General features: G+C 37.6%; 5 protein-coding genes and 1 long non-coding RNA gene across 8 annotated transcripts; 4 read left to right on the top strand and 2 right to left on the bottom strand.

The window, feature by feature from the left end:
* The first annotated feature begins 12653 nt into the window (after positions 1–12653).
* On the top strand, positions 12654–15236 carry LOC110726341. The gene is made up of 2 exons (XR_002512359.1): positions 12654–13300; positions 13382–15236. It is a non-coding gene; the product is annotated as an uncharacterized LOC110726341 (long non-coding RNA).
* An 8337-nt stretch (positions 15237–23573) lies between these two features.
* On the top strand, positions 23574–28810 carry LOC110726340 (phosphoserine phosphatase, chloroplastic-like). Of its 3 annotated transcripts, XM_021905804.1 has the most exons (9): positions 23588–23720; positions 23825–23940; positions 24699–24924; positions 25614–25746; positions 25845–25952; positions 27010–27103; positions 27271–27420; positions 27495–27548; positions 28332–28810. In XM_021905804.1, the coding sequence occupies exons 2-9, from the start codon at positions 23917–23919 to the stop codon at positions 28455–28457; spliced, it is 915 nt and encodes a 304-aa protein (XP_021761496.1). In that variant the 5' UTR covers positions 23588–23720; positions 23825–23916; the 3' UTR covers positions 28458–28810. The 3 variants fall into 3 exon arrangements, with proteins under 3 accessions (XP_021761497.1, XP_021761498.1, XP_021761496.1); XM_021905805.1 differs by lacking the exon at positions 23825–23940 and having other exon boundaries at positions 23574–23720; XM_021905806.1 differs by lacking the exon at positions 23825–23940 and having other exon boundaries at positions 23580–23720; positions 24791–24924.
* A 1866-nt stretch (positions 28811–30676) lies between these two features.
* Positions 30677–36212, top strand: LOC110726339. Its single transcript, XM_021905803.1, has 3 exons — positions 30677–32219; positions 33120–33538; positions 35456–36212. Exons 1-3 carry the CDS (start codon positions 31382–31384, stop codon positions 36101–36103), a joined length of 1905 nt encoding a protein of 634 aa, XP_021761495.1. The 5' UTR covers positions 30677–31381; the 3' UTR covers positions 36104–36212.
* A 511-nt stretch (positions 36213–36723) lies between these two features.
* Positions 36724–40081, bottom strand: LOC110726338 (glycine-rich RNA-binding protein 2, mitochondrial-like). Its single transcript, XM_021905802.1, has 5 exons — positions 39973–40081; positions 38737–38889; positions 38554–38622; positions 37828–37934; positions 36724–37415 (listed from the first exon to the last, which is right to left on the bottom strand). Exons 2-5 carry the CDS (start codon positions 38870–38872, stop codon positions 37038–37040), a joined length of 690 nt encoding a protein of 229 aa, XP_021761494.1. The 5' UTR covers positions 38873–38889; positions 39973–40081; the 3' UTR covers positions 36724–37037.
* A 3103-nt stretch (positions 40082–43184) lies between these two features.
* On the top strand, positions 43185–45408 carry LOC110726337 (presenilin-like protein At2g29900). Its single transcript, XM_021905801.1, has one exon. It carries the CDS (start codon positions 43652–43654, stop codon positions 44609–44611), a length of 960 nt encoding a protein of 319 aa, XP_021761493.1. The 5' UTR covers positions 43185–43651; the 3' UTR covers positions 44612–45408.
* Positions 45409–50191: 4783 nt separating this feature from the next.
* LOC110726336 (exocyst complex component EXO70E2-like) lies at positions 50192–53289 on the bottom strand. The gene has a single exon (XM_021905800.1). It carries the CDS (start codon positions 52296–52298, stop codon positions 50418–50420), a length of 1881 nt encoding a protein of 626 aa, XP_021761492.1. The 5' UTR covers positions 52299–53289; the 3' UTR covers positions 50192–50417.
* Between the last annotated feature and the right edge of the window lie 18800 nt (positions 53290–72089).

Genomic DNA, 72089 nt, shown 5'->3' with positions numbered 1-72089 from the left:
CTCTCAATAGCAGCCTTGAATTTGGAGACGTCCACTCCCATATGCTCCTGGAGGAATTTTTCCCCTTCCATCAGTGGGGGAAAAACCTCCATCTCCATAGCATCGCAGAAGGTTTTCAGAGCTTCGGCAGCTTTTTTACCGTACTCCTCAACCTCCTGCTGCTTCTCTTCAGCTGCTGCTTGCTTCAGCTTAGCAAGCTTAACTTCCTCTTCAGCCACCTTCCTTTCGTGCACAGCAGCGTCTACCCTATCTTGTAGGGTATCAATCAGCTCTACAGTGAGAGTCTGATTGTGCACGAACTGAAAACAGGAAGACAAAAAAAAATAAGTAATAAGAAAAAAATAGAGCTGAATTTCGGAGGAAATGAAGGAAAATTACCTGCATCATCAGCAGTTGGTTAGACCTGGCTGGGTCAGGAACTGATCTACTGGATTCGCCCATCCCAGCAGTGGCCTTCAGCGACCAGATCCTTGCCCTGTCTACTTCGGACATGCCAGCAAAATTGCCGAAGTAGGCTGCAGCTCCTTCTCGGTTTTGACCCCATATGAGGTCCCAGATGTGATCTGGGATTGGAATTCGGGGGGCCGAGAAACCCATTTCTCCAGAATGCAGAGTCTGGAAAGAAGGGAAGGACGACGATGGAGCTTGATTAGCCTTGGTTGTCTCAGCATCGTCCTTCTCAGAGGAGTCAAGTACTATGACCTCCTCTTCTTCAGGGGTGAGGACGAAAGCCTCAACCTCTCTTGCGATATCTGCCGTGAAGCCTTCAGCACTTGACATCACGGCATCTTTATTTTCGTGCTCAGCAGCACTCTCCTTGATTTCTTCTTGGACCCCTCCCTTAGGTTCGGGAGTTCTCTGATCCACCTCCATCTCAGGAGGTGGCGGAGGGGTCTTTTGAGGAGATTGGGGTGTTGGCTGGGGAACCCTCGGCGATCCATTGCCTTCCTCAGGTTCCCTTATTGCGACGCCGATGGTCATCGGCCTCTGCTGAAAGTCATGAGGGCCGATGATGGCCATCCTTCGGCGCCTTTTCAGAAGAGGCTGCTCGTCCATATCTGAGTCTGAAGACTCTTGTATTTGATCTTCGGGACGAACAGGAGCTTTGCCTTCTCTGTGTCTGTTACTCTCTTCAGACTGTAACAGACAGGGGGGAAGAAAAGTGAATAAAAAAAAAAAAAAAAAAAAAAAATGAAAATGAAAATGAAAAGAAAAAAGTTGTCTGAAGCTCACCGAGGTTTTCAGCAAAGCCTCGTCTTCTTCAGCTGCTCTAGCTGCAGCTTCGGCCTCAGCAGCTCTGGAGGACCCTTCTCCTCCTTCGCAAGCCTCAAGTACCCGTGCAACCTCTTCGGCTGTGCGGGCAGCTTCAGCTTCTTCGTTCAGCAGCTGAAACCAAGGGTCTCTCTTCTTCCACCAAGGCTTCTGCCTCTGATACAGAGCAACAGCCTCAATTTGGAAGTGGGAAGAATCCAGATGAACTTCCCTATGCCTCGGCTCAGTGATAGACGGGGCCCGTTCAGTTACAACTCGCTCTCGGTTAACACCAAGACGAGCGTAGTTAATACCAACGTTGGTCTCGTCCCGCTCTGAAAAAAGGGAAAGGGAAAAAGTTTAGCTCAGATATGTTGGCACAGCATAAAAAAGCAAAGCGAGAGAAGAAAAAGAGGTAGTTAAAAGCCTCGGCCCCAGCCGAAGAAGCTTACCATCCTTAAACTTTCGGCTGAGGCCAACAGCTGCTAGCATATTCTCTTGGAAAACGTAATGCGTATCGGGGAGCCAAGTCTCCGGGATATGCTGCATTCGACCACTCCCCCCCGGGTTCGGCAGCTTGCCGAAGATATGTTGCTGATCCAGGTTCGGATCCGCCCCGTTATCTGCGGGGGGACCTAGACTTCCCATTTCGGGATCAGGCTCAGCTAAGTACCGGGGAGCGCTGAAGACGCAAGGGTGGCCCGGATCTGTGGGTGCCCTAACCCAAATCCATTGACCTCTCCAGTCCTTGTCTGAAGAGTCATTTGGCCACATGGTCAAGTATTGGGGCCGGGGCTCAATCCGATACCACCCAGAACCATGGCTTCCGTGCCCACTTTGAATATTTGGCACTAGCCGATGGAGCTTTCTGAAGCAGTGCAGGTTCGGCACGTACTTGAAGAACTTGCAGACCCATAAGTATGTCATCACCCTTCGGATGCTGGTGGGGGTTAGCTGACATAGGGAAATGTTGTAATGGATCAGCAAGTCCCGGACGAAAACGTCCAAAGGGAACCTCAGCCCATACTGAAGCTGTCTCGTGTACACCCCCACATACCCCGGGGGTGGACGATGGATTCTATCGGATGCTGAGGGCATTCGGCACCAATATCCATCAGCTTCAAAAATGCCGTAGTGCAACTCAATTTGCTCAGCAAATCGATATTGATCGGCGTTCTCTACCCACCATGAGTAGGGGCGGTTCTTTATCATGGCCGAAGCGACTTCGGCATTCTCCCACTCTGAAAACCCAGGGAGGATATCCCAAAGGACAGCGGGAATTTCATCGTCCCGTCCAGAAGCACTCGGCTCATCCGTTCTTTGAGGAGGAGCCGAGGAAAGGGGAGTCGCCCTAATCCCTTCAGCAGGGTCAGACTCCGGCCTTTGACCATTCCAGGTCCCAATCCTATTCCTAGGATCGGGAATCGGCCTTGCTCTTCTTGGAGCACGGGCTCTACCTCTAACTCCTCTTGCCATGGATTATTTCGAAGAGAAAAGTCGAAAGAAAAGGGGAAGGAGTTCGAATTCGAAGAAAAATAAACTGAAATCAAAGGAATTTACCTTAATCTGAAGCGAAAGTTGCCGATTTACGAGTTCGTAGTGGCAAGTCTCAGTTTCTAAGCTCAATGCTCGGGGGAATTTGCGAAGTTTTGATGCGGGTTCTTGGTTTCTCTCTCGAAGAATTCTGGGTTTGTGTTGGTGAATAAGTGAGGAGAATGACGCGCCTCTGTTTATATCTCCAGGTACGGGATACGAAGAGTCTGTGCTTTAATTTCTCTTAAGTACCCACTAAGTAACCATTAAACACATGTCTTGTGATTAAACCGCCCATTATCCGTCCAACTTCCGCAAATCATTAACCGTTGTTATCTCATTAATTACGGTTTAAATTCAAATTTTTGGATCAATTAAATCATTTACTTCCCTCCTTTTCTGAGTTAAATCAAACCCGACCCGTCATTCTTCCAAATCGGGTCTGGGGGGCAAGTTGTTTGGGTCCAATTTAGTCAAAATTGGGCCTGAGCACTAAATGATCCAATTAAAAGCCCAAGGTCAAGGTTCAACTCTCCAATTGCTCAAAAGTCAAAAGTCAGCCCACAAAGTAAGCCAATTGGGCTAAAGCCCAACCTCTCCATGTATGATGAGGTATAAAAGCCATCATATTGACACATTCAAGGAGAGAGTGATATTCCAATTCGTATGCTCATTCTTGCATTCAGAAATATTCCACAAAAGCCTCAAGCTACAAACTCTCTTGCATAGTGTCTTCCTTTTACACATTATACTGACTTTAGCATCGGAGGGGCCTTCCTCGGAAACACCCCCGAGGCTAGTTTACGTGTGTTCACTGTGCAGGAAACCTTCGGCCCAACACAACTTGGATCGAATCCAGTCTTCTCCATTTCAACGGACCTTCGGCAAGGTCCCATTGTTTTCAACCGAAACAGATATTGAAGTAGATAATGAAACAAACCCATTTGTAGTAGTTATGGAACAAAATGAAGTAATAAGAGAAAAGAATGGAGTCAAACCCTTTGAATTGACTAATAGAGATAGACAACACATAGCTCAAAAATTGATTTTAAGTCAAAAAGGTAAGAGAGTTTGGGATGGGAGGAAAACTGTCCAAGATGGAGTCATTAAAAAATTAGCAACAGAATATAAGGTACATAGAACAACAATCCATAGAATTTGGTGTAGGGCGAAAAACCATTTAAGTAAACAACAAGTAATCGGATGTGAGTAGTAAAAAGACCCAAAGAGGTAGGAAAAGGCTGGGTTTTGATCCTGAAGTTTTAGGTGTTGTCCCTATTGAAAAAAGAACAACTATAAGGTCGTTAGCGGAGGCATTAGGGCTGGGTTTTTCTACGGTTTTCAAGTTGTTAAGGGCTGGTTTACTTAGAGCACATTCTAACAGCATTAAACCATTATTGAAACCTTACCACAAGATTATAAGAGTTCAATACATCATACAAAGTGTCATACCATGTTGAGTGAATGAACTACCAAAGTTTAGTGCAATGTACAACATGGTTCACATAGACGAAAAATGGTTATTTATGAGTGCCAAGACAATTAAAGGAACAGAATATTGACTACAGTATTTTTAGGCTGTATTTTTTGTAATTAGTTTCCATATTTACTAGGCTGTTTGTGTATAAATGTAATCCTACCTTCAGTGATTTGATTAATACAAAAAATCAGGATTCAATACCAAAACTCGATTTTGCATATTTTCTTCATGGTATCAGAGCCGTAAGGTCCGATTTGGGATTCAGAAACCTTTTCTGGTTCTCATCATCTACCATTGCCTTACCTACAATGACCGACCAACCAGACACCACAAACCAATTAGTCTCTATGGAACAAATGTTCCAGTTATTCCAGAAACTACACAAAAATCCAAACAACCCAGAAGCTGGAACACCACAAACGGTGCGTGTTGCCGAAAAATTAAATTTCAACAATTACACCAAATGGTGTAAATTAATGCACATTGCTATTGGTGGTCGAGGGCGGCTCAACCACATCACGGCCAATCCCGTCCCACCAGTTGACCCTGAGTACCAACAGTGGGCTCAAAAGGACTCGATGGTCTTGTCTTGGATCATCGAAAATATCGACGGAGATCTTGTGAACCAATTCCTGGATTACAAGACCGCCATAGAATTATGGAAGGGAATTGAAACTCTCCTTAGCAGTGGGAGAGATGAACTCCAGATCTATGATCTGAATACAAAGGCAGCAACTCTAAAACAGGGGTAGGACACTATTGAAATTTATTTCAGTAAACTCAACACTCTGTGGAAAGAAATAGACAGAAGAATGCCTAGTCCAATGAAGTGTGCAGAGGATATTACTTTGTTTAATTCTTTCATACAAAGACAAAGATTGTACCAATTTTTGGCCGGAGTAAGTGATACTCTGGACAAAGAAAAGAGGGATATACTGTACCAAGATCCACTACCCATTCATTGACGCGGCTATACGACGGGAGATTTCCTGTCGCGGTATAATGGCCTGCGACTCATCATTGGGACGAGGTCCCTCAGAGATTGGTAGTGGGCTCCTCGTGAAACACCGGTCGGAACAATCGTCATTCCGGCGAGAAGATAAAACCCAACTTAAGTGTAGCCATTGTGGTGGTACGAAACACACCAAGGAGGGGTGTTTCAAAATCATCGGGTATCCAGAGTGGTGGGACGACCTGAAGTAGAGGAAGGCCGCCTCAAAGGCCACGGTTTCCCGGACCGGCGGCAAGGCCAACCTCGCTGTAGGTGGTTCAGATAACGGCGGCAACTCACTCCTCACAACAGTGCTACACGCAGATCAGGCAGCAGGTACAGCTCATTACGATAGTGAGGTCACCGGATTTCATGGTGCCTCACTGGAAAACGGACATCAGATAAAAGAGGAAGGTGAAGGAGAATGTGGGAAGATCTGTGCAATAGATCATTCCACCTCTTTATATATGACGGCCAGCACACCCACTATCCCTCAGCCCACAAATCCGAAAACACCCACTAATATAAACCAAAACCCTTAGGGCCTTCTATGCAATCAAAAATCCAGTCCATGGATTTTTGATTGTAGGGCCACCGATACAATGACTCATGATCCTTTAGATATTGTGTCCTCCAAAAACACACATCGTACCCAAATTCAAGCTGTAAATGGACAATATGTTCCTATTGCCCAGGCCGAAACTGTGGATATCACCTCTAATATCCATTTATAAAACTGCCTCTTAATTCCTAGTCTTACTCATAAGCTTTTATCTGTTAGTCAGTTAACTAGGGAACTTGAATGTACTGTTCTAATGACATCATCTGGTTGTGTTGTGCAGGATGCTCAGGCGGGACGGATCATTAGACATGGTACTGAACGAGGAGGGCTATACTATGTGGATGAGGCGACTCAACACAGTAACGCTTTGCTTGCCCATGGATCACCGGAACATAACCTCTGGATGTGGCACCGTCGGCTAGGTCACCCCTTCATAGGTTATCTCAGACGTTTATTTCCCTCTTTAATGAACATTGATGTAGATTTGAACTGTGAAACTTGTGTTTTAGATAAAAGTCATAAACACTCATATTATCGTAGTTTGACTCATAGTACTCAACCATTTGCCTTGATTTATTCTAATGTATGGGGACCAGCTCAAACTTTTACCTTTCATAATTATTCATATTTTGTTTTATTTGTGGATGATTGTACTTGTATGAGTTGGGTATATTTCTTAAAACATAAGTCTGAAGTGTTTAATGTCTTTGTTAAATTTTACCATATGATTTTCACTCAGTTCAAAGCTCAAACTAAAATTTTACGGTCTGACAATGGGGGGGAATATGTTACTTTGGACATGAAATAATTTATTACTGACCATGGCCTACTCCACCAAACTACCTGCCCTGACACACCTCAACAAAATGGTGTGGCTAAGCGGAAAAACAGGACCTTACTTGAAATCACCCGAGCCCTTATGATCAAGTCTCATGTTCTTGTCCATTTCTGGCCTGAAGCTATTGCCACTTCTACCTATCTCACCAACCGTCTTCCCACCAAACCCCTTAATTACGACACACCCCTCGATACCCTTGGGTCACATGTCTCAATTCCATCTTCACATTCCTTACCTCCTCGAGTTTTTGGATGCATTGTTTATGTTCATCTTCAAAAGAGAGTACGCACCAAACTAGAACCTAGGGCTGTCAAATGTGTCTTTATTGGATATGGGGTCAATCAAAAGGGGTATCGGTGTTATGATCCTATCCAGGACAGAGTCTACACTACATTGGACTGTGAGTTTTTTGAAAAGTCTTACTACTATACCCAGCTTAGTCCTTAGGGGGAGAGTATGAGTGATGACCGTAGCTGGTTGACATATCCGGAAGTGATGGATCCAAATCCTACAACACAAGTAGGTAATACCACCGATGTTACTACTGAAGCATCATTATCTCCTCCTCTGTCTACTCCAGTTCCGTCGAATGAGCATCCCTCTAATGACCTCTTATCAATAGAGGTAGACTCTAAAACTGATACTATTAATGAACCTAACCCTACCCCAAGTAATATTATTCCAAACAGGTATCAGTTACCCCCAAGGAGTACAAGAGGAGTCCCACCAAGGAGGTATGATCCAGAGTATGAGGCCTAACGGTCTAAATACCCTGTAGAGAAAATCAGCAATGAGAACCTGTCTAGCACAGCCATAGCTTTTACCGCCTCTTTATACTCCACTGACATTCCTAAAACAGTGGAGGACGCTCTCGGAAATGAAAAATGGAGACAAGCTATGGAGGATGAGTACTTGGCTCTTCAGAAGAACAAAACCTAAAAAAAAATGCATCCTACCAAAAGGAAAGAAAAAGGTAGGTTGTAGATGGGTTTTCTCTATCAAGTACCGAGCAGATGGAACTATTGAGAGATACAAGGCACGACTGGTGGCTAAAGGATATACCCAGACGTATGGAATTGACTACTCAGAGACCTTCTCTCCTGTAGCCAATATTGATACAATATGAGTCTTGTTCTCAATAGCAACAAACAAGGAGTAGCCCCTATATCAGTTTGATGTGAAAAACGCGTTTCTTCACGGAAGTATTGAGGAAGAAGTGTATATGGAGGCACCACCAGGGTATTCCTAGGATTTTGGAGATGAGGAAGGATGTAGACTGAGGAAGGCACTCTATGGTCTAAAACAATCCCCGAGAGCATGGTTCAGAAGATTCACAAAGGCTATGAAGAAGTTTGGGTACACCCAAAGCAACTCCGATCATACCCTGTTCTTGAAAAGAGTCAGAGATAAAATCACTTGCTTGATAATTTATGTAGATGATATGATTATCACTGGAAATGATGAGGGAGAGATCACTGACTTGAAAGGGAAACTATTTAAAGAATTTGAGATGAAAGATTTGGGCACTCTCAAATACTTCCTTGGCATAGAGGTTCTGAGATCACAACATGGGATCTTTATTCACCAAAGAAAGTATATCCTTGACCTTCTAGCAGAAACAAGAATGTTGGACTGCAGACCAGCTGAGACACCAATCGTGACTAATCACGGTCTTCAAACTCTTGAAGGAGCAAAACTGGCTAAAAAGGAACAATATCAGAAGATTGTGGGAAAACTCATTTACTTAGCTCACACAAGACCAGACATAGCCTATGCTGTAGGAGTGGTAAGAAGATTCATGCATCTTCCACAAGTACAACACATGACAGCAGTAATGAGAATTCTAAGGTACTTAAAGGGTACAAGTAGCACGGGGATTTATTTCGCCAGAAATGATCATCTTGATCTAATCGCATACACTGATGCAGACTGGGCAGGAGATCGTGATGGCAGGAAATCCACTTCCGGGTACTTTACTTTAGTAGGTGGTAACTTGGTTACCTGGAGAACTAAGAAACAAAAGGTGGTGGCCTTGTCAAGTGTAGAGGCAGAGTTCAGAGGAATTGCAAAAGGGATAACTGAAATCCTATGGATTCGGATACTCATGAATGAACTTGGTTTTTCACAAAAGACAACATGTAAATTATTTTGTGACAACAAAGCAGCTATAAGTATCTCAAAAAATCCGGTCCAGCATGACAAAACGTTGAGATAGATTGACATTTCATCAAAGACAAATTGGAAGATAAGATAATCAAACTTCCATTTGTCCGATCAAAGGATCAATTAGTTGATATTCTGACAAAGGCAGTCAATACTGAAGCATTCGATGAAACTTTCCGCAAGTTAAGCATTGGAGCACTGACTGCCCAACTTGAGGGGGAGTGTAGGAAATAGCAACATTCTGCGCCTTAATTAAAGGAACAGAATATTGACTACAGTATTTTTAGGCTGTATTTTTGGTAATTAGTTTCCATATTTACTAGGCTGTTTGTGTATAAATGTAATCCTACCTTCAGTGATTTGATTAATACAAAAAATCAGGATTCAATACCAAAACTCGATTTCGCATATTTTCTTCAAGAGCATCATGAGTAGGTTGTAAGGTATACTCCATCATCATTATGATTAAAAACTAGTCTTTTTCTTAGTTTATAACCGAAAGTTAAACCTTCTCGTGGTCAAGCTAGTGACCTCATAAAGAAGCGCTTCTCGGGAGGCAACTCGAGTTCTCAACTCTTTTATTTTTTTATTTCCTATATTTGGTCGGTTTTAGTTGATTTTTCTTATGGTCCTTATCTTACGTTCTTTGGCTTTTCTTTTGTAGGTACTTGAACTATTGGGTATTGAGTTTGGACTAGGAATTGAGGGTGTTCTAACCTCAAGGGAATTGTTTTCAAGAGCCAAGATTGAGTTATTAAAGAAGAAAAGGTCAAAATTTAGGTCTCAAAGGCTTAAAGTGCAGCTCGCGCTTAGGTTAGGCGATTCCGGCTGGCCATTTTCGGAGGTTAAGGAGGGCGGCTGACCGATTTTTGGTGGTGGCTGGGGGTAGGGGCTAGGGTTTCACGGTGGTTGGGGTGGCTGGGTTTTTTTTTAATTTTTTTTTATCCAATAAATAATTGACACGTGTATAATGTGGGGCTCACTAACGGTTTTTTGGATGGAAAACGTTAATGGGTAGTGTTACCCAAAATTTTTCAAACTTGCGGGTAGTTGTTAACAAATAATAAAAAAATGGGTAGTTGTTTACAAATGACCCTATGGTGCGGGTAGTTCTAGACAAAATTCTCTTCTCTCTCTCCTCCTTCTCTCTCTTTAATTGGATTAGTATCTAAATTTTAGATCTGTGATTCAACTCAGTTTCGTTTATCTCTTAATTTTCATTGTTATTTTTTAAGTATTGATTTTAATTACTTTGCCCATTTGTATTTTTATTTCAAATCTGATTTTTCAAAATACATTAGTGAGATTTTTAGGAATTGCAGATTGTTAGTTTGCTGTTGAAAAAAAAAATTACAGATATTAATTATTAACTAAATTTTAAAATATCGAATTGCTTAAATGTTGAAGTGTTAGATTATGGGGAATGTATTAATTTATTGATGTATTAGCATTTTGGTACTTCTAAATTGATTTGCCAATAAATTTAATTTGTTTGATTGTGACTATAATTTCATTAATTGGCACAGTATATATTCTATTTGTAATTTGGGGCCTAAACTAATTATGTCTGAATGTATGCAATTTGTTACTCCGTAACAGAGCCGTTTTGACATTTTGGAGGCCTAGGGAAAAATGATAGTTAAAAAAATCATTTATTTATATAAATGTTAAATAGTTATGTAATTTGTTAATTCGTAAATAATTTTATATAATTTGTTAAATACTTTCTCCCTTTCTTTAATTGCACCATTTGGACATTTTCATTCACACTTCTCTTTTAACCTTCTTTTGTGATTTATTCGTTAGAAAAAAATATAATTAAATATCATATTTTTATATTTACTTAAATAAATAATTAGTATTCATCAATAAATAACAACCAATTAATTATCCATAAATATATATTTCAATAACTATATATTTAATGACACACTAAAAAAATCCGTGTTGATTCTTGGTGTGACAATGCACCATTCTTTTTTTTTTTTTGCCTATTTTGTCATTCTCGTATGGAAAATATTTGTGTAAAATAGATATGCATATACAGATGATTAATAAAAGGAAAGTCTAATATAATAAAATAATGAACAAAATAACCACAATAAGTCGAACTTTAGGTGATCTTCCAATATTAAGTCAACTTTAATAAATTAAAAAATAAGTCTAACATTGATGTCTATATTCCATAAATAATTGAAGTACTAGATTTGACTTGTGACGGGTCAAACAAGACATCAATTGACTTATACTATAATTAACTCTCAATTAAATAAGAATTGACTTAATTAAAAACAAAATATAGCTTAATGTTAATTTTAAATACGAAAAATTATTTTTGATTTTAATTATAATAAATATTTTTTAAAAAAGACTGGGGTATCGGGTTTGGTGCGGAGAGCTGGGTGGTCATAGGTAGGGGTGAAACTAATTTGGTTTAAAACTGAATCGAACCGAAAACCGAAGTGAACAAGAAATATGGTTCGGTTTTTTTTCGAAAGTGGTTTGGTTTGGTTTTGAAAAAAAAAAATCGGTTTTCGGTTTGAGAAATTGGTAAACCGAAATTTCGGCCCAAACCCCCTAGCCCAACACTGATTTTGACCAAGTATATAAAGCAAAAAAAAAAAAAAAAAAAAAAAACCTTATCTAACATTCATCCTTCTCAGCCTCTCACTCTCCTCCTACTCACCTACTCTTGTACTCACTGAGTCACTGACATCCGACCAGTTGACCACCATCCACCGGCGTCCGATCACCGTCCAGCGTCCACGGTCCACCCACTCCACCGTCCAAAGGTTTGCTTTTAAGTTTTAATCTTTGCATATCAATTGCGATTATACTTGCGAATTGCGATTATGTTTGCAATTATGCATTTATGCTTGATGTTCATGCAATTATGCTTGATTTACATATTATACTTGCAATTATGCTTGATGTTCATGCAATTATGCTTCATGTTCATGTTGATAGTGCGATTATTCTTCATAATTTCATAAATTGATGAAAAATATTTAGGAAAGTATAGATTAGGTTAAGAAATTGAATTAACGACTACAATTACTGATTTTAGAACAATTTCTGAATTATTTTCGAACAATCCTTGAATTACTGATTAACGAATAACGACTACAATAAGAAGAATTTCGAATAATTACTAATTTTCTGCTAAACTGCTACTGTTTTTCTCACTGCTGTTGTAGTCTGCTATTGCTTTGCTCTATTAATTTGGTTTTTTTTATGTCCTAGGCCAATGGCAACCAATGTGGGTAGTGTTCTTGACCAGCCTCAATCCAAACATGAGACTAACCAAGTCTCTCAAAATCAAAAAAAAGAAGAGGGAGCAAAAAGGAAGAGGATGAAAGAGCGCTCTGAAGTTTGGGAGCACTTTGTTAAAGAAGATTTACCTTCTGGAAGGCAGGCAACTTGCAAGTATTATGGGATGAGCTACAAGTGTGGGGCAAAGAAAAAACGGTACTAGTGTGTTATGGGCTCATATTTCGCGATGTCGTAAGTATCCCTTTAACACCCCTAAAGATTCAAAACAAAGTATGCTTTCATTCAAAAGTGCTAAAGTATCAAGTGGTGGTACTAGTGGGTTGACATACCACAAATTTGATGCTTGTAATAGCTTTGTCATTTATGGTGATTGTTGATGAACTTCCATTTGAGTTTGTTGAAGGTATAGGTTTTAGACACTTTTATGGTGTAATGGAACCTAAAGTTAATGTTCCTTCTCGAATTATAGTAGCCAAAGATTGTTTTGAAACATATTTAACTGAAAAACGAAAGCTAAAATATGTGTTAAAGAGGTGTAATTCAAGAGTTTCTTTAACCACTAATACATGGATCTCTATACAACAAATCAATTACATGTGCTTGACTGTCCACTTTATTGATAATAATTGGAAATTACACAAAAGAATTCTGAATTTTTGTCCTATTTCTAATCATAAGTAGGGGTGAGCAAAGACCTAGGGTACCCAGAACCGGTTAGGACCCATCGGATCCGGACCCAGAACTAGTCTCACCGGTTCCGGGACCGGGTCCAAAATGTCGGACTCGGTTGTAACCGGTTCCGGGTCCGGGTCCTGAAATTTCAGACCCAGTACCCACTAGGTACCCGGTTCAGTTATAAATTTTAAGTTTTTTTTAAGCCCATACCCCATATATATAAACTTATACAGCCCTAAAAAATGCAAACCCTAACATTTACCAGCCGCCTCCTTCCTCTATCCTCTAATCCTCTCTGCTTTCTCTCTCTTCTTTCCCTTCTCTTTATCTTCTTCTCTATTTCTCTATCTTCTTCTTATTACCCTTTTCACCCCTCTTTCTCTCTCCTCTATCAGTCAATCTTACCACCAAATCAAAGATAATTCATTCATTTCTCCCAAAAAAAAATAAAGAAGTAAACCAATTCCTTAGCAAAATCCTACAGAAGTTGTAGAACCTACAAAGAAATAAAGAAGTAAACCAATCACTTATCAGGTATCTTTTTTGCGAAAATAGTAATCATAGTATATAGTGGATTGAATAATCAAGGGTTTTGAATTTAGTGATTTGATACAGAAATTCTGGAGAATTTTCAGAAATGGCAACGCCATTAACGGGAATTGGACATAGAGAGGAGGTGGAGTTGCGATAATGGCAGGTCTTGTGAACGTTGTAGATCCTTCACCTCCGAGTTCGTCGTCTTCATCCAAAGCTTCGTTGAAAAATTCAGCTCAGAAATCACCGATTTTGACTTTTTTTTATTTTATTTTTTTATTTAATGGCTAGAAACGCAACATATCAAACTGGGTACCCGTTTTGGAACCGGTTCCCAGCGGTTCTGGTTTCAGATCTCAAATGTTGGGACCCGGTTGTTACCAGTTCCGGGTCCGGTTCCAAAATATTAGACCCGGTACTAACCGATTCCGGGTTCGGGTCTTTAGTTTTACACCGGGTACCCAGTAGTGTTCACCCCTAGTCATCAGGGTGATGATATTGGCAAAGAAATTGAAAAGTGTTTGCTTGATTGGGGGCTTGAAAAAGTCATGTGCATAACTGTTGACAATGCTAGCTCAAATGATACTGCAATTGGGTATATGATAAGGAAAATGAATGGATGGAAAATTGGGGTTCTTAAGGGTCGTTTCATTCACATGCGTTGTGTTGCACACATTGTCAATTTGGTTGTTTCTGATGGGTTGAAAATAATTAATGAGTCGGTTCAATGTGTTAGGCATGCAGTTAAGTTTATCAAACAATCTCCTGCTAGGTTGCAAAGGCTTAAAAAATGTGTCTTAGATGAAAAAATCAACACAAAAAGGGGATTGTGCCTACTAGGTGGAACTCTACCTATTTGATGTTGAATGCTGCTATTGAACTTTTTGAGAGGTATTCTGAGGAAGACCCTCACTATGTAATTGATTTGAATGAGATGGATGGTAAGGGTAGCCCTGATTCTGATGATTGGAATAATGTGAGAAGATTTTCTGAATTTCTACAAGCCTTTTATGACTGACCTTGCATGTTTCTGGCTCTCTATATGTCACTTTGAATTTGTTTTTTCATGAATTGGTGAGTGTTGCTGTACTTTTGAAAGATTTGGTTTCAAGTGATGATCTGGATATGTGTCTTATTGCTTGTAGAATGAAAGAAAAATATGAAAAGTATTGGGGTGATCCGGGAAAAATAAACCTCCTGATTTTTATTGATATTGTCCTTGATCCTTATTATAAGCTTGATTATGTTGAGTGGATGATAACTGAAATTTATGATCCTATTGTTGCATCAAAGTTGGTTAAAAATGTGAAGGAAGCTTTGAATGCTTTGTATGAGGAGTATAGTGTTTCTTCATCTAATGATGTGAATAGGGAGGAAGTGTCTTCAAGTAAGGATGACAAAACTCCATTGTCTCCCAAATATAAGAAGGATTGAAGTCTTAAAGAGTAAGTATAAGAAACACAAGTGTGAGAGAGATGGAGATGCAAAAATAGAGTTAGACAAATATTTGGAGGAGGATACGGCGGATGATATTGATGAATTTGACATTTTGAGCTGGTGGAAATTCAATTGTTCAAGGTTTCCTACTGTGGGGAGAATTTCCCGTGATGTTCTTGTTGTCCCTGTTTCTACAGTAGCTTCTGAGAGTGCATTAACTCCCCGAGTTGTAGAAGGTCTTGTTTGTGCTCAAAATTAGTTACGTGCTTCATCATTTCCAAGTATTGAAGAATGTTTAGAGGAAGTTGAGCTTCTTGAAGAACGTAATATATAAGAACATCTAATCAAAGTTACTTATTTTCATTATGTATATATATTAACTTGGTTATTTTTGTTATGAATTATGATAGACTTGAAGAATATGGAAATTGGTGATGCTAATATTGATGAAGTGCTTGAAATATTAGACTGATGTGGCTCTGCTGCTACTCTTTGCTCATTGTTGTTGCTAATGCCTCGCTCTATGCTGTTGCTGACCTGCTTTTATATGATGTTGTTGCTGACCTGATGTTGCTGTTGTTATGATGCTGCTGCTGCTTGTTGTTGTTATGCTACTGCTGTTTCAATTGTTAAAATTGTTATAATGTTGAACAATTTTTATTTTTTATTTTTTTTTGGATGAAGTGTTGAATTTTTATTTTTTTTTTTCTTTTTTTTTTCAGATTAGCCTTGCAACTTTGAATTAGAAGTTTTTCAGATTGACCTTACAACTTTGAATTAGAAGTTTTAGAACTTGTTAATGTTGTTTTAATCCGATTATGCTACTGCAGTACTGCTATGTTGATGAATATGATATTTCATATTGGTTTATATGGTTTGGAAGCCCACAAAAATTGCAAATTAAAGCCCAAATAAATAAGGCCCAAAAAATTCAGTTTGGTTCGGTTTTTTTTTTTTTTTTTTTTGATACCGAAATTTATATGGTTTGTTTTGGTTTGGTTTCAAAAGTAAAGTGGTGCGGTGGGGTTTCTAAAATCCAGAAACCGAATTAGAGTGGTTCGGTTTCAGTTTGGGCTATAAACCAAATCGAAAACCGAACTTTCACTCCTAGTCATAGGTTTGTGCCGACTAAGGTGGATGAGAGTTGTATGGGTTCGATCGATCGGCTAGGTTGGGGCTAGGTGGGAGTTCGCCGCATGAGTGTGGTTTGAGAGTAAGGGTTGGGGTTTAGGTGGGAGTTCGCCAAATAAGTGGGGTTCGAGAGTTAGAGTTAGGGTTTAGGTGGGTGTTCGCTGGTCTGGTTGGGACACTAGGGTGTAAAGTCAAAATGTATCTAATAGAAGGAACAGATGGAGTATTAGAGCAACTCCAATGGTAAGCTAATTAGCAAATCAGCTTTTTAGGCCACATAAGATTTTAAAGCTAATTTTTTTGTATCTAGTTTATGCCCTGGCTACTAGCTTGTGGTGTTTGCCATGGAGAAGAATAATTTTTCATGCATGCGTTAAAAGATTGCAGTTTAGCCCGAGCAATTTGGAGTAAGTGCAATTATTCTATGGTTTTGTCTCACTCTCTTTGTAGTGTGGGTGACTGGTGGGAGCACTATTTTGGTAATTTTGGAGAGGATATGGTTAGTTTAATTACCATGTGTTGGGCTATGTGGGGCGCAAGGAACAAATGGATGATTGAGGGTGAAAATCCGAATGTTGAGCAAATTGTTGCATATGCTTTGAAGATTAATACGAAGGGACATGAGGTGGGAAAGTTGAATAACATGGGGAATGGAGGGGTGGGAAAGTTGAATAACATGGGGAATGGAGGGGTGGAAAGAGTGTCTCTGTGGGCGGGTCTCCTCCGGCATCTGGTGTGGTTAAAATTATTGTTGATGCTGGTGTTTTGGGGGAGGTGGGGACGGGCCTGGGTGCAGTCTACAGGAATAGTGAAGGGGTGGTGCTTTGGAGAGCTACGGTGTAGTGGAGTGAAAAATGAGAGACTAAGATTGCAGAGGTGAAAACGGTATTTTGGGGCATGAAGATTGCGAGACACAAGGGTATGAGCTGCATTGGGATCGAGAGTGATATTCTGGTGGTGATTGAGGCAATGAGGAAGCATTTGTATGGCTCCAGTTCCTTTCATCTGATTATAAAGGATCTTCTAGATTTTTTTCTGTATGGCTCCAGTTCCTTTCATCTGATTATAAAGAATATTCTAGATTTTTTCTTCTTCTAATTTTACTAGTGATTCATGGTCTTTTGTAAAAGTGAGGGGGTAATAATGTAGCTCACAAATTGACTTACTTTCAACCATGGGAGTTTGGCCAATGGGTGTGGAGTGATGTAATCCCTCCTCGCATTTTGGAAATTTCTTCGGTTGATCTAGATGGGTTTTTTTTTCAAAAAAGAAAGTATTAAAGTTGTTACTTTCAAAGTTATTCACTAATAATTTTCTATTTTACACAGATCACTAATTAACTCATACAATTAACTAACTCATACAATTCTACACTTGCTAGTCTGCAACTGCATTTATAATAAATGTAGGTAACCGTCATCTGATGTTAAAACCGCAAAGGTAACACTACCTATATAATTGTTTAGTTCACACTTCACATGACACAATTAATTTGCCATAATGGTCACGACAAAAGAGTCATCCTAACCACATTTTTTTTGAGGAAAACTCATCCTAACCACTTTTAAGACATGATAACTTGTAATTGACTTATGTTACCCTACTTTCCTTTCCTTTGTTGTAAACTCAGTTAATTAATGTAATTTCAGCCGTTTTCAAAATAAAATATAAAATAAATAAAATAAAAAACCAAAAAAACTTACAAATGTTATATAATATATGTATTTAGTGGATGCCCATTATACCCTAATGATAATTCTAGGATATACTATGTTTATTATTCTACAAGGAAACCCTAATTGTATCAAATATATATATATATATATATATATATATATATATATATATATATATATATATATATATATATATCAATCATTGAGTAATAAATATATAGATCTATTCTCTCCTCTACTTTCACTTTCTCTTTAATTTCATAACATGTTATCAGCACCAAGCCCTAACCTATTGAACAACCATAGCCGAGTTACAATTCCTCTGCTAGAAAAGGTACCCTATATTTCTACTAAATTATGAATTTTGAAGCTATATAATTATAAACATGATTGTCGCACATTCATTTATATATTTCGTCATGCATCAATTATTCTTGATGATATATACTTCGTAATATGAGTCCCCAAAATTCAAGGACACCATTTAATTTTATTTATTTATTTAAAGTGTAATCATATTTTTAATATTATATGCTTTAATGGATTACATTTGATGCATAAAATAACTGTTCACTGTAAATTGCCAATGAATTATTTATAGTAGTACTACTGCTTGAGTTTTTGTTGACGTAGACTTTATTTTGTTTTAATTGCGATCGTTTCTATTTACATCATAATAGTCTGTAACACCTATGTATGAATTCTTAATTTTTATTATGCCTTGTCTACTATGCATGCGGCTATGTATTGGTATATCTATATATATTACACATAATTGTATCATATAACAAACTAATTAAATCTTCCAGAATTTAATGATTATAACGATTATAATTTATTAGTTAGGTAATACTTCACGCAGCGTCTCTTTGCCGCAATTAATCACTATGTTTTTTTTATTTTTCTACGGCATACCTAAGGTGTATATCGATTATTATATGATTGATATGATGTGGTTTACTCACAGATTATTGTTCATGGACCTATTATTGATTTGGTTAAATTTGACTGATCGAATTGTTTTAGTCAATGGTTTTTATATTATCATTTTTGTTTCTCGTGAATTCAATAAAAAAAATAAAACCTAAGTGGCTTACTTTTGTTGTGGATGATGATAATGGTTGGTGTAAAGAGTTGTATGTTGGTAGAATTTTAAGATATATTGAATTGGGTGCAAGAGGATTATATTTGCACTAACATTCGTCTAAGCTATATATATTGTACTTTTGGTTAATCTGTTGATACTAATTTATTTTGTCATATTTTATAAGTCCATATACTCTATACATTCGTCAAATCTATTAATTAGAAGTCAATATTTAGTAATGCTTGCATAGATTGTTTAAACTATATATATATGATCTTAGTTTCCTATTTTGCTTGAAGTAGCTTTTGTATATGTTATCCAGTATATTTTTAGGTTTCAAATTTAGTTAATTACTTGAGCCTTCTTGGTATTGTTAAAATCATTCAATACTATGATGAGTATATGATTAATATTCGTGGCCTATTCTATACGAAGAATGATCTACTTGTGATTCTTTGAAGCTCTTAAAAGTACTTTAAATTTTATGATTGAGATTATTTATATATACATGATGTTATATTTTTATTGGCCCGTTCAACCTCAATTCATGCTAACTAGCACTTATTTGAAGATGAATTTGACAACAAGTAATGTACTACTAATATACTAATTGCAAACTCCTTTCCATATATGGACGGTAAGTTCTAGATATTGTTCATGTACATGCATTATAATTGACTATCACAGTTTTAATATTATTCACACGTAAGGACTTGAAGCTCCTTAAACTAATGAAGGGTCATATATACATGATCTGATAATGTCCACCGTTCACAAGACTAAAGTGATTTTATAAACACAATGTCAAGAGAAATATGTACATTTTTTATCAGTTCTAATATTGTCTTTTGGGTGCACATTTAAGATATTGAATGTTGATAAATAATTTACTCATTCCCAGAGAAGTTCACGAACAATAATTGAATGAGCCTTATAATTAAAAGGTACATGTGTTGCATGATGATTATCATTCATGTAAAGTTCATAATAATTATAAACATGAGTACATAATATTCATTTGAAATAAAATTAATCTAAGCATGACAATGTGAAAAGATTAATTAATTAGTTGAATAATGTATTCACTATGCCCATATTTTGAGAATTTTCAATATAAAGATTCATGTAATTGGGCAAGAGAAAAAGAATAACTTTGCTTTGTTTGATACATGCATTGCTATAAGAATTTATGACTTAAAAGGAGCAAAGGATTTAAAGATTGTTGGACTATTTTTATACCCCCATATGCAAGGATTAGGGGGAGATAGTGTTTCTTCCATGGTTTTTATGTAATCCTTGCACATGAATAATTAAATATGTTGGTCAGTTTGGTACATCCCACTAGCCTAAATATCAATGATTTAGAGGTGGCCACATGATATGAATAAATGTCATTACCTATATACTAACTATAAATGTACATATTAAGTTGATGTCCTAAAAGGACAAGATCAGTTGCTATTGAAACTAGCACACCTTAAGTGTGGTAATCCAAAGGGTAACAACGGTAAGAATCATAGGAAGAGGAAATTAGCAATAATTGACAATGACAAATTTGAGAAAGTGACACATTTTGATGGATCTCCTGAAGAGATCATTTCTAGTACATTAAAATGTGTTATGACTATATAAATACTCCAGAAGAGTGTAAAATGTTGTCCAACAAGATTAGCATGTATCAAGATTACAATCAATCCTCCAGTGGAGTGTGAGTATTAGTTAATTGTCTTGCTAATTGTAGAAAGAAACATATTGGTGTACTTATATCACATCATACTCATGGTCATGCATAAAGTATCTCTAATAAGGTTATCACCATTATTATATAACTGACCATAATTTAAATACTAAAGGAAAAAGTGATTGGATGTGATAATTAAAAAAAAAAAAATTAGGCCATCCGGGATTATATAAATACCCGTTATGGAAACCTGAAGTTTCATATGATAATGTGCTGACACTCTCTCAATGTTAGATATATGAAATGAATTAAATGGCAAGACATAACATTGAGATTGAGCTATAATAATTTGTGTTTATGAAAATTTCAAGAGATAATAGGTTTTGATTTTTATATATACGAAAGAGTAATAGGTGACCAGAAGTTCACCAAAATAACTTATATATTATTGTCAAGTATTAGGTGACCAGAAACTCACCAAATACACTATTTAAGTCTTCAAAGATCCAGAAGATCACCATCTAGTAGAATTACAAGCAAGTGATTTACGCTTGTATACCAATTCTTTTGATTGAGGCTATTATATGTCAGCACATCATAAAGAGGAGAAGAAGGAAAAACGTACAACTACACAACACATGTCTCCCCATTGACATTAATCTCCAGAAGAGAAGATATTATGGAAATTATAATAATAAATACACATGCAATGTAAAGTTAATGAAAAAAGTATTCTTCATTGAAATTCTTCTCTAGAAGAGATACATGTTGTTTAATACAAATCTTCTCAGAGATAAATTTTGATTGTGATCCTCGCGTGAAATGAATTTTAATGCAAATTTATATACTAAGTTGGTATAGAATTAGACGCCCCTATAAATGAGATATTTTACCAACTTAGGGGGAGAAGAATCAGCAAAAGTTGGAAAATCGAAAAGAATTTGATGATCCTTATAATGGTAGTTTGAAAAGTTATATGCCAACTTTTGTCTATATATTATCAAGATATGTTGCACATTTATGATTTCATTTGTATTCAGTTATGACTCATGTTGCATAGCGTTGAAGATACATTTTGGTCATATTATGTGTATACATTGAGATAAAATCTTATCAATTATACTTGAATCACTACACCTGAAGTATGGGTTATATGATCGATTCCAAAATAAAGATATGATATGTGGAAGATGGTGCAGTTAACACTTTTATTATTGTGATAGTATATAAATACCATAATGTATGAAATACCCTAAAAGTGGTACAGATATCTGAATTATTACAATAGATGGCCTATGATGTAAGAAAAGTTATGATGATACCAATGAGACACGTATTCAGATATCATTGTCAAAATAGCATGAAAATTAAAAATTGTATCTTGAGAAATTATATGATACCAGTATATGATGGAACCGATATATAATATGCATATGCAGAAGGAATGGACTTGTGCATAAGGGATCAGAAATATATGTCCATTTGGATGTCGACATGAAACTAAGATAATAAATCAATATCTTATCGAGGACAATAAGTCCAATAAAATATGAATGCTAATGATCAAAAATTTATCATGGACTAGTAGTCCAATTAGAAAATGGATTTCTGAAATCCACACTGTACAGTGTTTGCATTTTTGAGTCTTTTATTTATGTGCATGTTTGAGTTTTAAATTTATGAATTACTCGTTGTATGTATAGGATGTAGTTTGATGCATTACTCATTACACATATATATTTTGTTTAATGTTTTACCATGAATTCTACATCTCATATTGCATGCATTAGTTCTATACATCATTTGTGTCATATGTAAATGTTTATGGTATGACGAGTTTATAATTATGATGAACGCTTACAAGAAGAAATTTATACTCCGATGGGCTTATAATTGTGAAGAAAGTTTATATGATGACGATCCAATAGCATGTTATGAATCATGCATGAAAAGTTCCCGCAGAGCTTATATACAACGTATTCAAATATCTAGCCCTTCAAATTCTATATTCTGAAAAAATGACAATGTTAATATTGTTATCAAACTCATGGAGAGTATTGGTGACTAAGTTATTGAGATATCAACCTGAAGTTTAACCAAGTGAGAGTTAATCGATTTTGTACACATTGGAGAACTCTCGTATAAAATGCAAAATGTCTACAAAAGAATAATAATGAGATATATTATAGTAAGAATCATCTTCTTATGGTCCATAAGAATCATGAGTAAAGTATATAATAATACTTTTGTTATATTATTACTAATTCATATAAGCTTAGATAATGATATCAAGATATCACGATTGCCATAAATTATTATCAATATTTGATTATCAATAGCTACTTTTACGACATCCAGAAGTAGGCATAATTTTGATGGTAAGGCAACTTGAAACAAAATGTCATATAAGATAGTGGTAAACGCAACATAGGTATTGTTCTCACAAGTATGGATAAATGAAGATGCTTTACAGTGAAGATTCAAGTTTGACCAGGGAGGATCAACTATCAAGGAATGTTATTCAGCTACAAGTGTGAAGTTAATAAGGCATTGGATCATTACATTGGAAAATCTCAAGTTATGCATTCATTAGGGGGAAAAAATACGCGCTGCACTCTTTTTCCCTTAACCATGGTTTTGTCCCACATTGGGTTTTCCTGATAAGGTTTTTAACGAGCCAGTATGTCAAGGCGCATTATGAAAGTGTTGTACTCTTTTTCCTTTACTGGGTTTTTATCCCATTGGGTTTCCCCATTAAGGTTTTAACGAGGCACATTATTTAATAATGGTCATCCAAGGGGGAGTGTTATATAATATATGTATTTAGTGGATGCCCAGTATACCTTTATGATAATTCTAGGATATTCTAGATTTACTATGTTTATTATTCTACAAAGAAACTCTAATTGTATCACATGTATATATATATATATATATATATATATATATATATATATATATATATATATATATATATATATATATATATGTCATTGAGTAATAAATATAGAGAAGCTATTCTCTCCTCTACTTTCACTTTCTCTTTAATTTCATAACAACAAACAAATTATACAAGCTTTGGTGTGTGAAGATAGTATTTGAGAAATAAAAGTGTAGAGATAAAATAATACTCCGTACTTTTTAAAACAGGTTTACTCTTAACCCTTAAAAGGTCTACCCCGCCCCATAATTGAACGGTCGTATAAAGACTTAGCCCATTTATTTATCAGACGGATCTAACCCATTAATAATTGTGGCGGGTCATGGGTCATGGCGTTTAACAGGGATCCAAGGCATCCAACCCATTGAATTTCTCTATTGAAGCGCATTCAACATTCTCCATTGAAGCGCAGTTGCCGTTCGACGTTGAATCTAGTTCTTGTATCCCCCATTGAAGCAGCTTCTGAGGTAAGTTGTTTGTATTTGTTATGATCATATCAAATATCCCTAAAATTATGAGATAAATGAATCAAATTTGGTTGCTAATGTATTGCACAACACTTTAATGTTAGGATTCAACTATGAAATCAGAGATCTTTTCCCTGGGCCCAGGGCTGCCGCCCCTCCTGCCCTTCCTCAGGGACGGGCCTGCTCCGTAATAATTATGATTGATAGGTTGAATTATATTGTAAGTGTGGATTTTTAAAAGAAATGTTCATTTTTAGACTTTAAAGATTGGGGAAGAAATTGGGTGTCATTTTAAAATAAGGATTTCTTAAGATTTTCCTCGAGTTTACGAAACAGGAATCATGACCTTCAAGAGAGGTTCCATGCATCATAGACTACTGGTGATGAATAGATTGCGAGTTTTGAGTTGCTTTTTTGGGGAAGAAGTGCTAAATGATTTAGTATGCTGGACATGGATCTTCAATCCTCTTTTGAAAAGAAATCGCTTAAATTTTATCCTGGTAAAAGGATTGAACTAGCTTGGTAATAGGAGCGTTTTGGACTGCTATATCTCAATATTTTAATGGGAGAGCTACTTCCTGTTATATTTTTTAGGGTGTTTCTTAAGGAGTCTGGTAAGGCTTTGTATGATATATCTCTCCAAATGCTGACTCCACCTGTTTCTTATTAGTTTTTGGGTGACCAATAAAGAGAATTTACCAAGATACGAACCAGGAATGGTTACCTGTATTTTTATTACTATGAATTGATCAGTTCTGAAGTGGGTTTCATTTACTATAGCAGGTGATAGTTCTCTTACATTGTGTTGTTGATTTGTGGTATCTAGTCTTCAAAAATAGAAGTGTTGTGTGCTAACTTTTAGTAGATGAAGTATATGACTTCAGTACGTGCTATCTTGCTTTATTTTTTAAAACTTTATGCATATCGTGCACATTTTCTCTATTCTTAAAAACTATATTAAACCTTCTGCATTAACAGATGGAAGCCTTCTTGAGTGCACATGTTGTAAAAGTTCCTGTTTGTCATGTAAAGCAGTTTAATTACTCTTTATTCACTCCCTCTTCTCCAAGATTAAATGGAAAGCTACATCGGAGTGCATTTGGGATGATGAAGAGCTTTAAATTGACAAATTCAGTTGCTGCTTCAATCCAGCCTGTTGAAGCTTCAACCACTGAACGGTTTGACAACACGCTACCATCCAAAGGTTTTCAATGAACTGTTACGTTAAAATCTTTAATGACCTTATTAGGCATTTATTTCTGTTGTTGGGAGTAGAATAGTGTTTTTAGCTTGTCTTCGTCCCCCTTCTCCCTTGAACACTTATCTTTGGGCAAAACTTGGGTAACAACCATTTGAAGCTTTTTCTTTTTTCTCGACAAAACCTTTTTACTGAATGAAAGAGTTATGTGAACTCTAGAGTTTTTTAATTGTTAGGCTAGTACAGTCTTGCAAACTAAATAAAGGCTTGCATAACAGTTACCCCTATCCTTTTGATAGGAAGATCATCTTAGAACCAGAATCAGTTTTTTTGTCTTTTTTTTTCTTTTTCCCTCTTCTCCCTCTAAAAGAGGTGAAATTTATTTTCTGGTGAATTATATGTTTTCTCTGTTATGCTTACCTGGGTTTGTTTTCAATCATGAAGATTGATTTAACTGCAGTTTGTCTAAAACAAAAAACTATCAAGAAGCATCAATTTGAAGAGTCATATACACCACTAGGACATTTCCATGCAGGCTAGTACAGTGTATACTTGATGCATAAGAATAGGCCTATCACAATACTTGTACTTTGCTCATCATTCTATTCTTGTTAGCTTACAACTTGATTTCTCCATGATTGTTGTTTCTATGATTATCCTGTGAGTGACATTTTTTTTTCCTTCATAATTCGCAGAAGTACTTGACTTGTGGAGAAATGTAGATGCTGTCTGTTTTGATGTTGATAGCACTGTGTGCGTAGATGAAGGTATTGATGAATTTGCCGAGTTTTGCGGAGCTGGGAAAGCAGTTGCTGAGTGGACATCAAGGTTGACTTTACACTTACACGGTGAAGGACCCTGGAGGTTTTTTTTTTTTTTTAACTTTTTAATAGATGTTGATTCAGTTTTTGCATTTCTTTCCGCAGAGCAATGAATGGATCAGTTACCTTCCAAGAGGCATTAGCTGCTAGGCTATCTTTAATAAACCCAACCCTTTCCCAACTCCAGGATTACCTAGAAAAGAGGCCTCCAAGGTAAGCCAATAACAAATATGTGGATGAACTAATGTCAGTTATATTACATAATTCTTATGATGTCTTTTATCCAAATGCCTTATATACTAAGGCCCTGTTTAGTTCACCTTATTTTTGCTGAATTGAACTGAACTGAACTAAATTCTTATCTGGTCTGATCTGATTTGATTGTCTGATTTGACCAAACTTTGACCTTAAGTGTATGATAATATGTAAGGAAAAAATATATCAAATCTGATCTGATTTGATTGTCTGATTTTATTAATATGTAATTTTCATTATTTTTTTCATTACGAAATTAAAGATATTTAGCGATAAAAAATTGCACATAAAACGATGATTTGATCCGAACATATTTTTTCTGAAATAAGTAAAAATAAGTTGAACTAACTTGCAAAAAAAAACTCCAAGATGTCATCCTCTTAGCTTGGCTTGAAATATTATGGAATATTGATCCACTTGGATCACCCAGTTGACACAGACATAGCCACTGATGTATATAGTATAGACAATTAGACAGAGTAATATGTCTGCTTGTACAATTGTCCTTGCCCATGTCCGCTTTTGTTTGATCTGCGTGTCTAAATTAATAGTCTGATAACTTCATAACTCTCTGATAAGCTGAATGCCATGTGGTTTATGTATCTCAGGATCTGTGTGAAAATAACAGACCCCATTTGTTGGATTAAAGTATTATTATCCTTTTGACTTTTTCACTATTGTTCTTCGTTTTGTTAGCCATGGAAATTCTGGAACAAATGTGTTGACATTGTGGATACGATCATCTTCTTTGGTTTAATTTTATCCTAATTTTTAATTTTAATTTGCATGTAACAACATAGAAATTTTTCTTTATTGATTGATGGTCTTTGTTGGCCTAGAACTTGACTACTGTATAATGGAGTCGATGGTTTCCTGTTTTAAACGATAATATTTGAAGCTTATTAATATAGACTTTCTACTGGTATTGTTCTTTGATGTGCACTCTGTGATTATGAATCTTGCTTTTAAATTTTGTAAATAGTATCATTGACCATCCAACCTTATTGATAAACAGACTATCTCCTGGCATAGCAGAGCTGGTTAAGAAGCTTAAGGCTAAGGGCATTGATGTTTATCTAGTCTCAGGAGGCTTCCGTCAGATGATTAATGTATGCTATCCAGTATTCACTACCATTACAAAAATAAATAATTGGATGAACCTTTATCACTAATTAGCACTGCTGACTCAATATCTAATTGTGATAGCTTCAATAGTTTTGGTCATGTTTTTCCAATTTGTCTTCCAATTATTCATTACAAATTTCTCATCCTGAAGCCTGTTGCATCAATCCTTGAAATTCCACTCGAAAACATTTTTGCCAATCAAATGCTTTTTGGAGACTCTGGAGAGTTTCTAGGGTTCGATGAAAATGAGCCTACTTCAAGGAGTGGAGGAAAACCCATAGCAGTTCAACAAATACGGAAGGTTTGTTTAGTTGCCCTTTTAATAATTGATTTACAAAGAAATACTTATGGACCATTACTTATCTTGAATTTCAGGCTCGTGGGTACAACACGTTAGCCATGATTGGTGATGGAGCTACGGATCTTGAGGTAATAATTCATTTCAACATTTCATTTTACCTCACTTACGATTTAGATTTCAGTACTACTTGCTGATTTTTGTTGATCTGAAGGACCAGGATGTTTTAGAGCATTTAATGATCCCGGATGGCTTTTAGCTGTCCCAATCTTGGTGCTAGTTAGTGGAAATCTCCAGTTAATAGTTTAATTAATTGCATATTAAGAATCCATCAAACTATTGGGTTCAAAAGTGGAATTGAGTTTGTATCAAGTAACCCTTTATCTTCAGACCAGTCTGGGTTAGCTCTAACTTTCTAAACCCCAGCCACTTTGAGTTAAATTGTTCCATCCTTGCTAGGGAACTTTCCTTCTTGTTTTGATTCCTATATCAGTTTAAAATATTTTTGCCCTTCTTTTGTGCCCTACTGATCCAAGGTTCATTGCTTTCCCCAACCTATGCTTCTTAAAAAAAATCTGGTGAATGTGTGTGTGTGTTTTAAACTTCATAGTGTTTTGAAGATGCTTTAAGATCATACGCGGTACCAATTAAAATTTGCAAACTTTGACTGAAAAGTTAAGAGGACATGTAATATGAGAGAGCGTTACAGGTTTACAGTTGTTCAGATTTTCTTTATCTCGACAACCAGCATCATGGCAAAGTGGTTATGATTTGCTAAAAGAGTAAAAGATTTCTACATTGTGCATGGCATCTGGCTATTTGATACTGTATAGTGTCTTTTTGTGGCGTATTTTCTTAAGGGTTTATTTTTTTATGTGTCAAGTAAATATGACTCGGTTTTTGTGCAACTGTAGGCTCGTCAACCTGGGGGTGCTGATTTGTTCATCTGCTTTGCTGGAGTTCAACTTCGAGAGGCTGTTGCTGCGAAAGCTGACTGGCTAGTTTTTAATTTTAAAGATCTTATCAATTCCCTGGACTAGCTTCGCCTTCTAGAAAAATTATCACCTTTTTTTGCTCATTTCCTGCTCGTCCGGTGCCTCTTGAGAGTGAGGAAGTGTAGAGGGTTTTATTTCAGTCAAAATATACATAACACATCAGCTGCAACACCGTCCATAACCCTCCTACTTTAAAGGTGTACACCACCGAAGATGGGTAAAATCTTCTAACAAGTGACTAGTAGACAGGTTCATGCAAGCTGTTCCATGTTGAGTTGTATTTACTATTTACGTTGAATATATTAGTTTTTGTATTTCATTCCTATAAACGGAGTATATCTGTATGGTGTTTGGAATATGATTAATCAGCAATGAATGGAAATAAACTTTTGTTGTAGCTTGGCTCCCGTTTGTTGCTAGAGTAGTGAAATGTAAGTAGAGAAGCCCAGAATGAATTACAGTAGTTATATATAAATTAGGATTTTACTTGAGAAGGTTTATCGAAACATTTGCTCAGTCAAGTAAGTTAAATATCAATACACTTCTTTGTTGGTACGGTGTTACCTAAACACCTAAAACCTTCAGCATTATTGGTACGGTGGTGCCTAAAAACTTCTTTGTTCATACTAATTACTTAATTAGTACGGAGAGATATTTGTGTTCATTTTAAACGCACATTAAGAGCAGACATTTTCAAATGGTACACTATTTCGTATAGCTAGAAAATACTCCGTATTTTGATAGCCTAGTACTCCCCACAGCCCACCGGACCATTGATATCGATTATTTCCCTGGATGACACATTGATTATTCATTTGTGGGTTGCTTACTTGCTTATCAAGTTAGATATTTGGTGGTGACCCTTGTCATAAATCTCATAATGATAACTTTTCCATCTAATTGTTGGCATGGACACACAATTAAGTACAATTGGAAATCTTGACAACTATTAGACCTTCTGCTGCAGTGACCCAGAGGTCGCCTTGCATCCTTGAGGTGTAAGGTTCGATTTTCATCAGTCACAAATCCCATCTCCTTGTTTTCGGGCATTGTCAGTTAAGCTTTCTATGATGGGAGCCTCGGTTGGGGACCAGTTGCCCTTACCGTGCTGATAACAATGGAGTAAAAGAGTTTTTTTTTTTCTTTTTTTTTCTCAAAAAAAAAAATGGCATAAAACATTATCCATTGTTCAAACCATCAATGTATTGATCACGTTAATAATTGGGGGTTACTAAATTCCATCATAAAATTTTTTATTTACTAAAATGATGGAGTTTTTACTCTCTCAAAAGATTTACCCAATAAGGAGGTTGTTATACTCTTTGAAAAAAATTTCTACGTGTTACGTCATATTATCAATAATGAAAAAAGTTTCTTTTAATTTTTCAATTTTAATAATATGTTTCCATAATAACTTGATTAATTTTTTTGCATCAAATTTTACAAAAAGTTGTGTAATTCAAATGGATAATAAGTTATTTTTGTGAATTTAGTTTGATTGAAACAATCGTTTGAAAACAAAAGACTATAATCCCTTCTTTTCCTTGTGGAGTTGTGACTTTCTATGATACAATTTTGTTTTACTTTCCAAATGGTTTTTTATTTTTGTCTCCACAAATCCTATGATTATTTTATTGTAAAATCTTAAATATTTAAACCTCAAATCAAATTTTAAATACATTTCAAATTGATCTAAAAAAATCTAACCATAAAAGATAAATTTCGGCATTTCGCTAATAAAGTCAATAATTCGCTAACTAACTACTCTGTACTCCATTCTTAATTGTTTAAAATGCAAGATTATGTGCTACACATTTTCTTCGTTATGTAATTATCGCAATGTTATCCTTTTAGAAAACTTGCAAAATAATGCAATACTCATATAATTTTATTTTTTTTCTTACGAGAATACTCATATAATTTATCTAACTATTAATTCCTTTATCTTTCACCATAACACACTACACACGTGTTTCTCTTTTCATCTCTATTCCCCCATTTTGCGATTAGCATTAGAGATTTTCACACCTATAAGGCTATAACAAACTCACCCACACAACTACACAATGACACAAAATACTGAAAGTAAAGAAGCCTTGTATTTTTTTCCCACATTAATTTGTTTTTTTCATTTGACCTTTTTCACCTTTTTCCTTAATTTCTTCTTCATTTTTCTTTCCATTTACAATTCGAGCTCAACCGTCAAAACATTATCAAATTGGGTTTTTTTAATTATGTCCAATTACTCAATAAAAATATATTTTTTTAAAAAAATAAAAAATCAGAACATCTCTATTTTTAGTTTTTCAAAGTTTCAATGTCATAGATTTGGCTTAGGCTTACCAAACCTTTGAGTACTCTCTCTCTACAATAAAGTGATCCTCTTTCTCTCTCTTAATAAGTCTATTTTTATTGAGCATTAATTGATGAAAAGGAGCCATTGCAGGAATTTCAATTTCTTTGTTAAGTTCATCAGCATCACCTACAGTTGTCTCTTTCAAGTGGGTATTTTTCAAATTTTTGATTCTTGTTCATAAAAAAAAACTGTTGGGTGGTTCCATTTTTCTGTTTGGTAAAGGGTCTTTCTCGTATTTAGTTTGGGTATCTTACTGAGTGAAATTAGGGTTCGTGATATTTGTTTTTGAGATTTTGTTCTTATATGGTATTGTGCTCTTTTGGTTGACTAATTTGATTGGATTATTGGGTTGCATTTGATAATTTGGTACAATTTAGGGATTTTTTTATCTGGGTTCATATGAAAATGACATTGGAAATTGTTTGGAATTAGGAAATGGTGATGTATTTCAGGGTTTTGCTTATTTGATTGGTTGTAATAAATGGAGTTTGTTTAATTGAGATTATGGGATTTGTGAAAATTGTATGCCATGGCACTTGGACACAAAGAATTGGAGCAAAGATGATTGTTAGTGTTGTAGAATTTGGGTAGCATATTGTGTGTTTAGAGGAAAATGCAAATGGATTTGTGGGTTGTGGCAGCTGCTACTGGTGCTGGATACTTAGCTAAGTACTGGAAGAATGTTTTAGGTGATAAAGAAGGCTCATCAGGTAGTCCTTCTGGGAGTTCACTTCCGGATAATCCTGAATCGCCGTCTTTGATTCAACCGGTAGGTGGCAAGACATTGCCTAGCCGCAAACCCTCACGAACAGAAAGAGGAGGGCAATGTTTCAGTGATCCTGGAAAGGGTAGCCATTCGGATGGAATGTTTACGGAGACATTGGGGAGGGATGATCGTTTCGCTAATGATGTAGCTGGTACTGAGGCAATGGGTCATGAGAAACAAATTGATAAGTTTGAGGAGTACAATGTTGGGTATAGGTTAGATGCTGACATTCCGGATAAACCTGAATACAACATTTGGGAAATGGGGGTTTCACCTAGCTCCAGAAGAAGCAGTAAACGCTTGAGAAGTAGACGTCTCCAACATCACTCTTTGCAATATATTAATCCACGTACTTCTTTAGATAGTTGCCTTGTGGCTCAGATGCAAAGGGAACGTTCCGAAATGGAAGAATATCTTCTTACACCACTTTCTTCACCTTGTGCTCCCGCTTTGAGGCCATTTCTTGTCAGTGATGGAAGACAAGTAATTAGTAGAGCAAGTAATGATTTCAGAAATGAGTTGCACAAGGACATACGCCCAAAAGCAGGTGATGATGTAGTTGGGGTTCCTCATCTTCCACAAATCATTAAAACTGGTTACTCGAAACAAAAGTTTAGCACAGGCAAGAATCAAATGGGAAAATCAAGCAATTCCAACAAATCATTTGAATTGGACACAAGAGATGGTACTATTTTCTTTTTACCGACTTTTTTTTCATTTACTTTAATTCTATGTTATTTATTTTGGAAAACTGTCTCAATAAGTTTCTGCTGATAATCTCACATGAAAGGTGGATTCGCATCAGGTGCTTGTGTTTCCATTACCTTATAATTCAGTATATTCACATTTTTGCAGTCTTTGAGATCCATTATTCTGGGTTATAATTGTTCTGATTATCCAATTTATAGTAATCTGGAATAAAGTGGTCGAAGATTTTAATGTTTGTCTCCAAAAACTGTAATAACTGGACAAGGGGGGATAATTAATTTGCTTTAGTTGCTTATGTATAAATGCGGAGCACACAATTATATTTCAAGATATTAAGATGAGACAATTTGGGTTGATACTGCGCCATTAGATATGAGGGTGGGTAGATACTGAAGATGTGGATTGAGAGAGCAAGCAAGAATGGCTATTGAGACTTGAGAGATTTGCCCCAAAGCACAGATATGACTTGCATTTATTAAGGAATACTAGGTGGATTGTTATCTTAAAGCAGCTCTAGCCTTGATATTAATTAGTATGGAATAATATAGAAATCGTAGATAAGAATTATAAGATGCATAATATTCCATATAATTCCTAGAAACGCACCTATGGCGGTGTAACTAAGTCCTATGGTGATTGTGCTTTGGACAATATGATAATCCATACAAAATTTGTCTTCTATGTTTGTCATCAACTTATTGCTGATAATCTTTCTGGCCCATCTATCGGATGGCATTATCCTTGTAAATTTTATTAGGCTGCCTGTTGCTTTCATCATATGTTTGATAGCTTCATGACTTATATCCTGAATCATTGACCTTTTGATAATGATGACATTTTTTCCAGTTTCTTACCCTGAAGTTGTCATTTCTATCAGGATCCTCAAGTAGGCAAGCTCTTTTCTGTTTTGGAATTTCAATCGGTGTAATGTGTACAATGATAGCTGACAAAATGGAAGTGCAAAAGCTGAAGGAGAGCTTAAAGCAAACTGAAAATTTGGTTGAAGATCTTCAGGAAGAACTGGAGATGAAAGATTCATTAACTGTTAAAGAGCTTGCCAATGACGACGACTCACAGGATATACTTGAAAGTTTGTGTGGTCATGATAAAATGAGTTTGTACTCTAACCTAGATGATACAAGTGTGCCGATAAGATATGCCGATGAAGAATCAGTAAGCCTGGAAAAAATTGACTCCATGAGTAAAATTGAAGCAGAGCTTGAAGCTGAACTGGAAAGACTAGAGCTAAGCATGAAAGGATCGACTTTGCAAGGAAAATCATCTGATTCTATTGAGGTACATGCTAGTTCTTTACCCAATACTTTAAACTCTAAATTATCATTATCTGAGTGTACTCTGTATCTAAGTGCTAATCCAGTAGCTAATTTGACTATGCTCATATCACTGTATCAGGAGATGATTTGAATGTTCTTAGCTTAGTTGGTATCATACATGTATTTAATTCTTATGCGCTGATTTGTGATTGAAAACTTAACAGAAAATAGTACCTTGTTTGTATAAAAATGTGAAAGGTAGCCCTAGTAGTTTAGGACTCTAGTAGCAGTAGTGTCTATATTTTCATGAGAGATATGCGCGCAGGTTAAGTTGATACTCCTGATTCTATTATGATGTATTGTTTTTAGGCTTATATATATATAGCCTTTTCTTACCTCTCTACATGTCAGATGTGTCTGCTCTTATGCCATTCACATATAGTTCTATAAGTCTGGATTTCCATGAGATTGGTGCTAATAATCTTACAAAGCAGGGTCAGATTGTGATTTATGAATGGTCACTGCAGTGGTGTTGGGAATTGAGGTGAAATGTTAAATGGTTGTTTGGATGTTAGAGGGGAGAGGAGAAGGTGATGCTTGAAAATTAGGTCCAGAAGGTGCAATATGTCAAGTTCTGGCCCCTTCATTTATTAATCACCATCATCTCTCAATTTATAGTCTAAACCCTCCATCCTATAAAGCTAGTATTATTCTTTTTTTAGCTTCCTAAAATATGGTTAAGACTTAAAACTACTTAGAAATCATGAATAAGTGCATAACTATTGCATATGTGAGTATTAAACATGATAAACAAATCAGTAGATACAAGTTACCTTGTCTGTTTGAGATTTCGAGTATATACATAGCATCATCAACTTTATGGGGCAGCAGAAGTATCAAGGTATCATCTATACGATCTCATCTCCCTACTGGTGTGAACTTGCTTAAAGGGGTGATCTACCTTGCTGATGTGCTCATTGGTTTGATATATTGAGATGCCTCTGAAAGGTTCTAGTAACATCTGAACAATTTGAATAAAATTTGATTTATGAGCTATGAATCGCCTTACTTGTATGATAATAATTTCGCCTATTATAAGCTGTATATATTAAACTAAAGCAGAGACCACTTAATCAGGTTTTCCCTCTCAATCAAACACATTACAGTGATAAAGCTAGACTAAATAAATGATTGGCTTTAAATTGTGATTCCATATAAAGCCTCTAATTTATTTACTCCTGTCTTGGAAATTACTTTACTATGGAGTATATAAATACCCCATGTCTTTCTCATGTATGTTAATTAATAATTGAGCATTGCTCGGGGATTACGTAATGAAATATAACTAACTGTTGCTGGTTGGCTACTGTTGTGGTTTTGTGGCAAATGTGCCTGGAATGAAATATTTTGGCCTGAATAGCGTTTGGGGGTAAACTACTTGTAAAGCTAACAAAGTTTGCTCAAGCTTGATGCTACAAGAACTCTGAACTGTGACTTTCCACTTAGACTCTTTGACACTCTGTATGTATTTCCTGTTAATGTCAGAATGTACAGTAATAATGGAAAAGAAAAGCATGGAGTATCGTGTATATTTCTTTTGTCTTTCCTGCTGCTTCCTAGACTTGGATCCTCTCTCTGTCATCTCAGTTTTCTGCTTGTGATTATGGATAATATCCCGTTAGCCAATAGCCACCTTGGACATCATCTTGTAAGTGGATGGGTTGCCTATTGTTTGATCTTTCTACTATGATCATTTAGTGATTGTGATTTCACAGGTATTACCAAAACCATGTTAGGTATAATATTGTGCAGCCTTATTATACTGTCTCGTGCTCTGTCTTAAATCTTCCATTAATGCAATCGTCATGAAGTTGTGACCCTTAATTCGTTATATATTTATCATACTTATGTGGTTGCAATGACAATGCAATTTGATCAGGAATTAGACCAGGATATGGCTTCGGAATTGGTGCATGGCGAACTAAATGCTGATATATTCCGAGGAAAATCCAGCTCAGAACCTACCCCCGATCGAGGCTCAACCCCTCAGTCAATGAAAGAAGGTGTCTCACCTCGTGAACTGAGCTTGCGCTTGCATGAGCTCATTCAATCAAGATTGCAAGAACGAATCCTGGAGCTTGAGGCTGAACTTGCCAATAGCCAGAAAAAGATACAACACTTGGAATCAGAGAAAAACTCGTGGAGAGAGGTTTCTCAAAGTGAATCCTCCTCTATCCCTGACAGCCCTATGGCACAGCCTCTTGTAATGAATTTGTCAGGGGAGGCCCTTGATGCCTATAATGAAGCTTTTGGGGAACTTAACAAGCTGAACGGATCTCAAACTGGGGATTCCTGGATTGATGACGACAAACAGCAAGATAATCAACTCACGATGAATGGCATCCAAAATGGTGGAAATAAAGTACCTCCAAATGAAGGTAGCCCAATCGACTATGTCAACAGAGAAGACAGTGATGATGATTTGCTACTCATAAAACAGATTGTTGAGAAAGCTAGGCGGCAAGGCTCTCCAGCTATTTTAAGGGCACAAAGAGCCATGGTATGGTTGAAAAATGATGAGAATTAGAACAGTGGAATGTAATTTTTTTGGTACATTGTAAAAAGGAAAAAAAAAACCACATTTTGTCGTGTAGAATAGTAAATTTTTTTGGGATCCTTCTCCACTTTTGGCTAAACAACTGGAGCAACGGTAGGTGAATAGTAATTTGTGTCCAATTTTAAATCACGGACTAATGAGAATTCGCCTTTCCACTCCTTTTTATTCTGACAAATTGGTTTAATAGCTTAACTTAGGTAAGCATAAATTTTAAAGTGAAGGTAAATTTTGCGTTAATGTCGAAATATTACGCTGTTACAGACCTGTGTTAGAAACCTTAGAATAGATAGAATTGTCTCTGATATAATTAAGTCATAGTAACACATACTGAGTAATGTCAAATAGTATTAATGTCATTTTATAAACTTTGGGACGAGCAGTATCACTCAAGCCCAAGTCACCAGAATGTCAGACACTTACCCTTAAAACACCTTCAAATTTTCAATCAGATGTTTAAAAGTTGATACACCTATACTTAGCCATAAATCACTCTGGCACGTAAAAATGCAGTAACCGCTGCCACAGTTGGAGTGCCAAATACTGGTATAAATTATATGATCACCAGATATAAATAAAATTTGGACAACAGATGAAGGGCAACTGAAAAAAGGCTGTGGAGGATACATTGGACAACCACAACACGAATATGGAAAAGTTGACAGTAAAATTCTCATAGCATAGAGTTTGACATGATCCTAGTTCCATGCAACCAAAACCAAAATATCTTTAACAATGACAACATAAACGAGAAGAATGGAAATTAAACTATACTAATATAGTCCTACTGATTAAATGTATGTCTGACATCATATTTGTTGCGGGGATAAAACTCTGATTCTTTTCTTCCGATAAAAAGGAAGAGCCATTATTTATGTTGCCAGCACTCAAACTTGTCTGAAAAAGATCAAGCCCTTTTAGCAAAGTCATCATCATCCTTGAAGTTATCTTCAGGCAAGTTTAAATCATCACCCTGGAAACCGCCGCTTGCAAAGCCAGTATCACTGGGGGCACCACCAGGAGGACCGTAACTTCCACCGTCAAAGCCTCCACTAGGAGCGTAACCACCAGGAGGAGCATAGCCACCAGAGTTACCACCTCCATAATTTTGGCCTCCACCGTAACCACCACCACCATAACCTCCACCACCACCACCGTAACCACCACCTCCATAACCTCCACCACCACCTCCATAGCCGCCACCACCGAAGCCGCCGCCACCACCATATGGTCGTGGTGCTCTATCTGTCGCATAATTCACCCTCACTGTACGACCTTGCAAATCCTACAGAATTTACAATGAAACTGTCATGCACGCCATAGAGTTATCATAATAAAACATACTCAGTCTTCTTCGAGTGTACATATAAAATTCAGAAATACTCAAGACCTTGAGCCACATATGAAACTAACACAATAAGATATGGAAACCTAAATTACTGATGTACAAGTCTAATAATCACCAGTGTATTTTACATGCATTGAAGCTGAAATATTGAAGCTAACCGTTGACAAAAGATAGCGAACACGAAATGCACAACGATACTTTTATGCATTTAAACACATGAAATTTATAGGGCAACATAAATAAATAAAGACTGAACAGTCATTGAAGACTTTGTAGTACCTAGAATAATGCCTTCATATACTTTGTTAAAGAAACAACTCAGGAAGATGAAACCAGAAATGAATTATACCTGTCCATCCATAGCCTTAATAGCACTTGAAGCCTCTTCTGTAGAAGCAAATGTAACAAAACCAAACCCTCTAGATCTGTTCTGCTCACGGTCAATAATGACTCTTGCTGCAAGAGAAAATGTATATTGTCATATTGTAGTCCAAATATAATCTAGGCTCAACAAAACAAAATATAGGGTGGAAGCAGGAGATACAATATGCAATTATTTGTAAACATGTGAAGAGGGCAGGGGCAGAATAATATTACACTTTGATTTATTGAACAGAAGTTGCAATTTCAACTTTCAACCAATACCACAGAACCAGATCTTGCAAACAGTACTCAAGACATCCTACATTATTCAGCTAATTCCTAAGATTCAAGTCAATATCAGGCAATCCTACAATTCTTCGTAACCTCATCTATAAAAGTCAAACCTCATACTTGCAGTTTCCTTGAGCACTTAAATCATAAATTGATCAGGCAATTTAACACGTGGTTTAAATTAAGGTTACTTACATAATCGGTATAAGAACAAGTAAAGTTTATCTTTCATTAGCACAAAAACACAAGAAAAATACTGGTAGATTGTGATGCAACATATTGAAGTAGCTTGACTACTGCTTTCAAGCCAAATTATCACTACAAACTATTGATCAAATGTGCCATACCAATAATCTACCACTGATACTGGCCATTGAAAAAAAAAAATTAATAATAAGAGGTAGACGTTAATGATACACACCTTCAATAACTTCTCCATATTGAGAAAAAGTTTCCCTTAAACTTCTTTCATCTACAGCCCATGGGAGACCTGCAATAAACCATGAATAAATTCACTAAAGGTCACAAGGCAAACCTTTTTATTTGGTTTATTGAGCAAACACGTTCCAAACCTTTAACAAATACTCTAAAAGAGCAAGCATACCTCCAACAAAGAGTTTTGAAGATGACATGCATCTTAGAGCCTGATAAATAGAGGGGTTAGATGCTGAAAAGTGTAAGGTGACCTGCTTGCTCACACTCTGTTTGAGCACATTCCCAACTTTACTGAAGAACGCCATACTTACAGCCTTCAAAACTAAATCAAAAGGGGAAAATGTTAGAAAAAAGAAGGTTTCATTAGCACCTTCTGTTCTACTAACAAAGTGATAGCGCCTTTATAAATTGGAGTACGACTATTTCGATATTAAGAACCCAACCTAAGAGGAAAAATTAGCATAACACTACCACAATGAAGCTTCAATCACATGACATTCTATGCATGAAGTGTGAACAAAATGATAAATCACATCACACATAATTATATTAAAAGTTTCTAATCAGGCACCAAGCTTTACCCAATAGTATTGCTGATTAGCTACCTAACATTCATAACCATTGAGGGGATCCTACAAAATATTAATGTCGCTAGGGAAAGGGGGAATAATCGAGCACCGAACTTTACCCAACAGTGTGGCTAATTAAGCTATCTAGCTTTCAGAACCATCGAGGAGCTACAACAAAACTTTATCTTTCCAGTATGCCAAACAAGCAATGTAATAATGTATACTGTAAGGTTAGGAAGAGGGGAAGAAAACCCCTTTTCGAATTCAGCTACACATCCCAACGCTCCTAACCCGAGATTTCCACCCCAAATAATCACCAGAAAAGCTACTTTCAAGATTAATCCAACTTCCCACTTCAACAAAATGGGCCAACTCCCAATACCCTGCCATAAAAATCACAAACCCTAAACTGCAAAGGGATTGAAACTGAACTAACCTGGTCCTTGTCAACCCAACAAAATTAATACAATATAACCTAAATTCAAATATCAAATCGTGCAAAAAAGCCTCATTCAAGTCAAATTAAACCCTAATTTCAATAACTTAATTCCACCAATTTCCGCAACAACGATACATCACATTTTCTATACATTTACAGAACAAATCAAGCACATCAAACAGTCAACTATCAAACACAAAAATTAAAAAGACAAAAAATTTTGAAGCTTTATGAAAAACAAATTCACTGCAAGCAAAAAAATTGCATCAATCAACAGAGAAACGAAAACCAAAAATCAAATAAACACAAATAATCAACAATCAATTGCAAAAATAGACGATGAAATTAAAAAATCAGCTCAAAAATTAAGAGAGAGAAAGTAGAGAGAGAGAGAAACCTTGAAATGTAGAGTAGTGCGATGAAATGGGTTTGGACTCTACTAAACCCTAACAAGGGTTTTTGATCGAAATTTGAGGTCTTTGAATTTGGAGAGAGAAACAGAGGAGTTTTTATTCAGTGTGGTAAGGTGTAGGATAAGGATGGTGGAGATATGGTTTAGGATGAAAGTCAATATGAACCGTTGGATGAGATGTGGGGTTTACGAGCCAACACGTGGTAAGTAACGAGTGGTTTGTGACTTTAGTACGTGACAGTGTTACGGTTATTGAATATGGATATTATTACGGCCCTAGAAAAAAGCCTCATTCAAGTCAAATTTGTTTTAAGAAATTTTTTTTTTGATATAAATTTGTTTTAAAAATTTTTGATATTATTATTACGGCCCTAGAAAAATCTTTATCTCTCTTGTCAATTCTAGCTGAAATGATCCCTCGTCGTTTCAAGGTGCGGGAAAGGGAGGGAGATTGTTTCGTGCTAGGGAAAGGAATAGGAAGTGTAATTAGGGGTCGCGGCGGAAGGTCGGGGTAAAGGGGAAAGGAAGGGGGGTTAAATCTTCAAATACGTTCAAGTGAATCAGATGAAAATCATCTTTACGGCTACAACAAATCGTTAGAGCGTCTCTCAAAAAATGTTGTATATTCCAGCGATGTGTGCGAGAGATGTACCACAATGCAAGATTTATTCAACGATCGTAGCTTTGATGAAGGAAACCTTATTTGATTCAATTTTATGTATTTGTCAATTTAAATTTCATTTATAAATGTCATATGGCTTTGATTAATGAATTAATTTGTTTCAAAAAAAAAATGGGGTGGGAATATGGAAAAAATGTACAGGGCACATGAGGCGTCAATGTCGGAAATAATGTAATCAACGCAGGAAGTAGTCCTTGGTTGTAATCAACAACAACCAAAAAAAAAAAATTGAAATAGGTTTTAAATTGCCAAGAGATTTTTAAAAGTTTTTGTTCCAAACAAAAAGGTTGTTTTAAAAAGGTTTTTTCCTGACATATTTTTCTATTTCTAAATAGCAAATATTGCACGCAAAGAGCATATCTAAAAACATTATGCAGGACAATAACAAAATTAGAATCTAGCTAAATATCTACAAAGATATTTTACATCATGACATTGTAACACCCCCTCAAAAATGACTCAGGACCAATCCATTATTGAACAAGAACATGATAAACCAAACCTATATGGCTATATTTGAATTCAAAATCTATGTTGATTTGTGCCTAAACGTTTATAATGATATAAGCCAGCTAAAGTGCAAATTTCATATGCTTCAATCAAATCAAACCAGATTGCACATTATCCTTGATGTAATAAACATCAAGCTTACTTCTCATATATTTTGCATTCTCACGAGGGTTTTCAGCAATATGTTGAGCATAAATATTGTTGCAGCATCAAAATAAAACTTGATTAATGCTTCGTAAGTCTTGAGTAACATTTTTTAATCAAGGCTATTATTACCAGAATTAGTTTTTTTTTTTTTTTTTTTTTTTTTTTTACTTTGAAATTTGAGTATGTGATTTGATTTGAAAGTGTGTGTATGTGTGTATATTTTGTTTAATGACCTTACTAGTTTGGGATATCTCATAGGTAAACCAACCTAGCTACACATGTTAGGCTCTTGGGATTGGGGGGGGGGGGGGAGGGGACTTGAGGAGATAAGGTACACAAATGTCCATGATTTAGGCTTAATTCTCTTCATATTATTCTTATTACTTATTCTCGTTATAACAAGACCATATCATATCAGTTTTTATTTTTATTTTTTATAAAGATCTGATCAGATCTTGTTTCCTTATTGCCATATACTTCGCATATTTTATTTTGATATTTGTAAAAGTTATGAAAATTATATATTTGGAAAATACATATGTGTTGAGACGAATCTAACAAAATCTCACTTAATAATAGATTTCTCATACATTGATGTACAATGTTATTTTGATATTTGTAAAAGTTATGAAAATTATATATTTAGAAAATACATACGTGTTGAGACGAATCTAACAAAATCTCACTTAATAATATATTTCTCATATATTGATGTACAATGTTCAAGGTTTAGTCAATTCAGACAATCAAATTAAATTATACTCCATACAGAGTATTAGAAGGTTAAATAATTACTTGGAAGTTGGGGCTTGTTTAGTTTACCTTATTTTCTTATTTTTGCTTATATGAACTTATGTGATCTGGTCTAGTCTGGTGATGTAATCTGATCTGATTGTCAGACTTGACCAATTTTTGACCTTACGTGTACGATAATCTATAAGGAAAAATATATCAAGTGGAGTGTTAGATTCGTAATAATATGTATTTTATTATTATGTAATTTTCATAATTTTTTTTATTACGAAATTAAAGATATTTAGCGATAAAAAAACTGCACATAAAACGATGATTTGATCTGAACTTATTCTAACTAATTTGATATGATATAAACTTTATTTTTCTGATATAAACTTATTTTTTCTAAAATAAACAAAAAGAAGTTGAACTAAGACCACTTTCAATGATGAGCAAAAAAAAATGTCCACCCACTATCTCTCTACCCACTTTCTCTCTCAACAAATCTGTTTTGCCTATGGGCAAATTTTTTTCACAATTTCTCTCCCAATGGTGAGCAAAAAAAAAAATGCTTGCCCACTATTCTCTCTCTCTTACTTTTTCAATACCCCACCATTACTTTCTCTCTCCTACACAACACTTCTTTATTTATTAATTTCATTTATATTTTAACAATATTACTCCAAATAAATAAAAACTAGTCTAAATTTGTGTAACTTATTTTTTTTTATTTGTGTCGTTTTTATCGTTAAAATAAAAAATATGGAGGATTTATGGTATATATGAAATTATACCAAAATATACCAAAATGCATGTCAATTTATAGAGAATTAAATTTTATAACCGTTGGTAATTTTAATTTTTTCTTTTTAATAAATATTTATTTCAGAATTTGCATTACAAAAAATATAACCATTACAAATTGTGGGGCCCACCAGAGCACTATTCATCCTTTATTTTGCTCATCTCATGGGCAAAATAACAAATGCCCATGGGCATTTTCACTTTTACTCACCATTGCAAGACTACTTCTACCAAAATGCCCACAAAAATGCCCATGAGCATTTAATTTTGCCCACCATTATAAGTGCTCTAAGCCTTGAAACTTGGAAGATTGGACAAGATGGTGAATTTAGTTGTGACATGCTATTTACAGATTTAACTCTAAAAAGGTCAAACTAAAAAAAAAGACCCAAATCAATCCGACACTTGCCCTTCTTATCAATTTGGATCACCAAAAACCTTAAATTTTGAATCAAATTCAACCCAAAAATGGACAGAAACGAAAGACCCACAAGCGTAATCGACACTTTAGGCGAAGAATTGGTCCGAATCATAACCCCTGTTTCAATTTGCATGTTCTTGGTGGTAATTTTGGTATCAACCCTAAATTCCGATTTATCATCTTCTTCTGATTCAATCATCACAATAGCTAATTTAGCTTACGATTAGAGTAGCTCAGACTCATTTTGGGATAAATTTGAAGGTGCCCTTTTAAATTCTCTTGTTTTTGTGGTAATTGTGACTGTAATTACTTTCTTTTTGGTGTTCTTATTCTATATTAGATGCACCAATTTCTTGAAATATTATATGGGGTTTTCTGCATTAATGGTATTAGGGTTTATGGGTGGTCAAATTGCTGTAATGTTGGTTGGGAAATTGAATTTGAACATTGATATTATCACATTTTTGGTGCTTTTGTTCAATTTTGCAATTGTGGGTGTTTTGGCTGTGTTTATGTCAAAGATGGCTATTTTAGTGACTCAAGCTTATTTGGTTGTGATTGGAGTGTTGGTTGCTTATTGGTTTACTATGTTGCCTGAATGGACTACTTGGGTGCTTTTGGTTGCCATGTCATTGTATGATTTAGCTGCTGTGTTGTTGCCCATTGGTCCGCTTCGCCTGTTGGTGGAGCTTGCTATATCCAGGGATGAAGATATACCCGCATTAGTTTATGAAGCCCGTCCTGTTAGCGTGGATGAGTCGGATGGTATTGTTCAGAGGAGGCTTTGGAGGGAGAGAAGGGGTGATCGGGAACAACAAGAGGATATGAATAGTGGGGCGGATTTGGAGATGAGTACGGATCATCGAACACTACCAACTGTTGGAAGTGGCCCTACTGAGAGAGAGTTGGTGAGTACTGAAGAAGGAAGGGTGGTAAATTATGATCAAGATGCTTCTGTGCCATTGCTTGAGAATAGATTGAGAGCTGAACGGCATGCAGACCGTGTTATGGCTTCAGATGATAGTATGATTTTTGAAGGAATTGGATTGGGATCTTCTGGTGCTATTAAGCTAGGGCTTGGGGATTTCATCTTTTATAGTGTTTTGGTTGGAAGGGCAGCAATGTATGATTATATGACGGTGTATGCCTGCTATTTGGCTATAATAGCCGGTCTTGGAATTACCCTGGTGTTACTGGCTGTCTATCAGAAAGCTCTGCCTGCTTTGCCAGTATCTGTCATGCTTGGGGTGTTGTTTTATGTCTTGACTCGGTTTTTACTTGAAGAATTTGTTGTGCAATGTTCCGCAAATTTTGTTATGTTCTAGTATTGTATATTACTTGTAATTAGCATCATCTTTGAAGCAGTGGCTTGATTTCAATACTTGGGTGCCAATAGCTTGGTCGCTAATTTGTTCTTTATTCACTGTGAATACATGGTTGACACTCATACATTAATGCTTGAAGATAATTTTCTCCCTTATTTGGATCATCCTAAATTTTTTTTTTCGTGAAAGGTCTTCAATAGTAAAAATTGTTGGCACTGTCTGTAACTGAAAAGTGAAAACGGATAGAGTTTGAGTTAATCAAACGAGGCAATTGTGCTCAAATGGCTGATATTTCGGTGGAGATTCTTTGAAAGTCTATCTGAAGGTTGGAAGCATTCTCTATGGTAGTGTGCTTACCAGCTTCTGTTACACTAGAGAGCTTAAAAGAAGTCAAAGTCAATACCATCATTTGCCACATATTTGGAGCTGGGTAATTGAGGTGCCTTGGGATTAAGAATTTGCTGGAGCATGAAAGTCTGGTACAGCAGTTATATTAGTATTTGATGCTTGAAGCACCTGCGCGACTAACAAGATGTTCGTGGTTCACCCCTACGATCAAATAATATTGGCTCTTTTGGTTTAACTCAAATGGAACATCATTTTGCCAGCCAAGCTGTAATGCTTTTTTCATTTGTCAGTCGAATAAAGTTGCAGGAAGATTGCTGGTTGGGTTTACTGTATTAGAAGTGTGGTGCTGCCCACAAAAAGAAAATAAAAAGAGTTGTAAGTCCTAATTTCTTTCAAGATTGATGCAATAACTTCCATGGAGGTACTTTGGTAAGAATAATTTTGAAGAATTTTTTCAGCTAACCTTTATGTGTTTTATATACTTCTTCATTTGTGACCCGTCGATCATGTTAGATTGCCCTTTATATTGTGATCTTAACTCCTTACAGAATAACAGGCTTACATGGTTGAGATGTTACTTATGTTGACTCTGTTGAGTCATACTTTTAAACGCATCCTGCCATGGTGAAAATTACTAACCCGTAAGCTCTTTCAGACCAAACTGTAACTAAACAACAAGAATTTGAATATGCTGATGATTTAGTTCCTAACCCATTGATTGAATATATATGCAAGATAGTTCACTATTGGGAATTAGAGATGATTACGACAAAAGTCTATTGGTAAACTAAGAGATAATTGAATTATTGTTGTGTGTGTGGGGAGGAGGGGGGGTGGGGGGGGGGGTGAGGCAGGGAGAAGCCTTTGAAATGGAGCTAATGACTTTTTGGGTGAACTCAGTTGTATTGATATCTGCTTCATCTGCCCCTGTGGCTTTTCTTATAATTGTATGAGTTTTAACCATGAACCAGTGTCGGCTCATACTAGCCTTACTTTTGCTGACATTAGAGGGTTTGTGTTATCTATTTTATAGCATGTATTTGGTATTATGTGTAGTTAACTAGTTATCATTTCCGAACTTTGGTATTATGTAAGCGGTAAGTATTTTGAATCAATTTGTTATACTAAAAGAAAGCACGTATATTGCAATGTTTGATAAGTTTGCACTTTGTACAGTCCTACTTATAAGAATATGAATACAGAGAAAGAATCCTAAAGTGGTGCTCACTGAGTTCAATGTTGTATATTTGCTGTACAGCTCACTGAGTTCAATGTTGTATATTTGCTGTACAATTCTACAGGAGTATAGGGAGTCAGAAATGACACTGATTTAAAGAGGATTCAATCCTAGGTCTTTGCTACCCCCCTCCTTGTCCTTGGGACTTCACTAGGCTGCAATTTGTTCGTTCAAAAACATCTTATCTATTTTGAAATTACTAGCAATGCTCCTTTCAACTTTCTCCATCCTCGTCCTACATCAGCAGGCTGATTTTCTACGTCCATGCTGTAAAATCTGTTATTTTGATACTTTTTTTTCATCATATTTTTGACTTGCATCACTGGATATCTTCAGCTTGTTTATCTTTCCCTATATCACTAGTAGTCATGATTCATTCAAGTTAATTTTGTTTGATTAGCCTTGAACTTCCTTATGTCTTCTTACCGATTCTTGTATCTTCTGTCAAAGTTCAGCTTCTCCTTATGTGCCCTGTTAAATGAACTTTGACAGAAGATACTAATAACAGGGCACATGAGGAGAAGAGGATCCAATCCTAGGTCTTTGCTACCCCCCTCCTTGAACTTTGACAGAAGTTATATGTGCCCTGTTATTAGTATCTTCTCTCAAAGTTCAGCTGTGAATGTTGTAAGATGTCATATTGCTTAAATGTAGTTACATTTAATTCCCCAAGGTTATACTTTGCATCATACATGAGCTTTTTTTTTTTTTTTTTTTTTTTTTTTTTTTTTTTACTGTTGATATAATCTGAAAAATGTGGTAAATGTGTTGATCCCTTTTTTTGCCTCATTAAATGTTTTATTAATCCATACCCTTTATTCCATAGAGTGCTACAAATTGCTGTTAATTTGAGCATTTGTATTCCTGCAGAAGCCTCTTATATTCTAAGAGATTTAGATGAATTTGGAACATCATAATTTTATTTTGAAGTGAATCTACTTTATTATGTGCTTCTCTTTTTATTCTTCCGAATAATTTTGCTGCTCTTATTAGCATATATGAACACATCTTTTTTTTGAACACAAATCTTCACAAATAGTAGATTTTGATATACAGGGAGTGATATTCTATTGTCAATAGATAGTTCACATCTTTCTTGACCTGAGTTCAAATTTATTGACCAACATATTCGCATCAATAAACTAACGTCGTATTGTAATAAACCCTTTGTGGATTTGCTCTTCCCTTAACATGATGTGCGGTGGCAAATTTATATTGTTAATGGTGTTTTACACAGGAAACTTTGTCGAAAACCACCTATTTTAAAGATATGCACGCATATGATTTGAGGTGCTACCATTTGACACTGACATTACGATGGTATTGCCATATAACTTCACTCTACTCCCTCACCTTTTACTCTATGGAGCATCGAAATCCAAATTGCGACGATGGTCTGATCTCTAGTTGCCCAGCAAATGCTACTAGAGGACCCTTCTTGCTAGTTGCTATGCTAAAATCCTGGACAAATAACCCGTCTTAAGTGTTATTTTAGTGCAAAAGTTTAACATAGTTGCGGCATGATCAACATTGATAGAAAACAAGAGAGTTTAGTTCACCCAAGTTGGGAATTTTGGTTACAAAATTAACGATTCAATAATTCATGTGTATTGATCAAATTAGTTACAAAATATTTGCATTAAAAATATTGGCATACATCAAATAGTTTTAGGGGTAACTTTGAACTAAATAAGACATAGGATAAGTTGTATAGGGTAATATGGTTATCTTCATACACTAATTTGAATTTTACTCCTTAAAAGAGAGTAACTTTATCAATAAAGTATATATTTTGGTCATTTTAGAGTATTTTTACAGCCGATGTACAGTATTTATCATATATCCGAGTAGATTATATTCCATAAGCGGTCTTAATCCGTATTAGGAACAAATACACACTTGTCTTTCACAAGAGTGCAAGACTAACAAAATATTATCAATTCCTTGGTCTTGCTCATGTTATATCTATTTCATCTTGAATGCAAAAATGTAGTTCACATTCTCTAAGGCTGCTAATTAAGTTGTAGCAAACCTGTATTGACTCTTGACTATAGACTAATTAAGTCGTGTCAAATTGTATGAAACCAACCTAAATATGTCAAAATCATGCATTCACATATTTATCACCAACAACACGTTATATAGATCCCAGATTTTTGTCCAACTAAATCATATCATCATGAATATTTATTTATTTTAATTTTCTTTTCATGGTAATCGCTTTCTCAAGATTACAAATACAATTAAATCACATGAACACCTTTTTTTTAATTAAATAAACACAATAATTATTAATATTTTCTTTTTAGATAAATTGCTTTCTAAAAGGTAAGTAAATGGGCATCTTGTTATGAATTCCGTCATCAAGGGAATAGAAAGGAAGATAGTTGGTAGTGTTGACATCTAGTTTTTACTCTTTAGTCTTTACTAGTGATTGAAAGCATTTTTAGTCCCTACTTTTTTTTTTGACAGGATTTTAGTCACTATTTTGGTCCCCCTTAAGTTTGATTTGTCTTATAGTGTACGGAATATTATTTCTAATTTATTAAAATTGTAACACGGGCTACTTCAACATATATATATATATATATATATATATATATATATATATATATATATATATATATATATATATATATATATATATATATATATATATATATATATATATATATTATAAAATTTCCTTTTTGGTAACTTATTATGTAGAATTGCGTTATCCATTTACTTTATTTATATTTGACGTACTTTTTTGCTTGAGTATTTTTACATAGTAATTTGGTATATTTTTTTTGCTGAATATCATGTCTAAGTTTAAGTGTTGACATTTTGGGTCAATTTTAATATAATGAAGCATTACTAAGTCCAATACCTGTCTCAAATAATCACTAAATCCACCACGGCCAGATCTACCTAAAATATAAGTTAATCAAGTTATTCGACACTTACCATTGCCACTTGATACATGAATATGACTCGATAATCAAAACGTGCTAAAGAACGATAACTAAATATTGAGTTCGGATAAAAAAACAATTATTGAAAGAATGAATCTTTGTCAATTAGTAATACGAGTATCTTAATAAACTAAATTACTAAATACAAAGAAAATCTTGTACATGGCCTATATGGGTCAATGGGTAAGGTGGAGCCAGTGGGCATGTTGATAAAATCTAAAAATTATTCGGAGTATTCATGCAATTTTTGATTAGTTTGAACATTTTTCTTTTTCATAAATTGCGGAATAATCTGCTTATCTTTTTATACCAGAGTGTATCTGGCTACGTTATTGTCCGTTTCGGGTACAACTCTACTAATTCCGGTTCCAATACACATCAAATTCTTATCGTTTCCGCCTCGCTTGGGGCAGTATCCATTTAGCTCACCCAAAGCCCCACTGATTTTTTTTTTTTTTTTTTCTCCTTGTATACTTGAGAAGACATTGCCTCATATAGGGATTAGGATTATGTCTATTTGTAATTTGAAAGTACAGATAAAGTAACAGTTAGTTAGAAGGAAAAGAAGAAAAGAGCATTACCAAATTTTTGGACTTTGTAATCCTTTTGACTATTCGTTCAATTTTTTGAGGACCCTATAATTGCATCACTTTTAAAATGTCAAAGCACAATTTGAGCATTTTTCGTGTGGTGTTGAACCTTTGGCAGACAGGCAGTTTTGTTACATATATCAGATGCTTTAGGCCGCACGTCTGTTGTGCTCATCAAATAAATTCAACTCAGCATGTACACTACGACACTACGTTGCGATCAATTGATTTGTTACAAAAAAAAATCACGTGTTACCGGAATCGCGTTTCCATTCAGTTACAATGTGCCTAGCAAGAGCATTAAGCGAGCAACTCCCTTCATTTTCTCAGAAATAAAACTTTTTCAGCTGTTTCGACCAAATATACACTTTATCAGTTCACACAGACCAAATTTTTTTGAGTTTCTCCAGATCAAGCAGACGACGAATTCCACTAAATTCATCAGAAGTTCAGAAAATTGTGGCAGGACACAGCTTTCCATTCAAAATCTATGCATTAAAATTACAAGTATATTATTTAGGCCAATACAGGATCAAAAAAGGACATACAATAGCAGCCATCTCACTCCTTACGAAAAGAAAACTGAGAGGCTGAGAGCACAGCTACAATCAATGAAACAAATAATGTCTACAACTCCTTTACTTCTCAAATTATCTCCTTTTTCTTTATCGAACTCATCTTCTGCGGGAGTTCAAAGATTTTTGAGACCCTTCAAAGAAATCTCTGAGCAAATTCTCCAAGTCATCAGAATCATACTTGACATACTTCTCAATATCGTACTTTTTATGCCTTCCGATGAAGCTCTGATATGCCAAAATCACTTTCTGAGAGATGGAAATCCTCAATTCTTCCCTAAGCTGCTCATCTCGAATACACCATCCTGTCTGGCTCCTATACACGTCCTCGAATGCAACACTGAAAACCCGGATCTTTTCCTTGAGGACCAACTTAACTCCTGAACCTGACCCTGATGGAATTCCATCATCCCTAAGCGAGGCCACAACTGAACTCCAAGTACTCCTCACATAGCTAGTAGCATGCTGTTGATAGCTCACTATCTGAGTTCTGATCCAATCATCCCCAAATAACTTCTGTTGCTCGGAATTTATGACTTTCTGCTGAATGTAGTGCGTATTGTTCATCAGAAATATATGCTGCAAGGCAGCATCCCTGTACAGGTGGGACTTCTTCTCAAGGTTGAACTTCAATTTGGCGACAATTGATCGAAGATTAGAAGCTAGCAAGCTTTTCTCAGGTAAGACTTGATTCGTGGTGACATTATTTGCATCTTCATCCTTTTCATGAAGGAGGGTGTTGAGAGTTTTGCAGTAGTCGGGAAGGTAGACGATGATGTAATTCATAACATAGCTAGAAAGTGGATGAACTCCTCCTCCAGGGAAAGGGTCTAGTGTAGGATCAGAAAGAATTACTTCACCAAATCCCAAGAATGTTGCCCGAGCAGAATCTCCAAGTCTGCTCTTAACTTCTTCAAACTCAGTCTTCACATATGAGCCACCCTCTTCAGAGAAGAATTCATTGATCTTCCCCTGAATTTCTACTAAGACCTCGTACATGTCAAGAATATAGAAGAGTTTCTCTGGTGTATGGGGTCCGAGGGCCATGGCATGTCCAAAATTGAAAAGGCAAGTCATGGCAGACTTTGTGATGTTGGTCAAGCAAAGTGATACAAAAGGCTCAGACTTCCCAAGGATCTCATCACACAGCCGCTTCTCAGCTGAAAAGTAGACTTGCACCGCGGTTCTAATCACTAGAACCCAGGTCTTGATCTTGGAAGCCATAATGTTCCAATCCATCCTGACCAACTCGTCTATGCTAACTGTCTCCATTCCAAGGCCAATCAAGCAGTCTTCCAAAGCTTCCTTTTGAGTCTTTACATATGCTGCACAAAAATCCTGATCATACTTTGCATCAAACATAACTTTTTTGATCGACTTTAGAAATGGAATTGCTTCAGGGTCGATCAAATCAAAATTAACATCTTCTTGTTCACCAGAACCTTCCGGCTCATCACCCTCTACCTCACGCGGAACATAGGATTGCCTTTGGTGACCAAGAACATGCACCAACTCCTCTTCCAATCTTTGCATAGCAACTTGCAAAACATCCTCAGCTTGAGAGATTTCATGATCATCATCTCCCTTCATCCACAAACTCCTAAACAACTCCACCAAACACAAGACATCCTCAACAGCCTCTATGTACTCCGCGGCCTTATCAGGGCCGGATTCCCAAATCATATCGAGGTTCGAATCCCAACCCATGATCTTATCATGGGCAGATTTCAACTTCTCCTTTGCATCATTCAACTCTCTTTCCCTCAAAATCGGAACCGATTCACTACTATTACTGCCATCATATTTCAACTCCATAGCAGACAATTTCGAGTCAAGATCAGCTAAAATCTTTTTCATATCATCAGTTAGACTATCATTAGCCTCTAATTCCCTTAAAAGATTATGAGCTGCTATCAAACTCTCTTGTCTCATAGGGTTTGTGGGAATCATATTAACATTTACATCCCTCATACCCATCATACTATTATCAATCAATCAACTAATTCTAGGGTTCTTGACAAATTACACAACAACAAAATTTTTGCAAACACAAAAATTTATGGGTATTTGACTTTTCTAAAAATAGGAAGAAAAAAAATTGCAAAAAATTAAGCAAAAATTTACAAAGTACCTCTGATTCTGCTTGCTGGAAACTGTGGAAAATAATCTGATATCAAAAAAAATTTGGTCAAAAAACCAAATTAGCAGATTATTAACAAACAAGAAGACATGTTTAGCATTTATATGAGAGAGAAACTGGTTTAGTACAACCCAACTTGGATCCTGAAATTAAAAATGAAAATTAAGAAACTCTCAACAACTAATTTAAAAAAACCCAGAAAAACCCAGAAACAAAAATTTATGAGCTGATTGAAGTTGAATAATCAACCCAACACAAACTGACGAAAATACCCAAATTAGAAAAGCAGAAAAAGACAATAACAAAATTAAATATTGTTATAAATTGTGCTTAGAATTTGTCTGAATAATAATTAAATGACAATAATAATTAATGGAGGAGGAATACAGCCCATCAAATTGACTTAAAAACGTGGGAATTTGAAGGCTGCAGTCTAAAATTGTAGCAAAAAAATTTGGTGAAAAATAGAGTATACAAGTATATTTATATAAGTAAGAAATTAAGAGGGTTTAAGTGTTTTAAGAAGGTTTACTTTGTTGTGAATTTTTGGAAAAATGTTTGTTGATGGAATTAATTTCTGTGCAATTTCCTGGATAACTTTTTCCAAAAAAAAAAAAAAAAAAAAAAAAAAAAAAAAAAAAAAAAAAAGATGTAGGAACCAACCTAGCTTGACTTTTCAAACAATGATAAAAATTGATATGGAGTCAAACTTAGGGCCTCATACCTTTGCAACCGGGACCCTCCACTCTTCCCCCACAAAACTTTATAAAATTAGTACTATCGAGTTAGTGACGTGAAATCCCGCACTAATTAATCCGGTCTATTAAGTATTGCGTATAATGAAAGATCTTTGGAAGGAATGTAAAGAAAAGGGTTCAAGGAACTATCTAGTGTCCACCTCCATTTTTTTTTTTTTTTTTTTTTTTTTTTTGTGTTTAGAGAGTCACAAAGGACGAGTGATGAGATTCGATTTCAGAATCACTCGGAGCCGGGAGGGAAGTTTTATCCACTTAAGTTATCTCTCACTCTCAGTGTCCACCTCTAAATTAACTTACAATGTATACTAACTATCGAGTAGTTTATATAAAGGCGTTTGTTCATAATATGATCCATTATTTAATAGCCTTTTCATCAAATTTCCGAGAAATTATTCTTTTATATTCTGTATTTACAAAGTATTCAAACTAATCCTCAATATGTCGATTATATACCCCTTCCGTCCCTTGTGTTCCTTGTAATTACTACTTATTACTTTGTATTACTATAGTGAAGTTCTCTACGGATTGTACATTCTTATTAACTACTCAAAATTTACCAAAATGAAATCAAAGAGCTCGATAAAATTTGTAGAAAATCCGAGCTTTAACCGACCAACCGAATTAATTTGCTATTTGTAGAGCTATTTGTAGGACCGTGCAATTTGTAATTAAGACCAAATATACATTCAATAATACATGGCGTTAGCTACTTCAATGGAGTAAATTATCTTTAAATCACTACTAATGTTCTTTTTTCTAATAATAAACACAAGTATCTTTAAAATTATGAGCGTAGATTTAGGAGATGTTAGTTACAATTTAATATTAATAATACTACTCCGTAGTAGTCAAATTGGCAAGTAATGTTCCATTCATCAATCATTATGTGGAATGTTAGAGGGGCTGCTAGGGATGAATTTGTGCCTCATGCAAGGCACATTGTGGATACCTATCATCCAAATGCGTTTATTTTTCTCGAAACTAAAGCTACGCCAATGCGTGCTAGACAAGTTATGTTGCAACTTGGGTTCTCGGATCACAAAGTTGTCGCAGCTAATGGTGGGAGAGGTGGAATTTGGGTGTTTTGGAAAGGAAACGTGGATCTGCTTATTTTCACTTCAGAGGATCATATTGTTCATGCATTATTCCATTTTAGGAATGATAAACCCGATGTTCTTGTTTCCGGAATGCATGCACCCTCCATTCTGAATGCAAGGCATGCAATTTGGAGGAAAATAAGGGAGTCTATTCCCCCTGAACAAATCCCTCGGCTTTTCTTGGGGGATCTCAATGAGGTTACTAATCAGGGTGAAAAGTCGGGGGGTTGTGATTTCAAACAGGGTCATTGAAAGGATTTCATTGAAGTCACTAAAGAAGCAGGATTAGTAGATTTAGGGTTTCATGGAAACCCTTACACTTGGACTAATGCCAGAGAAGGAATTGATTTGATTCAACAACGTCTCGACCATGCTGTGGGTAATCTTTCTTGGCTTGATGCTTTTCCTCACACAAAGTTACATCATCTTTCTCGTGCTTATTCTGATCATTGCCCTATTTTTGTTGATGTTTGTAAAGCTAAAGCCCTAGGTCCCTTTCCCTTACGTTGCAAGGAAGTTTGGTTAGAACACCCCAAGTTTAGTGATTTTTTTCTTAGTAATTGGAGTGAGCCGAATAATTCTTTTTTAGATGGGATTGATAATTTTGGTGTGAATATTAAATCTTGGAATCATAATATTTTTGGAAGCCTTCAATTGGAAAAAAAAAAGAAGAAAGAAAGAATTTTAGCTCATATTAATGGTATTCAAATCTCTCTTGCTAAAAAATATTCTAATTTCCTTGTTAAATTAGAAAAAAAAATCTTTCACATGATTTTGATTCAATTTACAAAAAATAAAGAATCATATGGGCTCAAAAAACGGGTATTAATTAGAGAAAATATAGTGATCATAATACCAAATATTTTTCATATTTTGGCTAAAATTAAAAAAAAAAACAAAGAAAATTTTTTTGCGTTCAAGGATAATTCAGGGCTTTGGGTTACAGACGATCTTAAGTTAAAAGATATGGCTTCTGAGTATTTTATGGATATTTTATTTTCTTCTAAATTAGGGGATAATATTTGCAATATTCCTTTTAATCCTAATTTATGTTTAACTGATAATGACGGCTCTAGGATTAGCAAAATTCCTTCTTTCGATGAAGTTAAGGAGTGCCTCTTCCGCATGGATCCCATGAAATGTCCTGGGCCGGATGGAATTCAAGCTAAATTTTTTCAACACTTCTGGGTTAATCTTGGCGTTTCTATCTTTAACTTTGTGAAAAACTGCTTCCAAGATAATGATATCCCTCATGTTATCAATCGATCTTTCATCTCCCTAATCCCTAAGCTAAGGTTGATGCTCTTTCTCATATTTCCGAGTTTAGACCGATTGGGCTTTGCAACACTATTCACAAATTAATTACCAAGCTCATTTCGGATAAACTCAAGCCTTTTCTTAATAAGCTCATCAATCCTATGCAATCTTGCTTTATAAGGGGTCAAGGTATAGAGGATAATGTGATTGTCATCAAAGAAATTGCTCATATGTTTAATAAGGCTAAGAAAGGGAAAAACATTGCTGCTTTAAAACTTGATCTGTCTAAGGCTTATGATAGCCTAGAATGGAGTTTTATTGAAGAAACCCTAATTGCTTTTAATTTTCCATCTTCTCTTATTAAACTATCATGTCTTGTATCACCACTCCTAGAATATCGGTTCTTTAGAATGGAGAGATTACTAAGGAGTTTAGGCCTTCTCGTGGAATTAGGCAAGGCGATCCCATATGCTCTTACATTTTCGTTCTCTGCTTAGAAAGACTTTTTTAGTATGATTGAAGTAAGTGTTAATGATAAGAGATGGAAGCCTATTAAGATTTCATAAACAATTAACATCTCGCATGTTTTCTATGCCGATGATTTTTAATGTTTGGTCATGCTTCCTTAAGTAATATTAAGGAATTGATGGATTTCTTAAATAAGTTTGGGGATATGTCTGGCCTCAGAATTAATCTTGCTAAATCTGCTATTATCTTCCCAACCAAGATGAACCATTCTATTAGGAATAGTCTTAGTGTGCACTTTAATCTCAATTCTTCTTCTTCTTTTGGTAAATACTTAGGTATTGAGATTAGCCTAATAGGCTTAAAGGTGCCCATTATCTCCCCCCCCCCCCCTTGATAAGACCATAAAATAAATTAAAGGATGGCAATCTAAGCTCCTTAATCTTGCTGGCAGGAACACTTTGATCAAAGATGTTTTGAATTCATATCCTGTGTATCATATGCAAACCAATTTGTTGTCGTTTTCTGTCATCAATGCTATTGAGAAATAATGTAGGAAAATTTTATGGAACAAGGTGGATGACATTCACTATTCTCCTAGAATTAGGTGGATTCATGTTACCAAGCCTTTAGAAATTGGAGGGCTAGGTATTAGAAGGCTTAAGGAATGGAATATTGCTTTCATGGCCAAGTTAGGATGGACTTTACTTAATAATCATGAAAAATTATGGTTAAAATTTTGAATGATAAATATTTGAGAAATAATGTTTTCTTTGATTGTATTCCCCACAACTCTCAATCCCCCGTTTGGAGGGATATTTTGAAAGGAAGACACCTTTTAGCCTCGGGCTTAAAGATTGGCATTGGAAATGGAAAGACTACCTTGCTTTGGTATCATCATTGGGTGGGGGACAAGCCCATATATCTCTCTTTGAAAAAGAATGTTCCCAATTCTAAGGCGCATTGGTTAGTTTTTAACATAATCAGAAATGGAAATTGGTATCTCGATGATATTATGCATATTCTTCCTACTTTCATTGTGAATTTAATTCTGGCTACTCCTGTCTCTAAATTTGGTAATATGGATGACTTTATTACGTGATCCCTTTCGAACCATGGAGTTTTCAATATTAAATCTGTTTATCATCATTTAATTAGAGATAATTGCATTATTTCTTCCTTCTATAATTCTTGGAAAGCGATTCGGAGAATTCGGGCTCCTTCAAAATACAAGATGCTTCTTTGGAATTGCATGCATTCTATTTTTCCTTGGTTAGTCCTAATTGTTTTAGATGTAGTTTGTATGAGGAATCTCATATTCATCTTTTTTCGTGATTGTTTCTCCTCTCATATTCTTAGGAATGGTATTTTTGCTAAGATCAAGATTCCTTGTGGTTTTAGTTTTATTGACTTTATGAATCTTGAGTGGATAGATTGTGAACTATAATCTTAGCTTTGATTCTCACTGGAAAATGGTTTTTGTAGTGGATTATTGGCATTTATGGAGGAATAGGAATATCACGGTTTTTGAAAAATAAATGTTCCATGCTCATGCTATTTTTGCAAGATTTTTCAATGATTATTGTTTAGGGCATTTTTCTCCGCCACGTGGACCAGTCAGCACCCGCCACATGTTAGCCACGTGGACCATTCAGGGGCTGCCACGTGTCATGCTCCAAGAGGTCCAACATGGACCAATCGCGACACGCCACGTGGCCCATTATCTGCCAACCCGGAAAACGGCTAACTGGGCCCGAATCCCGAGGCAAGCCCAATCAGTCCTAGGTTTACCATTTAACCTAGTATTGGGCACGTATTTCGAGGCTATAAATACGGTAATTAGCCTTCATTAAACACATTAAGATATAATATCATCTCACCAAGAGAAACCTAAACCCTCGTGCATACTACTTGCTAGACCAGACTTAGCATTAATTGCACACCTCAGTCACTCCTCCCCTTAGAGGAACCAGATCACTTTTACTTTCCGCACCTTAACTCCTTAAACGTGTTCTAACTTGGTCATCGGAGGCGGAGCTCCCACCAACCGGAGTTTTCGTTGTTTTGCAGGTACAGGCGCACAGATCCAGTCCCGGAATTGTAACTCTCCCGCAGGACATAAAAAAACCCCGAAACATTTTGGCGCTGTCTGTGGGGAGAGTACTTTTGAGATGGAATCACAGTCTATACCGATTCTAAGTGAGAAGCGTCCCATGGACGACCCCCTGGTTCAGACGGACCAGGATACTGATAATGAAATTGAAGTAGAGACTCATACGACCTCTAACGGGACCTTAAGAGCTCGACGCACCTGTCCCATCGAAAGGAGGGAACGAAAGGACTGCCCGGCTGGATCTAGTAAACCAGCCGGCCATCCGCTTGATCTTTAACAGACGGCTGAGGAATCTGCCCCCATCACCAGAAACGAACTCATGACCTTCATGAATAGTTTCAAGGAAGAGATCCAGGAGTTTATCAACAAAAGGGCGACCGTTCCACCAAAGGAACAGTCGGCCAGAAGACCCACCTAATTTGGGACGAAGAAGCCTATAAAGGATCGGGAGACAACTCCTTACCCTAAGCTTAGGGAGAGGGAGGCGCCAGTGATCGACCTAACTAAATACCGCTTCCCCTCACCAGGGAAGAGAAAGCCCATCCGTCATATTCAGTCGGACGGGTCAAAAAGGACATACTCTGATGCCCGAATGTTGCTCGAGCAAAAGAAGAAGAATGACCGACTGTCCGAGTTGGCCTCTACGCCTGATTTTCAAGACAGTCTACATAATACCTCCCTAAGGTATTCAAAATCAAATTATGAGAGCCAAACGGCCGGAGCCTCCTCTCGTTCTGGTTCCCAGAAACGTCATGCGGCCCCTTGTGCCTCCTCAACCATACGTTCTGCAGTCCCAATATTTCATGCAGCCTACTCTTTTTGGAGGACGGGCGGCAAGGAATGTCCAGCATTTGGACTGGCAGCTTAGGTTGCTCAAACTTGGTGAACAACCCTCCGCCTTTTCTAAGGAAATAATAGAGGCCGCCCAGCCGGCTAAAGTAAAAAATGTGTTGGTAGGGGCATATGATGGCACTACCAACCCTGAAGACCATTTGATGGCGTACACCAACCTTATGTACCTCCAAGAGTTGGATGATGCCACATGGTGCAAGGGTTTCCCAGCCACATTGAAAGGCGTTGCCCAGCAATGGTTCGGCAACTTGCCAGCTGGGTGTATTAACAATTTCAAGACCCTCTCCTACTTGTTCACATCAAATTTTGCAATGAACATTCCTGCTAAGAAGACCACCCTTGACCTGGGGGCCATACAACAGGGAGAGAAGGAAGGACTGCGCTCCTACATCAAGAGGTTCAATCTGATGAGAATTCAGATACAGGGACTACCTGATGAAGTAGCTTACACAGACTTTTTCAAAGGTCTGAAGGACGGGTCAAACTTCAAATTCGACCTCGTCAGAAAGAGGGTGACCACCCTCCAAGAAGCAATAATGGAGGTGGACGCCTACATTCAGGAGACCGACCTCTGCAATGTTGGAAAGCAGTCGGACCACAAGAAGTCCGACAAAAGAGAGAGCCGGCCAAAGAAGTCGGCAAATAAAGAAGAGAAAAAGAGAAAAGAAGTCTGGGCGGCCGACTCCTCTGAACAGCCGTCCCAGAAGAAGAAAAAGGAATTTAAACCATACTCCCCCAAGTATGAGTTTAACAAGGATACTTATGCCATCCTCAAGGAAATCAAGGACCGACTCTCAATTGAGAAGCCGGCCGCCATGAAGAGTTCTATCAACAATCGGAACAAAGATAAATATTGCTATTACCATGAGGACATTGGTCATGACACCAATGAGTGCATCAGCCTCAAGCGCCTCTTGGACCGCCTGGCAGACAAAGGGGATCTCAACTCCTATGTCAAGAAATTAAAGGGTACCCAACAACCCAAACGGAAACACGCGGACCGGAAGAGGGCGACACCTGCTGAAAGTTCTGATACCGACGAAGCACTAGTCTATACAATAGCAGGCGGCTTTGCAGGAGGAGGCCCTACTATCCGGGGCAATAAGGACAACATCAGACGTCTAGATGTTAACTCCGTCGACCACGGACGGACCTCCAAAAGTTCATTTCCAGAATTTGTTATCACTGAGGAAGACTTAGGGGGAATCAGGGGGCCGCATGACGACCCCATTGTAATTGAATGCAAGGTGGCCAACCAGAGAGTTGGCCGGATTCTCATAGATACCGGGAGTTCATCTGATCTCATCAGCAACAAGTGCTTGGCAAAGCTCAAGTACAAGCCCGACAGCATACACCCGGTCTCTCATCCCTTAGTGGGATTCGGAGGAGTCGTACACCCAGTTAGACGGGTGGATCTGCCTATCCGCCTGGGTGAGAAAGGAAAGGGCGTCACATGGTGGTCCAATTCTTGGTGGTCGAAGAACTGTCGGCCTACAACATGATCTTAGGGCGACCCACCCTGAATAATTCAAAAGCTGTTATCATTCCATCTCTCATGCTTGAGAGAGATAATGTAACAGTCGGCTCCCTTAGAGGAGACCAGAAGATGGCCAGGGAGTGTTATCTCTCTGACATCAAACCCATTGTGGAAGCATCCGGCCCCAGTGGGGAGACTACAAACCTTGAGCTAGTCAAGGGAGTTGCGCCTGCCTCAACAGCAGCCGGCAAGAAGAGAAAGGCCACCCATCTAGAGGCCGAAAGAACAGAAAAACAATAGCAATCATTGGCCAAGGAGCGGTGAGATGAATTTCGCCCTCAGCCGACTGGTGAACATGTAGACATCGTCCTAGACGACTCTTGCCCTGAGAAAACTGTTAAGGTCGGGACGACTGCTTTTGCTGAACTTGGTGCTGACCTACACCAACTGCTAAGGGAATTCAAAGATGTATTTGCATTTGAAGTTCATGAGATGCCAAGCATAAGCCCGGATCTGGCCGTATATAATCTTGTTGTGGATCCCAAAAAGAAGCCGGTTAGGCAAAAAAAAAGGAACCATGGTGAAGAACGAAGCCAAGCGGTAGCCGCCGAGGTTAAGAAATTACTGGACGCAGGATTCATTCGATAGTGTTACTTCCCAGACTAGGTAGAGAATGTTATACTTGTCAAAAAGTCGAATGGGACCTGGCGCATGTGTGTAGACTACACATACTTGAACAAGGCATGCCCCAAAGACAGTTACCCGCTCCCAAAGATCGACCACCTGGTTGACTCTACAGCCGGCCATGCCTTGATGAGCTTCATGGACGCCTACTCAGGCTTCCATCAGATACCCTTGTGGAAGAAAGATCAAGAGAAGACGGCCTTCGTCACAGATGAGGGGTTGTTTTGCTATACTGTCATGCCGTTCGGACTAAAGAATGCGCCTGACACCTTCCAAAGAATGATAAATACGGTCTTCTTCAACCAGATTGGAAGGAATATGGAGGCGTACATAGATGATATGATTGTTAAATCTAAGCTCCGAACGGACCACCTAGCCGACCTCCGAGAAACATTCACCACACTCAGGCGGCAACAGATCATGCTTAATCCCAAGAAATGTGTTTTTGGTGTTGAGTCTAGGAAGTTCCTCGGATTTCTAATCAATCAAAGGGGGATAGAGGCTAACCCCAAAAAGGTACAGGCGGTCATAGACATGCAGTCGCCCCGTACTGTCCGAGAGGTGCAAAAGCTTACGGGTTGCCTGGCGGCATTGGGGAGGTTCCTCAGCCGGTCGGGCGACAAATGTCTTTACTTTTTCCAAGCTATCAAGAAGAAAACCATGATTGAATGGGGGGCGGATGCAGAGGCGGCCTTCTAAAAATTAAAACAACATTTGCACTCTTTGCCAAGGCTGGTCAGCCCTCTACCCAAGGAAATACTATACATGTATTTAGTAGTCTCTGACCATGCCCTAAGTGTCGTCCTCCTTGCTGAAAGGGACGGCTGCCAGCTCCCAGTCTACTTCATTAGTCACGTCCTAAAGAACGCCGAGTTACGGTACCCTATGGTTGAGAAGTTTGGACTTTTCCTCTTCATGGCAGTTAAAAAATTGAAGCCTTATTTTCTGGCACATCTGGTAGTGGTTTACACTAACCAGCCAATCAAGCTTCCACTGAGAACCATGGAGTCGTTAGGCCGAATGATCAAATGGGCCATCGAGATCCAAATTCTAGAGATCACTTTTGAGCCAAGGAAAGCGGTGAAGGGGCAAGCATTCACTGACTTCATAGTGGAACTAACCAAGTCGACTGATTATGAGAACTTTGAATAAGTTTGGTAAGTCTATGTGGACGGGAGCTCTACAATGAACGGTTGTGGAGAAGGCGTCATATGTCAGTCCCCTGAAGGGGACGGGTACGAGTACGCACTACGGTTTAAGTTCCAAGCCTCGAACAATGACTGGAGTAATGGAGAAACGAAGCATCGAGGAGGACCCTATTGGGATCCATGACAGAAGCTCCACCTGGATAGATGACATCCGGGCATACCTAACAGACGGCACCCTACCAACTACTCACTCAGAGGCGGTCGTACTAAAAAAACGGGCGTCCAACTTTGAAATACATAAAGGGGAACTCTTCAAAAAGGGCTATCTCCAACCTCTCTTCAAATGTGTCACCCCGGAAAAGGGGCAAGTGATCTTAAAGGACTTGCACTCGAGATACTGCGCCTCCAACGTAGGCGGGAGGTCCCTAGCTTGTAGAACCAGGCGACAGGGATATTTCTGGCCAACCTTAGAAGCAAACGCGACGGAGATGGTGAAAAAATGCGACAAGTGTCAGAGGTTTGGCAAGCTAATCCATCGACCGACCACTGATCTGACGACTATACATAGCCCCTTACCATTTTCCAAGTGGGGCATGGACGTCTTGGGTCCGTAAACACCCGCAATAGGCGGCCGGAGATACATCCTGGTAGCAGTCGACTACTTTACCAAATGGGTAGAGGCCGAGGCCGTCAAAGGTATCAAGACCAAGGACGTTATCTCATTCATTTGGAGGAACGTCATTACACGATTTGGGGTGCCCATGTCAATGGTCTTTGATAATGGTCCTCAGTTCGAGACGCCTGTTCTCAAGAACTGGCTCGGGGATCAAGGAATTGCATACAACTTTGCATCAGTTGGCCGACCCCAAGCAAACGGCCAGGTAGAAGCGTTCAACAAGATTATCTCTTATGGTATCAAGAAAAAGCAGGCGGCCTATGGGCAGACGAACTACCACATGTTCTTTGGGCCATAAGGACGACTGAAAAAGGGGCGACTGGGGAAACCCCATTCCTCCTGACCTATGGGGCAGAAGTTGTTCTACCTATTGAGCATTACAAGCCGACCCTTCGTGTCATGCTGTATGACGAGGCGGCCAATTGGGAATCCATGCGCCTAGCATTGGACTCACTCCCCGAGCGTAGGGGCAACGCAACCCTACGCCATGAGATCTACCGTCTGAGAATGACAATAGCTTATAACAAGAAAGTACACAGGCGTCCACTGAAAGTGGGAGACTTTGTACTACGGAAAATGGAAGCAATCGGTAGGGCTAATGAGTTGGGAAAGCTAACTCCCAACTGGGAAGGGACCCTACCGGATCTATGACGAGGTTAGAGACGGCACCTATCGCCTGGAAACACCAGACGGTCGGCTGCTACCTAGAACATGGAATGTAGACAATTAGAAGAAGTATTACTTCTAAATGATGTAATTGTACAAGGGTTATTAATAAAATTTGCAATTATTTCAATACTTTGTACTTTTATCAGAGGGGCATGCCACCTGAACATACAGTCGGCTACTCTCCATAGAAGAGGGCCACCTGAACCTAAAACAGACGGCTACTCTCCTATGCTCCAAAGTCTAAGGTAACTTAGCATCTACGTTCACCATGAACTAAACAAGGCCTATGGCCGGATGATCAGCCCAGGCGTCAGGCCGACTGATCTTATCTAAAAATTAAACTAATACGACCTGTCCCAATAGTATAGCAGGCGTCTGGCGACATCCTTCTGGATGAGATTCTTCGCAGAGAGTAGCTCCCTCTTGGGTGGAATAATGCTCTATAAACCACAAACAAACGGACCCTAACGACTGTCCTCAAGGACAACCCCGTACCCGTTTACGCTTGAGACAAAGATAACTACTACTAGCCGAACCAGTGGTAGTCAGTTCACATCTGAGTCGGATAACCGCCTGTCATTACTTGGATAAATGCGGACGGTACTTTTTGAGTTAATAGCCAAGAAAAACTTGGCGAATCAAGGGGACCAGTCGGTCTACGCTGCCTGGTACCTCTACTACTCAAATCAGTGGCGGAGACTGAGTAGCCCCGAGGGAGACTCATAGTCACACAGTCTAGTTTGGAACCTAAAAGGAACAAGAACACTTGTTTTTTGGCAAACAAGGGTACTTGGCCACTATTCCAACTAAGTCCACCTATACAAGCGCAGTTGTAAAGACCAGGCGCCTCGTCCACATGAACAGGCGGCCTGTCTCTACCAAACATCAACGCTATGTAAAACTGCCAAAACAATTTGGCATAATTTGGGTTAATAGCCAACGACACTTGACGAATAATGGAAGTCAAGTGGCCTCCGCTGCTTGACCCTCTTACTACTCAAACAAAAGGGGTCCAGTCGCCCTCCCTGGAATGGAACCAAACGTATGGAAGGAACGCCTGTTCTTGAAAACAGGCGGTCGTCCATTACTATTCCATCTAGACCTAATAAGGGAACCTCTATAGATGATGCAGGCGGATCCCATCAAAATAGGTGTCCCGTTTACAGATGGCCTGTTTCCATCAAACTTGGAAAACTATTAAAATAAAAATAGGTGCCCAGCTACCTAAGTAGCACCCTTATAAGAACAACGCCAGGCCTACTGAAATAGGACGATTGTTCCTCAACTAGGCGGCTACCCACAATGGTCCAAGGCTTGGGGAACCCTGTTAAGATATTGGTACTTAGCCCCTCAACTACACTTACTACGACCATTGCTTAAAACCCTCAAGACAGCCGCCTGTGCCCAAGCGTGACCAACAGGCGGCCTGGGTAATGTTCCTAAAATAATCCAAGTCTGGAAAGTCTGCTATCCCAATCTTTCAAGGGAAGGTCGACTGAACTCATGACTGACTGACTGATAAAGAAACAATCAGTCGGGTAGGGGCAACAATATCAGTCGGTTGCGACACCCACTAAGATGTCTTTTATACTTAGAAACATTTAAACATTCAAAAACATTCATATGGCAAATTTTAATGCAAAAAGGAAGACAACAAGCAAGAACAATCGGCATGATAAACAAGCGGCTATTAAAGACATTTTACACTTGGCAAAGGGAAATAACAAAATTAGATTGCTGGACAAAACGACTAAACAGTCGCCAAAATTCATTCATAAACAGTCGGCCATGGAGGCCGGAAAATATATTCATAGACCCCGACCCCTTGGTCGGGTAAAGAGACAAAAAAAAAAAAAAGACGGCACGCAGGCCGAAGAAGAGTTGAAAAATAAGCAGCTTAAGCATTGGAGAGAGAGGTTTCAGTAACGGCAGCCGCCTGATCAGCTTCGGCAATGGGCGCCTGCTCCTCAAGCACACTCTCTTGTGGCTCATTAGCCGGCGCCTGTTCTTGGTTGGCGCCCGCCTCCTCTTTCTCAGTCTCCCCCTTGTTGACGTCCGCCTCCTCCTCCTCTTCATCTTCATCCTCACCTTCAGAAGAGGAGTCGGCCGCCTCATCCTTTGCTTCATCCTCATCGTTCGCCTGCTGCATAATCTTGATGTTATATTCTTCAGTGCAGGCAACGAATTTGGACTCCCATTGCTCATAGTCTGAGTCTGGGAAGAGAGCAGTCTAGGTCATCTTCATGATGGCCGAAGAGTCCTCCATCATATCCTGGGTCGGGGCCATCTTCTCAGACTCAGCCTTAGCGCTAAGTTGCTTGGTCAGGGCCGCCTCCTGGGTTGACAGGCGCTCCTTGAGCTTCTGGTTTGACTTTTTAAGCTCTTTGGCCGCATGTTTTGCATGCTTCAGCGGTTGTAACTGGGTTTGAAGGTCCTTAACTGCCTTCTCTAGCTCCAAGTTTTTCTTCTTGGCCGTCTCCAATTCGGTTTTGATCTGCAAGGTGGCAGTCTCCTGATAATACAGAATGTCAGTTGTCAAAATCTCATTTTGGGCAATCTGAAACATTGCCCGGTCACAATCAGAGGCGGCCATGGCCTTCGTAGCCTTTACCTCCTTGTTCTTTTCGTTGATGGGTCGGCGGAGACCATGAACACGAAGCAAGGCCTGCGAATCAACAAAACAGGCGTCAAAATTTTCCAAGAAACAGGCGGCACTTAAATGCCAATGTTGCCCAATGTCGAAGAAAATTCATCAAGTGTACCTCAGAGAGTAGACCCATGATAGAGTCCAAGTCAAGGGTGCCGACTCCCCTGACTGATTCTTTGTCATCTGAGGGAATAGCCTTGACCATAGACTTGGCCATCTGGACCAAGTCCGACTCCTAATGGCCGCCTGCAATAGAAAACATGGAAGATTAGACAAGGGGAAAGCAACAGGCCGCCTGATCTAAGAAAGATTGACAAATTTAAACCAATTATACCTCTTGGAGGCCGAGTGTCCCTAGGGATGGTTGTTTGTTTTGACCCACTTTGAGGGGTCCACGCCTGCTTTTCAGCCGACTGTTTCCTGGTAGAACCAGGCGTACTCCCAGCCGTCTGTTTTCGAACCTTGGGGTTCGGCTGCTTGGAGGGAGAAGATCTGGGTGCCCCGTCCTGCGACAATAAAAAGTTATTAGTATGGTAAAAAGCGGGAAAGCATAAAGAATTTTTACAAGTGTGGGAAGCTCGCCTTGGACTTCTCCGATCCTTTGAGGGAGAGTCGGTAGAGGGCCGCTTCTGGCCAATAATAGTCGCTCGAAGAAGGGCGGTCGCCTTCTTAGAAGCAGAGATTTTGTCCATGGCTTCACCTACAAAATGCATCACAGAGTTAGTAAAAATTTAAGCAAAACAAGAATGCAAGAACATAAAAAGACCCGACTACCTCTAGTGGTCCGTTTACTTAGGCCACAGGCGGCTAGGAAATACTCATCATACAACCAATTGAATTTGGGTATGCAGTTTAGGGGGATTAACTCTCGTACCCCTGTAGCAGAGTTAGCTCTGATCTCTACTTTGAAGAGACCTTGATCAAGGATCTCCTCCTTGGCTTTACGAAGAACAGGCGGCAGGCTAGAGCCGCCTACGAGGAGAGGTGGATCCCCGTTCCACCTATTGTACCTCTTGTTGAGAAGTTTGTTGGGGCTGGAAACAATGAAGAAGGTGTTCCTCCAGTCCTTCCACTTGTTCTCCTTCCCCCTAGTCATCAAGTAGCCCTTATGGCTGGAAATCTGGTATAAGCCGGTACCGCTTGCTTTTGGGGTCCAACTCAGATAGTTCATTTGGGCGAACGCTGTAAAATTTGGTTCAACCCCATACATTTCGCAGCCGGCCACAAAGCCCAGAATGTTGGACCATGAGTTTGGGGCCAACTGCTAAAGCCCCACCTGGTACCCATCCAGGATTTGTTGAACAGTCGGATGCAAGGGGAATCTTAACCTAGCCTTAATGGCCGCCTCATAGCAGCCAAAACAGGCGTCCCCATAGCTGGCCCCCTCAGGCCAGACTACTGTATCTTCAACATTCGGCATTGATAGAAAGTAATCAGGACCCATTACATGGTCCGCCTAAAAGGTCCCTAACCTCTCGGCCATGGCCTTAATTCGGCCTTTTGGGACATGACAATAGTAGGGAGTGTTCAATTCCCTATGAGAAGCAGATGACTCTGCCCAGCCGTCCCCTTTTCGATAGTATGAGATGCCCTCGCCTCATGAAGACGAGAATGCCTCTCTTCTGAATCCAGGGAATGCCGGCTGGATGAGCTGGAATCAGAGTCACTCGAGCTCTCAGAGGAGGCCGACTCCTCTTTCTCGACAGGGGCCGGCTCCAGTCCGGACATATCTACAACCATAGGACTGGTCGCCTGAACCTCAGATTCTTCTAAAATTGAGTCACTTGGAGTGCTTGGGTTACCAGGCGACCGGTCCGAGAGCTCGCTCAACTGTACATAATATGAGGAGCCGTCTGAATTTGTATATCTGGCCGTCCTCTTTGTTCTGGCCATAGTGTCCTGCACAGACACAACAGAGATAGTCGGACTTGGAGCACAGGGCAGAGATTGGTCCAAAAAGGGGCAGGCGGCACTCCTAGTCCTAGATTCAGCCGTCCCCGGTGACCGACTAATCACTAACCTAGGTCGTGCCGGGTGCTTTTGGGATACCATATCTTCAAAAGAAAATGCAAAGAAATGAAAAGTGCAAGAGCAGTCGGTTACCTGAAGATTGGAAGTTCTTTAAGAAAGGAGATGGAAGTCTAAAGCAGCCGGTCTCCACAAACAGTAGGCTAGCGCAAACAGTCGTCCTAGAAATTTCAGAGGTTAAGTTCAGAGGTTCTGAGTTCTCTTGCAAAGTTCACAAAATGTGAACAAGACTTGGTCAACATGCCCTTATATAGGGTTATTCGAGAATTTTAAGGGTCACACCCTAAATTCAAAAATAGGCGAGAAAAAACAGACGGCCTACCACAGGTCGACACCTGTCACAAGCCGTCGCCTGGTTATGAGTCGACACCTGTCACAGGCGTCACGTGACAAGTCACGTGACCCCTGTGAGGGGCAAATGTTTAGGGCATTTTTCCCCGCCACGTGGACTAGTCAGCACCTGCCACGTGGACCATTCAGGGGGGCTGCCACGTGTCATGCTCCAAGAGGTCCAGCATGGACCAATCGCGTCACGCCACGTGGCCCACTATTTGCTAACCCGGAAAACGGCTAACTGGGCCTGAATCGCGAGGCAAGCCCAATCAGTCCTAGGTTTGCCATTTAACCTAGTATTGGGCACGTATTTCGAGGCTATAAATACGGTAATTAGCCTTCATTAAACACATTTATAATTAATTAATCATCTCACTAAGAGAAACCTAAACCCTCGTGCATACTACTTGCTAGACCAGACTTAGCATTAATTGCACACCTCAGTCACTCCTCCCCTTAGAGGAACAGATCACTTCTACTTTCCGCACCTTTAACTCCTTAAACGTGTTCTAACTTCATCAGAGGCGTAGCTCCCACCAACCAGAGTTTTCGTTGTTTTGCAGGTACAGGCGCACGGATCCAGTCCCGGAATTGTAACTCTCCCACAGGACATCAAAAAACCCCGAAACAATTATCACTGCACTAACAAATTAATGTAGGATAAAGGAAAGGGGGTGGCTTCTTCTTCTACTGCTGCTCCTTATTCTGCTTCTGATGCTCCTTATGCTGAGCTTTCTGGGGTCATAGGTCCTGCTGCTGTTACTTTTGCTACTATCACCTTTACTACAACGTCTTTTTCTGATGTCTCTTTTTTAACCTTGAAGACTGACTCTCCTTCCAACACCTTGGTGCATAATTGGATTCCTCCACCCCCGAGCTTTAAGAGAATTCATACTGATGGCTCTTGGAGGATAATAAATGTTGCTGCTGGTGGAGGGGTTATTCGCAACGAGGATGGAACTTGGTTTCTTGGATTCTCTAGCAAATACAATGCAATTTTGGCTCAAGCAACTGAACTTTATGCTGTTAGAAATGTTCTTGCTATGGCTGATACCTTTGAGGTGAAGAAGGTGGAACTTTACACCGATGCTATATCCATTAAGGTTATGTTTGACACCATGAACTCTAATGTGCACCATCAATTAGCTGCCACTATCAATGATATTGCTACTAGCATTAAGAATCTTGAGGCTGTGGAGATTGTTCACATTCGAAGGGACCTCAATGTCATTGCGCATGAACTTGCTGAAGCTGGAAATGACATGGCTATTGGGCATAGGACTTACTTCACCCCTCCTGACTGTGTCAAGCTCCTCTATGAGAGGGATTTGGGTCTTCCTCCTGCTGCTGTTTAGTGTTCCACCCCCTTCCTGTTTAGATGTTGCTTTTGTTGTGCTTATGGGCGGCTTAGTATGCTTTATATGTTTATTTTCCCCTTAGTTTTCAGTTTGGACAATTTGCTCAATGGTTGTGTTAGTTATCTTTTAATTACCTTCATCAAGTTTTCTTGTAATATTTAGATGTAAGGATAATCTTTTAATATATATATATCTTCTTATTTTGTGTTAAAAAAAATCAATCATCATAAATCATCAATTCGATAACACAAAATCTTATATTATGTGGTGACCACTTCGCATATAAAGTTATTAATTGAGCAATAGGGATTACTGCGATGAGCAAACGGGGTTACTTGACGAATGTGGGATTAATCAAATGGATAAGTGAAGTTAGGCCCTGTTCAATTCACCTTATTTTTGCTAAAATGAATTTATTCTACTTGAAATGAAATTATTTTAGCTAAACTAGCATTATGTTTTAATGATTCTCTTTTATATTTTTTCTTAAATTTACTGAAATTATTTATTTTTAGTTGAAGTGAATATAGCCGTATTCTTAACTCCCTCCGTTTTTTAAACTCCAATTTTAATAATTAATCAATAATCACTATATATTCTAAAATACTTGTAGTAACTTTAAATTATAGCCAAAAAAAAAAAAAAACTTGCTTTCTCCAATTTTGTATGTATTCATCAATACTTGTAGTTCTAATTTATAGGGGAGGTGACTTGGGTGAATGAAAATGTGTCTACATTATGGTGTAGAAAAGGTATGGTAAAATGATTTTGTCACAACTCACAAATAAAATTAAGTAGAAATTAACCCAATATAAATCATCAAAATTGAAAGTGGGTACAAATTCTTTTTAACAAAAAAAATTATAAAAAGAGGATGAAGTCGTTATATCAAATGAATTCTTATTTTTTTTTTTAAAAAAGGAATCCTTATTGGGCTACTTGTTTGAAGTAGAGGTGATCAATAGGTCAGATATCCATTGCTAGACCAACTAATTTTTTAAAGTGGATTTTTTGGATTAAATTGAATTTTTGCCTTAAAAATGCATTTTTGAATAGTCCGGTCTTAAGCCCATACATTTTTATAAGTTGAATCATCGACGATCAACTCTATTATCCGAACAAAAATAAAGGTAAAAACACGTATGCAAAAGTTTGTTAAAGAACACAACAGGGAGTGGAAGCAAAAGAATGTTTTGGCTGTTATTTATTGTTTAAAAGAGAGAGAAAATGTTGCCAAATAATTGCTTCACAACGCTTTCAATACCTCATTTCTATTCACATTTTTATCCAACCCATCTCCTATTTTTAGCTATTTGATCATCCCCTTTCTCTTACCTTCTTCATCATTTCCCAGAAATTTATTTTTATTTTGGAAAAAACAATACATCTTGGATGGTTGATTCACTCGCCCTGTCATCCTCTTAGTGTTGGAATCAACAAACTCATAATTTTTTTTTGTGATGCGCTAAACATCACCCACAATTACTTAGGTAAGCCTTCATGCATTATGAACATTTTGTTCATAACCCTTTAATACACCTTTTTTTTTTTTTTTTTTTTTTTTTTTTTTTTTGTCTTGATTTCAAATTAGGGATGCATGCCTATTTTTTTCTTTTCTTAAGGGTATGCATATATTCTCATATCCGCTGCGCAATAATGTTGTTCTCACATTTGGTTAGAAAGGATATTCTTTTTTTGTGCATTTTCTTCTCCTTTATTTTTTAGGATCTATCTTATGCATGCATAATTTTAATTTGTATTGATATTTCTCAACATGTTGGTTTGATGTTAAGAAGGGTGATTTTAATATTAGACGAAAGTTATATAATAATTTAACGCGGAAAAATTATTATCTCCTAATAGACATATAGGTTATGATGTTATGATTGTTAACATAAATCAATCTTACAAAACCCTTTTGGTTTTAATGATCAATGCTCCATAATTTTATATGTACCCAATTGTGGTCAAGTTGTCGATTGAAATTAAAACTTAACATGACGGCTTATTTTTGAATTTCCTCGATGATTTTAAACGCATCTCTAATTTATGCATCATTCATCAAGCTA

The sequence above is a fragment of the Chenopodium quinoa genome, unplaced genomic scaffold, assembly GCF_001683475.1.
Source record: "Chenopodium quinoa cultivar QQ74 unplaced genomic scaffold, ASM168347v1, whole genome shotgun sequence".
Lineage (NCBI taxonomy): Eukaryota > Viridiplantae > Streptophyta > Magnoliopsida > Caryophyllales > Amaranthaceae > Chenopodium > Chenopodium quinoa.
Note: the sequence above shows the minus strand (reverse complement) of the source record. Positions and strands in the feature narration are given on the sequence as shown.

What these genes read in the sequence shown, in the direction of transcription:
- LOC110726339 (XM_021905803.1), top strand. Translation starts at nt 31,382, where the DNA reads ATGCAAATGGATTTGTGGGTTGTGGCAGCTGCTACTGGTGCTGGATAC. An exon ending in TGAATTGGACACAAGAGATG is followed by an intron (nt 32,220 to 33,119) that starts GTACTATTTTCT and finishes CATTTCTATCAG; the next exon opens with GATCCTCAAGTAGGCAAGCT. An exon ending in AATCATCTGATTCTATTGAG is followed by an intron (nt 33,539 to 35,455) that starts GTACATGCTAGT and finishes CAATTTGATCAG; the next exon opens with GAATTAGACCAGGATATGGC.
- LOC110726340 (XM_021905804.1), top strand. Translation starts at nt 23,917, where the DNA reads ATGATTGATAGGTTGAATTATATT. An exon ending in GTTGCTGAGTGGACATCAAG is followed by an intron (nt 25,747 to 25,844) that starts GTTGACTTTACA and finishes TTCTTTCCGCAG; the next exon opens with AGCAATGAATGGATCAGTTA. An exon ending in CTAGAAAAGAGGCCTCCAAG is followed by an intron (nt 25,953 to 27,009) that starts GTAAGCCAATAA and finishes ATTGATAAACAG; the next exon opens with ACTATCTCCTGGCATAGCAG.
- LOC110726338 (XM_021905802.1), bottom strand. Translation starts at nt 38,872, where the DNA reads ATGGCGTTCTTCAGTAAAGTTGGGAATGTGCTCAAACAGAGTGTGAGC. An exon ending in ATATGGAGAAGTTATTGAAG is followed by an intron (nt 37,935 to 38,553) that starts GTGTGTATCATT and finishes TTTCTCTTGCAG; the next exon opens with CAAGAGTCATTATTGACCGT. An exon ending in TTAAGGCTATGGATGGACAG is followed by an intron (nt 37,416 to 37,827) that starts GTATAATTCATT and finishes TAAATTCTGTAG; the next exon opens with GATTTGCAAGGTCGTACAGT.
- LOC110726337 (XM_021905801.1), top strand. Translation starts at nt 43,652, where the DNA reads ATGGGGTTTTCTGCATTAATGGTATTAGGGTTTATGGGTGGTCAAATT.
- LOC110726336 (XM_021905800.1), bottom strand. Translation starts at nt 52,298, where the DNA reads ATGATGGGTATGAGGGATGTAAATGTTAATATGATTCCCACAAACCCT.